Consider the following 60,948-nt stretch of genomic DNA (forward strand, 5'->3'; position numbering starts at 1 on the left):
ATAACAGGCATAAACACAGGGGGGGGAACCAACAACAATAGAGACACTGGATACCAGAAAACAAAAAATAAAATGGCTATAAAAAATCCAGATATATCAATAATCACTCTAAATATAAATGGACTGAACTTACCAATAAAAAGCCATACAATAGCAAATTGGATCAAAACACAAAACCCAAACATATGCTGCCTTCAGGAGACTCATCTCAGCTGGAAGGACAAATCAAGACTCAAAGTAAAAGGGTGGAAAATTATACTTCAAGCAAATGGCATCCAAAGAAAAGTGAGTGTAGCCATACTTACATCTGAAAAAATATATTTCAAAATTTTCAAAGGTAACAAGAGACAAAGATGGACATTTTACAATTATAAGGTAACAAGACATCAAGACATAATGTTTTTCAATATATACAAACTTAATCAGGGATCAATAAAATGTACAAATCAGCTACTAACAGAACTAAAGTGAGAAACTAACAAAACATAATTATAGTAGAGGATGTAAATACCTCATTGATAGCTATGGATAGGTCATCCAAATAGAAAAACCAATAAGAAAATATTGGCCTTATATGACACATTAAGCCAAATGGATGTAATCAATATTTAGAGAGCCTTTAATCCCAGAACACCAGATTATAAATTATTCTCTAGTGTACAATAAACATTCTCAAAGACATTCCATATGCTGGAACACAAAATTAGATTTAACAAATTTTAAAAGACTGAAATTATACCAAACATATTCTCTGAACAAAATACTTTGAAATTGAAAATCAACTGCAAAAAATAGTGGGGGGAACACAAACATGTGGAGATTAAGCAATATGCTACTAAGCAAGTGAATCAAAGAAGAAATAAAAGACAACATCAAAAAATACATAGACACAAATAAGAATAACAGTAGGACATATTAAAATTTGGGGGATATCACAAAAGTTGTAATAACAGGGAAATTTATATCATTACAAGCCTCTCTCAAGAAATACTCAAACTGATGGTGTGGTGAACACACAATACAATATACAGTTGATATATTATAGAATTATACACCTGAAACCTATATAATTTAATTAACTAATGTCACCCAAATAAATTCAATAAAATAAATAAATAAATAAATAAATAAATAAATAAAATAAATAAATAAATAAATAAATAAATAAATTTTTTAAACCCAAAGTTTTACAATTTATAGATGTTCAGCTGCTTAGCTTTCTGGTCAATTTTTTAGTATAGCAGAGTGGAATAATTTTCATAATTTAAATGTTCCTACCTTGAACAAACATATTTTCACTAAATGGCAAAGTAATAGTATGAGGATGTGGTGGAGTTGAAAGTGTTAATGTTTAAAAATTCTTTCTGGATTTAAAAATTACTTTCAAAATAAAAATAGCATTACAATTTTATAATTTATAGTTCAGTAAACTTTTAAAATTTATTTTACTGAACTGAAATATAGATAAAGTCATATGAATAAAGTATTACTCATGAAAAAAGCCAGTCAGTAGAAGAAAGGAAATAATATAAATTAGAGCAGAATTACATGAAATAAAAAGAAAAATACATAGAAAAAAATAATGCAACAAAAAGCTGGTTCTTTGAAAAGATTAATAAAATTCAAAAGGTTCTGGCTAAACTCAGTAAGGGGGAAAAATAGTACAAAAAAATCAGATTTGTATCAAACCACAAAAGACCCTTAATAGCCAAAGCAATCTTGACTAAAAAGAACAAAGGTAGAAGTACCACAGTCCTTGACTTCAAGTTATACTACAAAGCAACAACAATCAAAACAGCATGATATTGGCACAAAAACAGACACAATGCAGCAGAATTAAGAGACCAGGAGTAAACCCACAAGTATATTGTCAAACAATTTTTGACAAAGGTGCCAAAAGCATAAAATGGAGAAAAAGCCTCTTCAATAAATGGTGCTGGAAAAAGTGGAAAGTCACATGTGAACGAATGAAACTAGACTGCTATTTTTCACCATACACAAAAATTAACTCAAAATGGATCAAAGACCTAAATATAAGACCTGAGGCAATAAATTACATAAATAAAATATAGGTACTAAAGTTATGAACCTTGGTCATAGAGAGGATTTTGTGAATTTGACCTCAATGGCAAAAATAAATCAATGGGACTACATCAAATTAAAAAGCTTTTGCACAGCAGAAGAAACTATAAACAAAACAGAAATATAACCAACTGAATGGAAAAAGATACTTCCAAACATCTTTAATAAGGTATTAATATTTAAAAAATGTATAAAGAACTTATACAACTCAGCAACAACAACAAAAACAATCCAATTTAAAAATGGGCAGAAGACTTGAACACTTTCCCCAAGAAGACATACAAATGCCCAACAGATATATTTTAAAAATGCTCAACTTCACTAGCTATTAGGATAATGCAAATCAAAACTAAAACAAGATATCACCTCACACTTGTTAGAGTGGCTATTTTCATTAACACAGTAATAACAAATGTTGGAGAGGCTGTGGAGAAAAAGGAACCCTCATTTACTGCTGGTGGGAATGTAAACTGGTATAGCTTCTATGAAAAACAGTATGGAGGTTCCTCAAAAAATTAAGAATAATGTTATCATATGACATCCAAAATTTGAAAACATTTATTTGTAAAGATATATGTAGTCCTATGTTCATTGCAGCATTATGGTAGCCAAGACATGGAAACAAGTGAAATTTTTTTGATCGATGATTGGATAAAGATGTGGTACATATATACAATGGACTACTACTTATCCATAAGAAAAGAAAAAATACTGCCATTTACAACAACATGGATGGATCTTAAGAATATCATGCCAAGTAAAGTAAGCCAGACAGAAAAAATCAAGAACCATATGATTTCACTCATATGTGGGATATGAAACTGAAAGCAACAAATGAATAAACAAGAAAAACAAACAAAAACTCATAGACACAAAGGACAGTATGGTGGTTACCAGAGGGAAGGGGGGTAGGGATAGTAAATTGTAAAAGGGGTCAAATATATGGTGATGGAAGCTTATTTGACTTTGGGTGGTGGGCACACAATACATTATGAAGATCGTGTTTTATAGAAATGTACACTTGAAACCTATATAATCTTATTAGTCAATGTCACCCCAATAAAGTTAATTAATAAGGAGAAAAAAGAAATTTCTGCAAAAAGAAAACAATAGCTTATTTGTCCAAAAAATCTACATTGAAGCTACTTTTATTAGTAGAAAACTTGAGTGTCTTCCTCTGTCATTAGTTTTTCAGTGTATTTCCACTAAATTTCAACATATTGTCTTTTAATATAGGCTTTAGAGCTCTTAACAAACTGTTACATATGATTCAGGAAAACACAATTTCAGCCTTTGGATTTTTTAGTGGTGTAAAAGAGGTGAGGACTACTTATTATCTTAGCTAATTTTCTGCAGAGAACAAATTAAATAATTTGGTTATAACATATTGTTTTATAATTTTATTTTTTTAGAATGTGCTTTGTTTGATTTCCCATAGTAAATACTTTGTACATCATTGAATTTAAGAAAATCATTGCTCCTGTGCCCTAATAAACTCTGGCAAACCTTTAACAATTAATCCATTTGTCAGTTAGAATTCTATGGAAAACACTATAAAGCCTTCTCCAAAAATTAAGAATAGAGTTGTCATATGACCCAGCAAACCTCTCTTCTGGGTATCCATCTGAAAATTTTGAAAATATTTATTTGCAAGGATATAGACACCCCTTTGTTCACTCCAGCATTATTCACAATAGCCAAGACACTGAAACAACTTTAGTGTCCTTCAATGAATGATTGACCTCAATAAATTTTAAAATGAAACTCTTTAACAAATTACAGTTAAAAGAAAAATTTGAGACTTCCAGTCAAGATGGTGGCATAGGTAAATGCAGTACTTGAATCCTCCCCCAACCACATCAAAATTACAATTAACTCCAGAACAACCATCATTCAGAACCACCTGAAATCTAGCTGAATGGAAGTCCTACAACTAGGGATTTAAAGAAGTCACAACAAGACTGGTAGGAGGAGTGGAAACATGGAATGAGCTGATCCCATAACCCATATGGTGGCTTAAAATCAGGAGAGATACCTCAATTGTGGAGGTTCCCCCGGAGTAAGGGTTCCAAGCCCCACACCAGGCCTCCCAGACCAGGATTCCAGAGCCAGGAAGATAAGTCCTCATAAGTTCTGGCTCTAAAAACCAGTGGGGATTGTGGCTGAGTGAGACGGAGGGCTGCTCAACTCCCTGGAAGTTCCTCTTAAAGGGTGCATGCACATACTTACTCAGACTCACTCCCTCTGAGCTCCAGTGCTAGGCAGCATCTTGAAAGGACCAGGGATATATGGGGAGAAACTGAATTGTTTGGCATCAGGGCAAGAGGTGGGGTTGGGAGGGGTCAGCTTTCCACCAGACAAAAGTGCTGGCAGAGGCCATTATTTCTTTTCTGACACCCCCTCATACACACAGAGCTGGCAGCCATTCACCATATCTGAAACTCCATCAACCTGGTTCACACTGTTCACCCTGCCTTGATAATTCCCTGAGACCCCACCCAACTTGCAAGCCCACCCAAGCCATTTCCAGTGCCTTTTCCATACAAACTGCCTCCCTTGCCTTATGCTTTAGACTTCCCTAAAATCTCTCAAACAAGTAGCATCTGGTCTCTGCATACCCCATACCTCTAGCTAAGTGTCACCAGGCTGGCACTAGCCTTGATTTGCAGCTTGGACTCTCTTGGGCACCTCCAAACCCAGAACAAGCTATAGAGCGATCTTCAGATGGTGGCTGACCTTGCAATTCCCAGGAGACCCAAGAGCCATCTCACCTGGTGGACAGCTTCAGACCATAGTGGATTACAACCCTACCACCTCCATGAGCAACATACTCAGGGTGGACTTGGTAAGCACCATAGCCCCACTGAAGCAAGTCCTGTTCCATAAGGTTGGCTCCTGTGCAGCAGCTCCTCTGCTGTAGTTGCAGCCAGTTCTTATTCTCTCAGCTGATCAGCTTAGGAGTCAATCCCTCCCAGTGACACCAACAGTAATAAAGGCTTATGTACAATAGAACAGTGCACACAGCCCACACAGGCATACACCTGGAGCTCTCAACTTTGATGATGGGGGAGGCTGCACCACTGGGACTACAGGACACCTACTACACAAGACCACTCTACCAAGTCCAGGAGACATAGAAGCTCTACCTAATACATAGAAACAAATATAGGGAAGCAGCCAAAATGTGAAGACAAAGAAACAGGTCCCAAGTGAAAGAACAGGAGATATCTCCAGAAAAAGAACTAAATGAAACGGAGGCAAGAAAACTACCAGATATAGAGTTCAAAACAATGGTTATATGGTTGCTCAAGAAACTTAGTGAGAACATCAACAGCATGAAAAAGGACATAGAAATCATAAAAAATAATCAGTCAGAAATGAAGGATACACTAATTAAAATGAAGAATAATTTACAGGGAACCAACAGCAGAGTAGATGAAGGCCAGAATCAAATCAGTGATTTGTAATATAAAAAAATCAAAAAACACCCCATCAGAATAGCAAAAAGAAAAAAGAATACAAAAATATGAAGATGGTGTAAGGACTCTTTGGGACAATTTAAAAATGTCCCAATATTTGCATCATGGGGACACTAGAAGGAGAAAAGGGAGAGCAAGAAATTGAAAACCTATTTGAAAAAATAATGACAGAAAATTTCCCTAACCTGGTGAAAGAAAGAGACATACAAGTCCAGGAAGCAAAGAGAGCCCCAAACAAGGTGAACTCAAACAGGCCCACATCTAGACACATCATAATTAAAATGCAAAAGGTTAAAAACAAAGAGAGAATCTTAAAAGTAGTAAGAGAAATGCAGTTTAGTTACCTACAAGGAGATCCCATAAGACTCTCAGCTGATTTCTCAACAGGAACTTTGCAGGACAGAAGGGACTTGTAAGAAATATTGAAAGTGATTAAAATAAAGAACCCACATCCAAGATTACTCTACCCAGCAAACCTGTCATTTAGAACTGAAGGACATATAGAGAGTTTCACAGACAGAAAAAGCTAGTCCAGCCAGCGTGTCTCAGCGGTTAAGCATTGACCTATGATCCAGGAGATCACAGTTCGATTCCCGGTCAGGGCACATGCCTCAGTTGCAGGCTCGAACCCCAGTGGGGGGGCATGCAGGAGGCAGATGGTCAATGACTCTCTCATCGTTGATGTTTCTATCTCTCTCTCTTCCTCCCTCTAAAATCCAATAAAGATATTTTTTTTAAAAGAAAAGAAAAAAGGAGTTCATCACCACCAAACTAGTATTACATGAAATGTTAAAGGATCTTCTTTAAGAAGAAGAAAAAAAAAGATAAAAAATATGAACAATAAAATGGGAATAAATGCATATTATCCACAATTGAATCTAAAAATTAATTAATTGATTAATTGATTAATTAATAAGCAGAACAGAAATAGACTTATAGATACAGAGAACATTTTGATGGTTGCCATAGGGGAGGGGGCTGGGGGGATGAGTGAAAAAAGTGAAGGGATTACAAAGTACTAGTTGGTTTTTACGGAATAGACATGGGGATGTAAATACAGCATAGGGAATATAGCCAATAATATTCTAATAACTGTGTATGGTTTCAGATGGGTACAAGATTTATTGCAACTGATCACTTGGTAAGTTATAGAATGTCTAATCACTGGGGTGTACATCTGAAACTAATATAATGTTGTATGTCAACTGTAATAGAAAAATAAAAATTATTTTTTTTAAATAAAGAAAAATTTGAATAATATGTGTTAACTTATTGTGATAATTATTTCATAACATTTACATACATCAGATCATTATGTTGAATACCTTAAACTTATACAATATTATGTCAATTATATGTTAATAAAACTGGAAAAATAGAGCTATGTATAAATACCCAGCACAATATTTGTCCCCCTTTTTAAAAAATTAATTATTTAGGTTTATTTTGAAATCTAAGACTGAGACTTTTGAGATGTATGTTTGAAAATATTTTTTTCTTATGAATTCTATAAACACAATTTATACTGAGCACACACAAAAAGAAAGAGAAGAAAGAAAGAAAGCCCGGCCAGGAGTGGCTCAGCAGTTGAGCATCGACCTGGAACCCAGGTGATCGGGGTTCGATTCCCGATCAGGGCACATGCCCGGGTTGCGGGCTCAATCAATGACTCCCTCATCATTGATGTTTCTATCTCTTTCTCTCCCTCTCCTTTCCTCTCTCTGAAATCAATAAAGATATATTTAAAAGAAAGAAAGAAAGAAGAAAGAAAGAAAGAGAGAGAGAGGGAGGGAGGGAGGGAGGGAGGGAGGGAGGGAGGGAGGGAGGGAGGGAGGGAGGGAGGGAGGGGACAGAGAGAAAGAAAGAAGAAAGAAGAAAGAAAGAAAGAAAGAAAGAAAGAAAGAAAGAAAGAAAGAAAGAAAGAAAGAAAGAAAGAAAGAAAGAGAGAGAGAGAGAGAGGGAGGGAGGGAGGGAGGGAGGGAGGGAGGGAGGGAGGGAGGGAGGGAGGGAGGGAGGGAGGGAGGGAGGGAGGGAGGGAGGGAGGGAGGGAGGGAGGGAGGGAGGGGAGAGAGAGAAAGAAAGAAAAGAAAAGCTTGATAGTATGTCTTGTGAAAGACAGATTCAATGTTTTGCTAGGACATCAGGAGACAGTTTGAGCACAATGTGTGAAAATGATTTTGAGAGACATTGGGGCTCAATATAAATGAAATTGGCAGATGTGTGAAGGGACTGGCTTCCATCTTCAAGGATGGGTTTAATCACAGGTTGGGGTCAAAACTAGACCAGATGACCTTGAGATCTTTTTTAACTCTTATTCTATCACTTGGGGTTCTACTTATTATAACAAAATGTTTTTCATTGTTTTATCTCATGGTGTACAAATTAAGTCTGCTAATATAAATACATTTAGTTTGTTAATCTTTAGGCACCAAAAAACACAGCAATTTGTTTTACATATGAAAAGAAATAAACCTGTAGTTCCTTAGAATCTAATTTATAATGTCTACTAGAAGAAACTAGGCTTCTTCTATCTTGTTAGTTAATTAGGGTTACTGTAATAAATTGGCACAAACCAGGTACCTAAAAACAACAGAAATTTATCTTTTCACAGTTCTGGAGGCCAAATTACAAAATCACCAGCAGATCTGTGCTCTCTTGGAGGTCCTGGAGAAGTATCCTTCCTTGCCTCTCCCAGTTCCTGGTGAATGCAGTCATTCCTTGGCCTGTGGCTGCATAACTCTAATTTTTCTCTGTCTTCACATGGCCTTCTCTTTTTCTCTCTGTTCCTCTCTATATGTCTTATATAAGGACACTTGTCATTGGATGTAGGGCCCACTAGGATAATCCAGAGTAAACTCATCTTGAGGTCTTAATAAATTCTCCGAATAAGTTCACATTCCCAGGTTCTGAGATGTGAACATATCTTTTTGGAGATCCACCATTCAATACACTAAACATCAGAATTAATAAGCTGGTGAGATATTTTTACCATTCTTTTTGACATTGATTGCTTACTCTAGTTCTTCCTTCCTCTACCTCTGCCAATTTTCCTGCCTCATCTTCAACACTTAACCCAGCCAACTCCTACCTTCTCAGGAGTTTCTGCTTTCACCTCCTCCAGGAAGCCTCCCTGACCACTGTTGTCTTGCTCACCTTTTCTCACTGCCTGACTGCTGGTAGAGAAATGACTTAGTTTGACTCTCCACTCCACCCCTGGTGGGTTTGACCTTGAACATGAGCCTTCAAACTTACTTTGGAAACTGGCTGGGGAAAGTAGCTTCAGAAGTAGTGTTTCTGGAGTTGCAAGGTACCTGTGGCAGTACCCGCCACTATTCTGTGTAGGGGTTCAGAGCTAATCACCAGAAGGTGTGTTTCTGTAGTTTGTGGATTATTTTGAGCTAAGGGCAATTTAGCTGCGGGCGCAGGAGAAACTTCTGCACCTCCTTTGACTACCTGGAAGAATTTTAATTAGGGGCCTTGCCCATAATGGGAGATAATCATAGATAATCATAGATTATCACAGGTAACCTGTCTGTATGGCAATACAAACTTCTCTTTACTAAATATCTGCTCTTTTTATCATTCTGCAATGACCCTTATAATCCCCCAAGGTAACTTACCTTATCCTTAGCTCAGAATGTCTTAGATACCCATGTACCCTTTCTGTCTCTGAACCTCTCCTGCATGTGGGGCCTCTTACTCTCTCGTGTATGTGGGGTTCCCATACATATGTATGTATTAAATTTGGTTATTTTGTTAATCTGTTTCATGTCTATTTGATTATTGAAAGTTGTCCCTCCCCCATAGCCGCAAAATATTCCATTTTTGGCAAAGGAGATTATAAGTATTTGGAGTTACTTGGAGAATTCTCAAGGAAAATATGGTCAGAGAAGTTTGAAAATAATTTTTTAGCATTTAGACACAAACCTTTGGATATCTACTGTTTGTTTTCAGTGTCTTTGGTGATTTCAGCACCTCTATCAACAACAAATCCAATAATAGTTATGGTGGCCTCTCTGTGTAAGCACTGGGGATATATCAGGAGCAAAAGGGACAAGAAAATCTAGCTTCGTGGAGCTTACATTCTAGTGGAAGAGACAATTAGCAAAACACTCATCAACTAAATTATACAGAATGTTAGAAAATGATAAGTGCTATGGGAAAAAATGAGCAGGGTAAAGGCAATGGAATATGGAGGTCAGAATGCAGCAGGAAATAGGGTGGTCAAGCTGGGCCTCCTTGAGAAAGGGAGATTTGTGCAGGAAGTGAGACATTAGCCATGTGATTATCTGGGGACTAATGGATAAAGACCGGGACAGCAGCCAGTGTGAGGGCCATTAAATAGGAGTGTCCTGACATGCTTGAGGAGCAGAATGGCTGGAACAGAGTAAACAAAGGGAAGTAAAGGAGGAAATGTCAGAAAAGTAATGCTGGGTCAGATTATGTCAGGCCTCATAGCTCATTGTGTTTGGTTTTTCCACTGAACGGGATGGGAAGCCACTGCAGAGTTCTGAGCAGAGGAATAATATGATCTAACTTGAGTTTTAAAGAGGAACACTCTGACTGCTGTGTTGAGAACAGCCTGCAGATATCAGGGAAGAAGCAGAAAGAACAGTTAGAAGACAATTTCTGTCCATGCAGGTGAGAGATGATGGAGCTATGAATCTGCAATTAGAAGAGAAAAAGTGAGATGTGCACAAGTTCTGGGCATGGTCTGAGGACAGAACTATTCTAATTTTCTGATGACTTGGATATGGTGTATGAGAAACAAGGAGAGGAGTCAAGGATAAACCCATGGTTTTTGCCTAAACAATAGAGCTGAAGAAGTTGCCATCAGCTGAGATGAGGAAGGTTGCAGGTATGACAGGGTGGGTGGATGCAGGGGTTTGGATCAGGAACTTGGTTTTGCTTATATCTTTTAGACACCCAAATGGAAGTATATAATAGGAGTTGAATATACAAGTCTGAATTCAGAGGACAGATCTGGGTAGGAAATACAAGTTTGGGAATCAGTTTACAGATTATATTTAAGCCCACTGGACTGTATGAATGATCAAAAGGGAGTGTAGACAGAGATGAGGAGTAACAAGTTGCCCTAAAACACTCTTGTTTAGAGGTCAAGATTGGGAAGAGGAAGCAGCCAGAGAGGTTGAGAGGATGAGAAAAGTGAAATGAGTCTGGCATCCCCAGAAACCAAGTGAAGAAACTGCTATCAAAGGAGAAGGGGGCGGGGAGGGGGGGATTGACATGTTCAGGACTGCTGAGAGATCAAACACAGTGAGCACTGAGCAGCATGGAGGTCTTTGATGACCCTTACAACCTGAGTTTCGGTGGTGAAATTGAAATCATTATAAGGAAGGAATAAAATTGGAAATAAATATTTAGATAACTCTTTTAATGTGTTTTGCTACATAGGGGAGCAAAGAAGTGAATCAGTTGCTGCTGAGGAAAGTAGGGTTGAGGTTTTTAAAATAAGAAAAATAGCAGCAGGTATGATGATGATAATAAAGAATAGAGCATGAAAAATTGATAAAATGGGTGATGAGGTGAACTGCTTATTCAATGCCTTTGCAAGGGAATAGAGCTAATGGGAGAATGTACTCTGGCCAGGAGCAGTTGAAGTTCATGTACAGTAGCTGGCAGGACTGTGGGTACAATGCTGATGGGTGGGAGAACATGCTGGTGGCAGCAGCCTGAGCAAGTGCTCTTTTCTAATTTATCCTTTTTTGTCAGTGAATTTGAAAGGTCCTAAGTTGAGAGTAGTTAGGAAGGGATGAAGGTGTTAGGGTTTTATAGAAAGAAAATGTGAAATTATGTCAAGGAGAGTGGAGAGGGTCTGAATAAGGACAAACAGTGTGATTGCCCAGTGGCATGAAGGGCCCACTGGAGGTCTGGGGTTTGGAGCCATGAATTTCAAGTATAATCAGTTGACTAGCTTGTGTGTTTTTCTTCAGCCATTTTCAGCTGCTTGGGTACAAGCACACTGCATTTATCCCATTGTGTGGTCTTGCCAAGAGAGTAGGAGAAATCAAGACAAGGGCAAGGAAGTGAAAGGTATATTCAAGGCAATGTTTAGAAATCTCCAGATACTCATTGACTTACAACCCCTCTCTATTAGTTTTCTGGGGCTGACATAACAAAGTACTGCTTAAACAACAGATATTTACTTTTTCACAGTTCTGGATGCTGGAGGTCCAAGATCAAGGTGTTAGTTTGCTTTCTTCTAAGGGTTGTTTCCTTGGGTTGCAGGTGGTCACTTTCTCACTCTCTCCTCACATGGTCTTTTCTCTGTGTGTGCACATCCCTGGTCTCTTCTTGTAAGGAAATCAGTGGGATTAAATTAGGGCCCACTCTAACAGCCTCATTTTAACTTAATCATCACTTTGAAGGCCCTACCTCAAAATACAGTCACATTCTGAGGCACTGGTGGTTAAGGCTAAAACATACAGATTTTGAGGGCATACAATTTAGCCCATAACACCCTCAGTCTGTGCAATGCATCCTAGATAATCATCTCAACACACCACTTTATTTGTACTAGTTTGCTTTAACTTTCTGCCTCTGAAATACAAGTTATACATACTGCCCTTGGGGTCCTTCAGATAGAATGTGTTGTTTTCCTAAGAAGTAGGGTTTGTATCCTCCCTACTCTCCAATGCTTGCAAAATTTTTCAATCCACAGTAAAAAATTTATTTTATATTTATCCTAGTACACACATGCTTAAATATATAACTAAAACAAATTTCCACAAAACAATGTGATGCACTTTGATGTTTTAGAAATTTTCTGTTCTATTTCTTAAATCTCTACAAAGATGTGTTAGGCATCTCAAATAAATAATAATTATATAGTCATAGGTAAATAATAGTACAGTAATGTAAGCACTGACTATTTAACAACAACAAAAAATGAATTCTATCAGTAGAGAGGATAAAGGAAGAAAATGGGACACGTAAAAAAGATAAAAATCCTTTTTTTAAAATATATCTTTATTGTTAGAAGAATTACAGATATTCCCATGTTTTTCCCCCATTGATCCCTCCACCCCGCATCCACATCGCCCCCCAGGCCTTCACGACACTATTGTCTGTGTCCATGGGTTATGCATATATGCATATAAGTTCTTTGATTAATCTCTGCCCATTCACTCCCCCACCCCCACCTTCCTACTGAGATTCATCAGTCTGTTCCATGCTTCTGTGTCTCTAGATATATTTTGTTCCTCAGTCTATTTTGTTTAATAGATTCCACATATCAGTGATATCATGTAAAACTGAATCAGGAAGAATCAGAAAACCTGAATAGGCTAATAACAACTGATGACATTGAAGCAGTAATTTTAAAAACTCCCAGAAAACAAAAGCCCTGGTCTGGATGACTTCACAGGGGAGCTTTCTAATTCTTTAAGTTGTAGGGTTAGATAGTTTACTAAAAATTTTTCTTGCTTTTTGAGATAGGCCTGTAGTGCATAGATTTTGGGTTGTTGTGGGTTCATTTTCATTTGTTTCCTGGAAGTTTTTTATTTCTTTCTTGATCTTATTGGTAACCCATTCATTATTTAATAACATGTTATTTAGCTTCTATGTGTTTGAATATTTTGAGTGTTTTTACTTTAGTTGATTTCTAATTTCATGCCCTTCTGATATGAGAAGATGCTTGATTTCAATCTTCTTAAACTTGTAGAGACTTGTTTGTGTCTTAACATGTGGTCTATTTTTGAGAATGACCCATGTGCCCTTGAGAGGAAAGTATATTCTGCAGCTTTGGGGTGAAATGTTCTGTAAATATCAATTAAATCCATCTGGCCTAGTGTGCCATTTATAGTCACTGTTTCTGTGTTGACTTTTTGTCTGGAAGATTCATCCAGTGAAGTCAGGGGGGTGTAAAAGTCCATGACTATGGCAGCATTACTGTTGATCTTGCCCTTAAAGTACTTATGGTTATTATTGATAGATCCTTATTTATTGTTTTAATTTTTTATGCCTGTTTCTCTCTATATTTCTTCTTATTATTACAGCAGTGCCTTTTACATTTCTTGCAATGCTTCTATTTCTACTTCTAATTACAGCAGTCCCTTTAACATTTCCTGAAATGCTGATTTGGTGGTGATAAATTCCTTTAGCCTTTTTTTGCCTGGGAAGCTCTTTATTTCATTATCTATTTTGAATGATAGCCTCGCTGGATACAGTAGTCTTGGTTTCAGATCCTTGTTTGCATTGCCTTGAATACTTCATGTCATTCCCTTATGGCCTGTAGAGTTTCTGATGAGAAGTCAGCTGACAGCCTTATGGGAACTACTTTGTAGGTAACAGATTGCTTTTCTCTTGTTGCCTTTAAGATTCTCTCTTTGTCTTGAATTTTTGGGATTTTAATTATGATGTGTCTGGGCATGGGCCTCTGGATTCTTCTTGCTTGGGACTCCTGAACTTGTATGACTTTTTCCTTCACCAGGTTAGGGAAGTTTTCTGCCAGTATTTCTTCAAACAAGTTCTCTATCCCTTGCTTACTTTCAACCTCTTCTGCCATTCCTATAATGTGAATATTGTTTTGTTTCATGTTGACCCTCAGATCCCTTAGACTGTCTTCCTGTTTTTTTATTGTTTTTTCTTTTTGGATTTCTGATTGAGTGATTTTTCTACTATCTTCTAATTTGCTGATCCAATCCTCAGCTTCCTCTAATCTGCTGTTTATTTCTTCCAATGTATTCTTTATTTCTGCTATGTCATTCTTAATTTCCTTTATAGTTTCTATATCTTTTATCATGCTGTTGAGCATCCTTACAATCAGTATTCTGAACTCTATATCTGATAGATTGATATCAGATATAGAGTTTACCTCTTTTTATTTTACCTCTTTTCTATTTCTTTTACCTCTTTTTCTGGAGACTCTTCTCTTGTTCTTTCATTTGGGGCTTGTTATTTTAGCTGCCTGTTTGTGTTTGTTTCTATGTATTAGGTGTATCTGCTAGGACTCTCAGTGTTTTTGGAGGGTCTCTGGTGCAGGCCAATGTCAGATGCAGTTTGTGACTGGCCCTGAGTACCCAGATTGGAGCTATCAACAACCCTCGGCTTGAGGTCTACTCTGCTGGGGCTGAATGCAGTTAGACAGGACCAAGATGCACACCAAAGTCTGCTTTTCCAAGGCCCAGGTCCAAAAGCAGATAAGGCAAAGACTCAAAGCACTCTGAAGTCTGCCTCTGCCTGCAGGCTGACTAATCTGATTCTCTTAATGAGCCTTAGGCTGTAGAAACTCCTCTGTGTAGGGCAAAAGGTTTTCCAGCATGGTAAGGCAATTGCTTCCCTCACCCAAGCAAATGCAGCAAATTGCCTGAGAAAGATGTCTTCTGCAGTATGGGGGAATGATGGCATAGGAGTCAAAGATGGATGCTTCTGATCTCAATCTCCAGAGCCCACAACCTTATATTCTCCTCACACAGCTCTAGTCCACTCTGCCCTCTGTCTGCTGGAGCCCAAAGTGAGTGGTTACACCCAAAACTTTGTGCGTTGGCTCTTTAAGAGGGTGCCTGCAGTTCCAGCCTTCCCTCCCTGGCAGACAGAAACCCTGCTACTTTTCACAGTCAGATGTTATGTGGGCACCTTTCTCAGTTCTGGTGCTCCTGGATGAGAAGCTCAGACTGGGGTTTAGATCCCAGAGTCCTCAGTGGGAATCCCCCATAGCTGATACATCCCTCCAGACCTTCAGCTGCTGCCTGTGGGAGCCCAGCCAGCCCTCTTGCACCTCTGCACTTCCTACTAGCCTCTATGCAGTCTCCACTTTAGGTCCTTGGTTATGAGTGTGCTCTCCAGCTCATCTTCAGTTGCAGTTTATTATTCAGGATGGTTTTTCTATATTTTAATTATAATTCCAGTTTGGTCCCAAGAGCGTGTCAGTGTAGCTTCCACTTAGTCCACCACCATCTTTAATCTCTCAAAAGAAAAAAAATTTTATTCATCATATTAAGATGGAAACAAATTTCTAAAACAGTTGAATAGACATATAGAATATGTGCATATTATTTTTAAAATATGGAAACAGTTGGTTGAACATCCTCCCATATACCAGAAGGGTTGCAGGTTCAATTCCCAGTCAGGGCACATACCTGGGTTGTGGGTTCAATCCTCTTTCAGGGTGTGTGCAGGAGGCAGCTGATCAATGTTTCTCACATCAATGTCTCTCTCTTTCCCTCTCCCTTCCTTGATTTCTCTCTAAAATCAGTGAAGGTATCTTTGGATGAAGATATATATATATATATGTATGTACATACACACACACACACACATATGAAAACAAAGCATAGAAGAAATTTTAAAATGCTGAGAGTGGTTGCTGCTAGGGAGAATGATGTGCCAGGATATGGGGTTTGGGAAGGTGGTGACTGAGAACTTTTATTTTTGTTTTTGTTAACTTGAGTGCTATTTTGATGAGAATAAAAAATAACTTTAAAAAAAGACATAAAGAACAAATTGATGATTGCCAGAGGGGAAAGGGGTTGAGGTTTGCTCACAGACTGAAGGAATTAAGAAGCACAAATTGGTAGTTACAAAATAGTCATGATGATTTAAAGTTCAGCATAGGGAATATAGTAAATAATATTGTAGTAACTATATATGGTGCCAGGTGAGTACTTCAATTATCATGGATATCACTTTGTAAATTACATAACTGTCTAACCACTGTGATGTATACCTAAAAATAACATAAAATAATATTGAATATCAGCTCTAATTCTAAAATAAAATTTCTAAAATTTACACGAGAGAAAAAAAAAGACACATAGTATATACAGCCACCTCTTCTGCTGACTCGTAGGGACAGTCCTGGTAGAGTTTCTGGCTGCACACTCAAACTTCCACACCAAATTGTAGCTGTTTTTAGTCAGAATTTGACAGTGCTTACATTTCACACCAGGGAGGGGTTCCCAAACTTTTTGCAGTACATGAAGACACCTCTTTCTTTGAAAGAGTGGCAGGATAGCCAGTAACTAAGAGCACTAGACCTTGGAGCCAGACCTTGGGTTCAGATCTCAGCTTTGCTACTTATTAGCTATAGGACTCAGACAAGCCTCTTAACTTGTCTGCTTCCCAGCTTCATTATCTGTCATGTAGAGATAATCACAGTACTTACCTCTGAGGGTGTTACAAAAATTAAATGAGTTCATTTTTATAAGTGCTTAGAACAGTGCCTAGCAGGTTAAATTTATAAAATTCATAGGAAGGTAGCTCTTATCCTTTTGAATCTATAGCTAGAGGAAATAATTTACACTTAAACTTATCATGAATTCAGTTATTATAATAACTACAAAAATATGTATTTATATTTCATTATTATATTATAAATAATTCATATTTTTTATCACACCTGGATCTACACAATTTTCAAAAGAATATATCTGTAGGATATGCCATTACTTATCAGTCTATAGACAATGTTCAATATGCATAAGAATTTGCAATAAATTTGATGAGGTCTGGAATGCACAACACACATATAGTGTCATTCGCTGACCACCAACATATGCAAAATAGAACCTATAATTGGTCATTTTAAACTGATTAGAGCCCAGCCAGCATCGCTTAGCAGTTGAGCATCAACCTATGATCCAGGAGATCTCAGTTCAATTCCCAGTCAGAGCACATGCCGTGGTTGCCAACTCGATCCCTGGTAGGGGCATGCAGGAAGCAGCCAATCAATGACTCTCTCATCATTGATGTTTCTATCTCTCTCTCCCTCTCCCTTCCTCTCTCTGAAATCAATAAAGATATATTTAAAAAATAAATAAAATCTAGACACTTAAAAAAATAATAAATTAAAAATAAACTGATTAGAATCCTCCCAGAATTTTTTATGGTGAAGCTGCACTAATATGAGCCACCTACCAACACACACACACCAGAATCATGGCCCAAGATGAATCTGTGAGAGTTGAGTAAACAAACCCCACAGAGACAGCAGGAGTTTAGCCCCTTGGATACCTAACATAAGATATTGACTAGAGTTAATGGGAGGCATACTTAGAATGCCATTGCAATTAAGAAAGCTTAAATCTAATTTATTCTATTGCCTAAGATTGACTATATTGATAGAAGGTGTTAGGCACAGAAGTGGGAGATGGTTGAAAAACAAAAGGTGTCCATTAGTCTTTTGCACTGTCTAGAGGAAAAGACACCCTGACTTATTTATTTATTTATTTATTTATTTTAAATATATCTTTATTAATTTCAGAGAGAGAAAAGGAGAAGGAGAGAGAGAGACAGAAACATCAATGATGAGAGAGTCATTGATTGAGCCCACAAGCCGGGCATGTGCCCTGACCAGGAATGGAACCCCGATCGCCTGGATCCCGGGTCGACGCTCAACTGCTGAGCCACGCCGGGCCGGGCGACACCCTGACTTATGAACACAAATATTCCAATCTCTTTCATACAAACATCCCTACACTATGGAGATGCAAATCCTGGTGATTGCATTAGATAATTTTTTATTTATCTTCATTTGTTCTGATCCAAGTTTATCAAGCAAAATTCTGGTGATTATTTGGCTTTCTGTGTAGGTTTCTCTATGAGTAAAATCATGTTCATCATAAATGAATAAATCAGCATTCTGAATTATACAGCAGTTACTATGAATTAACTTATTTAGCATGAGGCCCAAGGGAATTCTCAGCTCTGGGTGCTCAGAACAGACCAGAGGACAGGATGCTGAAATGAGGGGGCCATGGGTATTCCTACCTCATTCCCAGATGTTGTCTGTAGCTGACATCTCTCCATCTTATCTTTTATAACTGCAACTTGGTCTGATACAGAACTCCCATTCCCAATACTGTTATAACTCTGGGTTTCACTGGAAGGTAAAGTTCACTACTACATTGTTCTCCCCCAGAAAAGTGGGCTAAGGTATATTTTTGGCTTTGACACTCAGTTCTGATTTTGAATATGTGCTACAGCAATTATTTTAACTATTTAACTAATTTCATTACCTACCACTTATGTACTATATCGATTCATTCAGTTCAACAGTCATCTTGAACAATGAGCAACATATTTTGTTGGGAAATATATGATTTTAAAGATGGATTATGAAAGTGTGGAAGCAACTCAAGGGTCCACCAACAGATGGATGGGTAAACAAAATGTCATAATGAAATATTATCACCCTTAAAAAGGAAGGAGATTCTGACATATGCTACAATGTGGGTGAATGTGGGTGAACCTTAAGGACATTATGCTAAGTGAAATAAGCCAGTCATGAAAGGACAAAGACTGTATGATTTCACTTACATGAGGTACTTAGAGTAGTCAAAAAGTAGACTAGACAGAAAGTACAGAGGTGGTTTCCAAGGGCTGCAGGAAGAGGGAAAGGAGAGTTGTTGCTTAGTGAGTACAGTTTCAGTTTTACAAGATGAAAAAAGTTCTGGAGATGGCTGGCAGTGATGGTAGCTCAATAACATGAATGTACTTAACGCCACTAAATTTTACACTTAAACATGGTTAATGGAGTAGGCAGTTAGACAGGCATGAGCAAAGCAAGGACGATAGGTCAGGTACAAAAGGTCACCAGGGTGGAAAGCCCCAGGTACCTAGCAACAGGCAAAACTGGGCTGGGACATAGCCCCCAGGGCGACCTTTCCTCCCCTAGCATATGGATGGTCATATGGTTTAGACTCCCTGACCTTTCATATCACTGGTCATGGGGCTGGCCCGCCTCTGGTCTTTCCGCCTCTGGCAAGTGGGTTAGACTTCCCACCCCACAGAGGGGGAAAAAACAAGGGGGCGGGATAATAGCCCTTAAGCATTAAGGCCCTAGGACAATGACGTTTTGGCCTGCATTAAATACATCTAGGCCTCAAGCATGCCATGGCTACTGACATCAGGACCAGCTGCATTGACTAATGACCCTGCCCTGGCACCAACCAATCAGTGGAGACCATGGGGCACAACTGGAAGGAAAGCTACTGAGATTCCCCCTTGACATTCCCCCTCAACCCCCAAACTCACACCTGAAAGCCTGTGTCTTTCTCCACCCCCTTCCTCCAAGGCTCTTTCTTTGTCTCCCTCTTTCCCCTAAGCTCCAGGGGCCCTTCTTTTGCCTCTGTAACTTGTTTCCTAAGCCCATTTCTCTATAGCTCACTTCTACCTCTGTGACTTTTTAAATAAACTTTCTCTTATGATTTGAGTCTTGGTTCTGAATTCTCTTAGCCAGAACTCAGGAACTGAGGCTGCTGAACCGAGGTTCAATCGCTGGTAACCACTGGTGCCATTTTCAGTGCCAACAGTTATCACGGTAAATTTTGTTACATGTATTTTACCACAATAAAGAAAAACTGAAGGAAAAAACAAGATGGATTATGGTTTCTGTCCTAAGGTACTTACAGCCTCATGAGAGGCCAAACAGCAGGGTGGGAATAGTGTTAAGGGAGTGCACACTAAAGGTTAATACTGAGGAGGCCCAGCCCATTTCACGGAGAAGCTGACACAAGAGGTAGGCCATTACTACTTCCTTCAAACGCTTAAAATCCGTTGAGCAAAAGTCTTCCAGTCCACCCTGTAGAACAAAAGGTTCTACTGAACCTGACGGCCTTGGGGCCGCCTGTTCTCAGGGCTGAAACCGAGAAGCCCTCTCTTGCCCACCAGATGGCGCCGCGGCCGCACTGCACCTTCAGGCCCACAGGGGGCGCTGTGGCAGGGCCGCTCTTCCCTCCTCTGTGACCCTCTCGCCTGCGGAGCCCGCCTCTCCGCCGGCGCGCGGCTGCGCAGAACCCTGCTGCGGCCCGTGGGAAGCATGGCGGCGCCTGCGGTGGGCGAGAAAGAGAAGGAGCGGCCGGGAGGCGGCTCGGGAGCGGCGTGCGGGAACAGCACGCGAGAGCGGCTGCTGTCTGCGCTGGAAGATCTGGAGGTCTTGTCCAGGTAGCACGGACGCCTGACGGTCTGGCCGGGGCTGGTCGGGAGGACTGTTTCCGGGCTTTGCGGGGAGGGAGACCCCGGCGCGCGGTCCGGGACCGTGCCCGAGTGTCGTGGGCGTGGCGGCCGCAGCCCTCCGGACTCCGAGGCGGCATTTCCCCCCCACTTAGAGGACGTTTTAGAAATGACAGTAACGCTGGAATCCCTAGACTGTCTGAACTGTAGCAGACATTAGAGATCGCGGGTGTGAATCCCTTGACCATGGACACTATACAAACGCCGGGTGCCAAGCGCAGGAACTGTAGTGAGGGTGAGACTATATATCGAGGGTGAGACTATATGTCGACGTCTTACTAGAACTAGGTAAGACTAGTGAGGGTGAGACTAGCCATCCCACTCGCTGTAAATGGGGAGACAGGCTTGTAAGCGTGACGCGCAACCTGGTTTTATCGGAGGCGTGCGCTGCGCGCTGCTGGAGCCCTGGGACTCGGCGCCGGTGCCGGTGCCGTCAGGGTGGGCTTCCTGAGAAAGGACTGCAGGCGAGAACAGTTTACCAGATTCACTAAGGGGCGGGGAGCTGGAACAGCAAGTACAGAGGCCTGGAAACGAGCACAGCCGACCTGGTGGAATCGCCAGTTTAGGATGGCTGGGGTGCCGCGTGTGTGGCAGAGGCATCTGATGAAATTGCACGTCATTTTCTTTATTCTGTCATCTTTCATGATAGTCTGTTAAGTTGGTGCCCCTCTTAATTTCATCACATTTACTTGGATGTTAAAATTGTTTTTGTTTTTCTCCTAAAATGTTGCTCAGATTTGACCTCTTGTTCCTATCCGCACTATTTTACATCCCATCGTAAATCTTTCTCATTGCAGCCTCCCAGCAGTTTTAGTTGCCTTCATGCATCTTCACTATATCTGTCTGTTTTGCCCTAGAGCAGAGCTGTCTTTTTAAAAGGCATCTCGGGTCTCTTTTCTGCTAGAAAATACTTGCTAGGCTTCCATTGCCCAATGAGATAAAGTCCATATTCTTTAGCTTAGTGTTCAGTAGATAAAGCCATTCTCCATCTCCTTTTAATCCGTCCTATTCTCTTCTATGCCACATCCCTCCACCCTTCCATGCTCTTCACTCCAGCCTCCTGAGTGCTTCCCATTCTAAAGGTAGTCATACTTCTTCATCTCTAGTGTCATTCCCATTCCATCTCCAACTTGATAAGTCATTCATTCATCCAGCTCAAATGTCACCATTTCTGTAGCCAACGTTCATTGACAGCTTTAGAATAAAATCTTATATATTGTATTACCCGGCCTACTAATAATCAGCATTTTTTGTGCTGTGATTTAGTCCTTGCCATAGCAAGCATTGCTTACCAGATTACAAAGTCAGCACAGTATTAAATTATATAAAAAAACACAAACACTGTAAGTTAAATAGCTCATGTGTTTAATTCACTGTTTAGACTGTATTAGACTCAAATACTGCTTGACCACAAGTAGGGCATGTGGAATCTTCAGGCATCCATCAGTCAGTACAGTGAACAAAAAAAACCTCAGGCACAAGGCAGCTGTCTTAATGTGTTGCCTCTGTGTAAATGTTCACAGAGTAACACAAGTGCTGTTTCCTTCTGTCTTCCTTGGTAGTTCCTGGCCCAGACCTTGTCAGTTAATCCTGTCCATGAGTACCAGCATGATTTCTTAGTAAAAAGACCCTAGCAAGACAGAGTTTTCATAAGTTTTCAGTTAAATTATTTATATCTCTGCTCTGTGTGATATGACTATCTATGGGACAGCTAATTGAAGCTTCATTTAGTTTTGTAAGTCAGTAAACATCAAGTTAACATCCCATAAATGCTGACTAGCACACTGCTTTTCTAAATAGGACCAACTGTTATTTGAAAAACAGTGCATTCATCTTAAGGAGTGCTTTTAGAATCATTGCTCATCCAAATTGTCTCTGAGTACCTTGAAGTGCCTTGAATAGGTGGCCATGTAGTTGTGATACAAATTTGTGCTTCGTTAGATTCAGAACAACTAATAACTAATTGGAAAATACTTCTGTTGTTCCTGTATGAGCCAATTCCTGTATGACCCAGTTTTTCTACTTCTTGAATTCTGGATCTCCTGTTTGAAACTATTTCTTCTGTGAGAATAATTCTCACCTGAAAGCCAAGTCTAATACTTGATTGGCTTCTAAATCTTTGCTAAGGAATCTTGATGATGCTGTTGAGTATGAAATCAGTTCCTTATTATTTCTTCATTTTAACCAACCATATGGTATGGATAATAGTGATTAATTTTTCTGTAAATATGTTGACTTTGTGAAGTCATGGCTGCTGCCTTTTTTTCTAAGTGGGTGTTAGCCTTAGAATTTCAAATCTTTACCTTAGTATAGCCAGTGAGGACATTCAACTTCTCGCTCTTTTACTCTGGAACCCAGTAAATTCATTTCTTTTTTGAGCTTTACTTACTGTAATATAATTTATTGGTCTGTTTTGCTGAGTAACCCTAGAATATATTTCATATTCACTAATTTTAAGAATTGTGTTTCTTAGCCTGCCCATCCAGGGTAATGGTCTGAGAGAATTTCTTCTGACATTGGACAGCCTAGCAGTCAGTCTTGAGTTCTTGCCCCTGGATTGTTGTGCTACTGAGCTGTGTGTCTGAGGTGTGTTTTCCTAATGTTGTCAGTACCTATAGGAGTGCTTATACTTGATATTCATGTATTCTCCACTTAAGATAGCATAAATAAGTAATTTATAAGTTATATTAAATTTGATATTAAATTGAAATTCTCTTGTATCTAGATTTGACCAATTTATCCCACTTTGTACTTAATTCTTTCCTTGATTACCAAGTATAGCATTTTTTGTGTGGTGAAATGTTTTTACTCACTGAAGAAGTGAATCATCGTTTAAATTTTCCTCAAGAACATCACTGTTCCTGAAACTTCCTCAGTGTTCTAAACTTGTCCATTAACAATTGAGGTGCCGAGTTCTCTTTTGCTTCCTCTAAAAGAAGCTGTATTCCTCTGTTGCTCTTTTTCCTGGAATGCCAAAAAGACTGATTTCTCATTCATTTGTAGTCCTCACTGAATCCATTGACAGGTGATAGGTTTCTTTCTTTCTGCAGCCTGTGGTAATAACCATTGTCTTAGAAGTTCATTTTTCTTTTTCTCTGATTTTCTCCTGACTTATCTGTCATGCTATTTTATTTGTTCATCTCTAAAGAAAGACAGGGTGACAGTAGGTAAGTGAAAATTTACCTCTTTTACAATCTTGGTGGTTGGTGATGGTAGTGGAAGACATGTCACTTTGTGGTTTGCCACCTAAGACTCATTGAAACTTCTCCACAGCATGAGGCTGCTCCAGTATGATTGTCTTTCAGAAATGTCCCCATATGTGCCCATTGTACATATACTAATTTTGTGACTGTGAAGTTTGTCCTTATCGTCTGCAATTTCCCATGCAGTCGAAAATCCACATGTAACTTTTGACTCCCCCAAAACTGTAGCCTACTGTTGACTGGAAGTCTTTCTGATAACATAAGCAGTCAGTTAACATATATTTTGTGTACGTATTATATACTGTATTCTTACAATAAAGTAAACCTCTAATAGAGAAAAAATGTTATTAAGGAAATCATAAGGAAGAGAAAATACATTTTCTTCCTAACCCTTAACTTTGGTTTTATTTTTGAATTTTCTTGGTTATTCTTGTCACTGTATTAGAATTTAAGTATTAATTTTCACTTTTAGAGCCCACACATCTAGAAAGTGCCTGGCAAATAATAGGCACTCAAGAAATATTTGACGAATGAGTGTATGAAGACTATGAAGACCTTCCATTCACATATCCACTTTTTTCAGTAATTAGCTAATTAATTCATGCACAATGTTATGGGGAGGTTGAGTCTAATTGACACCATCCAGAAAAATAGTGTGAGACTAGCAGGAAGGAAGCTGGAAATAGAAAGGTAAAAATAGCCTGGCAGCCAGCAAGAAGAGACAAACACTGGGTCTCTTAGTAGTGTCAGGTAGCAAATTGAGAAGCTGCCGCCTTCTGCATAATTTCTGAAAAATCTCATCTATCAACATTGGAACTAATACATAAGTATTACCTGGTATTCATCTTTTCCTGCTCTGTATACTAGTTTTCTTACAGGATTGGCATATCTAGTAAATGAGCTGTCTAGACAGATGGGATTTTATTACAGTATGTAAGAATCCCTTATATCTGGTACCTGTTTGGTTAATTTAAAAATTCAATTGAAGTAGAAAATTAGTAGAAAATGACTCACCCATTTCTTGTTTTATTTTATCTTAAAACACATAAAAGATTATGATTTTACTGATTGTTTCATATAAGACAAGAGACAAGGAACTTTTTCTGTAAAGAATGTAAATATTTTTGGAGGCCCTAAGTTCTCTGCTGCAACAAGTAACTGCCATTGTAGTGGGAAAGCAACCGTATACAACATGTAAATGAAGGGACATGGCTTTGTTCCAAGAAAGCAATATTTATCAAAATTGCAGATATGCTGGGCTGGATTTGGCCTGCAGACAGACCCCTAATGTAGTTTTACATGCGTGAACCACCCATAATGCATTGGCTGCAGTTTCTAGTTTGGTTTCTTTAAGGTGAAGTAAGAGCTTAGACTCTAATTAAGCAGTCTTAGGGCAGACTTTTGCTGGGGTTTTTTCTTCCCCCTGGTTCTTCACAATTTACCTTTGCAAACCTTTGTTGAGTCTTTCCAAGCATTTAACTTCAGTTTTTACAGAAACAACTTCTCTGTTCACACTCATATGTCATTGGTATTTATGTATTGGATATCAGTGTATATAATTATAGTAATAAGTAAAACTTTTGTAAATAAGTTTGATAACAAACACTACTGGTGAGAGTGCAGTGCAGCTGGTGAGAGATGAAATTCACAGTCATAGTGGACTGAAGGGCACTAGCCATGCATACTCAGTGCTGTGGGTACCAAGTCTGGTAGAGATAAGTTAAGAAAGCCGCTAGTGTATTTACTTTGCAAAGGGTTTTGGTTTTGGTTTTGGTTTTTTGTTAGTTTGTTTTTTTAATTTTTTTTCTCTCTCTGCTCTTTTTTTCCTTTTTCTTTTTTAGGGAACTCATAGAAATGCTGGCAATTTCAAGAAACCAAAAGTTGTTACAGGCTGGAGAAGAAAACCAGGTAGGTGGCTCCTTTTTTTTAATTCAGAACCAAACCATAATTTCTGCAAGTTTCCTATTTATATGTACTTTGGGTGGGAACAGAAAGCTTGGATCTTTCTAAGTTACTAATTGAAACTTTTGAATTGATATTTGGATCATTTATATAAGGTAACAATGTGCTCAAGAAAATAGTTATCTAAAGTTTAACAGTATTGTTTCTATTATAGTTCTAATTACACATTTATTCATTTTTATCTTTTGAGTTAACCAATAAAGCCTTGTTAAATGGAAATTAAAACAGTATCTGGAATCAAAAAGGTCCGTGCTCTCATAAACTAGCCCTTTATTTTAGGATTGGTTTCCCTAATACAACCTGAATGGAAATAAAAGAGCATACAACTGTTAATGAAGGTTATGTATTTTATGGATGTTGAGTTTACAGGTAGTTTTTATTTTCTTTATACTTTTCTGTGCTTCCTAATTTTCTACAGTGAACAGAATTTTTTTTCTGCTTCAAGACTTTTTAAAGAATGTACCTTTTATATTACTAATAAAAAAAACTTTTAAGAGAAAATAGGAGGGATTAACCTTTTTAAAGATGGAAGACAGAGCAGAAGATAGTGTCTGATAGACCTCTTCTCCCCACCCTGTACCCCATCATTCTCCTAATCTCATCTTATGATATGTTTTGAGGGCAGAGAAATCTGATGTACTCTAAATAGATGGGCCCCAGGGGGAAGCCAGATAAAGCTACAAGTTGGAAAAAACTGCTAACTTAAGGGATATTATGATTGGGTTTTTTGTTGTTGGTTTGTTTTGTTTTCAGAAAAAGAAAGAGCCTAGAGATAAAAGAATTACAGTCTTGGATGCTTTACTAATAAATAACATGTGGGTTTAATTAGGAATTTATACAAAATGAGTAAAAAGTGAAATGTGAGTTTTTACTTTATTTCCTAGGCACTTAGTAAATGCTAGCTATGAACCAGGCACCCAGCTTATTTAGAAGATCATAACTAAGACCTACATAATCAACACTAACCTATCTTATAATTTTTAAGAACTAGCAATTCTTGCCCTGACCAGTGTGGCTTAGTTGGTTGGGCGTCGTCTCGCACACCAAAAGGTTGCTGATTCAGTTCCAGGTCAGGGCACATGCCCTGAATGCAGGTTTGATCCCTAGTATGGGGTGCTTTCACATTGATGTTTCTCTCTTCTCCCTTCCTCTCTCTCTAAAAATCAATAAACTGTTCTTTAAAAAAAACAACTGTGAATTGTATCTTGTACTTAGTACTCTGAATTCCTGTATAATTTTCATTAAAACTGTTAAATATTGCCCTGGCCAGTTTGGCTCAGCCTGTAGACTGAAGGTCCTGGGTTCAATTCTGGCCAAGGGCACGTACCTCAGTTGCAGGCTCAATCCTCAGCCCCAGGTGGGGCATGTGCAGGAGGCAACCAATCAGTGTGTCTCCCTCACATTGATGTTTCACTCTCTCTCTTCTATCTCCGGAAAGCAATGGAAAAAATATCCTCAGGTGAGGATTAAAAAAAAAACACCTGTAAATATTAGAGGGATGTGCCCATTTGAAACTTCCTATTGACCATTTTATTTGAATATTCATATTTTCATACAGGATTTCAGAGTTAGAAGGGAGCTTAATGGTCTTCACTTTGACCTCCTGTGAGATTGTCTTTCAGGGTAGATAAATGAGTTAAAGGTTAATGGATAGGTGGAACTAGAATTTAGGTTTTCTGACTTCAGTTGAATAATTTTCTCTACTCAATAAAATATAGAGAAAATTTTTACTACTCTCTGGTAGTATACAAAATAGGTCAAACTGTGTAAACTTATTGAAAGTTGTCATAGAACTAATGTGTACTACTTACTTTAGTTAATAATTTTTTAAATATAGCTTTTATGGAAATGGAAACCTAGCTTTCTCCGCCTGTGACTTGAGAAGAATGAGTATTATAGGCCTATTAAGTAGAATACACTTTCTACAGAAAACACTTTCTATTGTTACTCAATATAAATTTTCAACACAGGATGCAGCACAGTCTTTTGTCTATTGTATCAGAAGTCCTGTAAAAAGGAGAGGGACTTCATATCAAAAGGAACTTGAGTACCCTACCCATGTCTGTATTTTTTTAGTCTTTAACAAATTTTTAATAGTACTTTAAAAATTGATTCTGAATTTTGATAGCCATTTTCTTTCTGATATATTATGTCCTACTAGCACTGTAAAGTAAGGGTATTTAGATCAGATTTCATCTTCTGTAGTCAGTGGGGGGTGAATGATGACGATAATTACTTTTTATTGAGCTTCTTGATGTGTACTTAGCATACATTATACCATAAATCTTCATAACAACTCTATGTGATAAGGTACTGTGATTATACCCTTTTCCTAATGAGAAAGCAGACTCTGAGAGTTCAGGTAACTTTCCCTTGTCATACTGCTAATAAATGAAAAACTAGAGATTTGAACCCGAACTTTCTCTTTTCTGTTTCTTAACCTTCGTAGTTATTGCCAAAACTTATTTACTATTTTTTGAAATTACTCTTTTATAAACCATCTTTATCCTAAGCAGTACTTGTGCATGAAATCACAAGTTTTATGTGACAGTTATATTTTTCTAATATTAGCACAAATGTGTAATTATTAAAGGTTTTTTAAGTTCTTGGTGCCAAATAAAATCATCTCAAGTACCAAAATTTGAGGAAACCTCCACTGCATTATATTTTTAAGGATAAACTTTTAAATTTTTTCTTCCCTGGGAAATGAATAAATTTGTGTGTTTAGCATATTTCTACTTCTGAAGGCTACTTTTGTTTTGTATGAAAAAATAGCATATAATTACAAAAAGAAGAAAATAATATTAATCTGTTTTCCAAAATAATTATAAATAGGCTATTTTTATTTTTAATAATGATTAAAAATATTTGAAGGTGTTAAAATTTTTTAGCCCAGACAAGTAACAAATAGATTCTTTGTTTCATTGGAATGTAGCTTTTTAATATTCTGTTGCCAGCTTTAATCAACTATTATCTGACAGGTGCTGGAGTTGTTAATTCACAGAGATGGGGAATTTCAAGAACTAATGAAATTGGCACTTAATCAGGGAAAAATCCATCATGAAATGCAAGTTTTAGAAAAAGAGGTTGAGAAGAGAGACAGTGATATTCAACAACTACAAAAACAGCTAAAGGAAGCTGAACAAATACTGGTAAGTTGGCAGTCTGGTTTTTTAACAAGGATATTGTTTACTTAAAGTATTTTTGAAAAATAAGTCTATTATCAGTATTAATTTTTTTTAACCCTTACCCGAGGATATTTTTTCCACTGATTTTTTTTTTTTTTAGAGAGAGGAAGAAGGGGACAGGGGAAGAGAGAGAAAGAAACATCGGAGAGAGTCACATTGACTGGTTGTCTCTGTATGCGCCCCAACCTGGGCTGGGGATCAAACCTGCAACCCCTTGGTCAGAGGGCTGACACTGTGACCACTGAGCCAAACCAGCCAGGGCAAGCATTTTTACATAATTATATCCTCATTTAGTTTTCTAACTTTCTGTTTCAAATAATGCTTTGATGAATATCCTCTCAGAAAAGCTATTTTCTTTTGCATTTCATAATTACATTCTTCAGATTAAGTTTTGAAAAATATAATTATTGAGTTAAAGACAACACTGAATTTTATGATATAGATAATAGCTACTGGCATTTATTAAGCACTTGTGCACCAGGCCCTGTGCTTTACACTTCACTTGCATTATCTCAACCTTCAGAGCAATTATATGATGTCAGTACCGTTTTTGCATTTTAAAGATGAAGAAACCAAGATTTTAAATGAATTACTACCTTGCCCAAGGAGGGTAAAAAATAGAGATGGAACTTAATCTCTCTGATGCCATACTCTTAACCACTGTATTATAGTTGATGATGCATGTACTAGGTTAACCTCATTTTACCCTTTAGTGTTCCTTTGTGGGAAGTGTGTGTTGGGGGGGGGGTTCATATAGCAATCATTAAGTATGGAGGTAATGGTAATGTGTAAATGAATGAGTATCAGTGCCAGAATATATCTTGTAAATTTAAAAAAATATTTAGATATTTTATTATTGAACTAGGTGATAGGATGCTTTGGGGGTGATTCGTGGTCTAGATCTCTTCCAAATGATAGCAAACTTAAAGAAAAAATGTTGGTAAACCAATTTACACGTTTCTAACAAGTAATATGTGGAGACTAATTCATGAATATATTTGTTTCATTAAATGTAACTATGTTGTAAATGATATTCTGCAGTTTCAGAATATTAAAAATAAATTATGGAGATTTCCAAACTGGATGTTGTTCCTGTGGGATAAATAATATTGTGAACTAAGCAAAAATCTGTGCTTGATATAGTTAAGAATAAACCATATTTCTTTTTAATGTTCTTTAGGCAACAGCTGTTTACCAAGCAAAAGAAAAACTGAAATCAATAGAAAAGGCAAGAAAAGGTTAGTACTATGGCAACACTGAATGACTTTCTGAAAAAAATCAACTTGTAGTCTCAAGAAACTGATGAGAGTATTATTAGTAATCATTTGCTGTTGTCAAAAGGTTCTAATAAATTTTCATTGTACAGTGACAGCTGTGTTTTAGCACTTTGCCCAAGTATCACATTCTCTTCTAGGTCATAAAAAGCAATATTGTAAGGCAAGTTATGGCTTTGTACCAGAATGTGCAATAAAGACAAAGGCTTTAAAAAATTTGAGGGAGAAGAGAAGAGAACTGTGAGCTGGAAGCAAGTGGGATTTGAATTGAGTCTTGAAAGATAGGACAATGAAAGGAAACATCCATTGGGCAAATGTAGTGGGATTAAGAACATCATGAAGTCAGAACTAGTTATGGCTTTGAGATGTGTGCATGCAGAAACTCAGTATGCCTTCCTGTTGCCTCCTGCTTCTCTCTAAAAGGCTTCCATTTTGGATCTTTTAGTTTGCATACTAAAAGTCAGAATTGTAATGAAAACTCTGGTTACTTCCTTTTAATAATCTACATTTAGTAATCTCAAACTTGTTGTCTAACTTTCCTGTTTCAGATAACTGCTGTTAATATTTGATGTATGTCCTTACAGATTTTTTTAGATCTATAAATACATATATAACAAGAACAGTACAAATACATATGTATACATATAATCTAAAAAAAACAGGTCATGCTATACATATTATTTAACAGCTTACCTTTTTTTACTTAATGAATATATTGTAAACATCTTTCTACTGAGGTCTACTTATAAGCTTAGAGTACATTATGCTAACAGTTGAGTGATATAGTGTGAACTGTTGCTCTGATTTAATAGTTTGGATGTCACTGGAAAATGAAATACTCTGTTCTCTTATTTGTGTTCACTGTTGCTTTCAGAACAGTAATAGTATTTAATGGCAGTTAATAATTGAGGTTATTGAGCATTGTCATGCTAGTCTCCCGAATTTAATACTTTATGTCAGCTGATTTTTCAGAATGCCTTGCTTTTTAGTTTGGAAATATACATAATGGTTTAAGTTTACAGTATGCATTCAGGTTTTATTAGAGAAGGCAGGTAACTCAGATTATCCTATATTTTCAGATAATTTAAAATTTAAGCATCATATGTAACTATGATGTATGCATCTATAAACTTATGTGTTTACTTGACTAAAATGTTACACTCTCAACTCTCAGGTGCTATCTCCTCTGAAGAAATAATTAAATATGCACATAGGATTAGTGCAAGTAATGCTGTGTGTGCCCCACTGACCTGGGTTCCAGGTAAAAATACTTTTCTTTTTATAGATATATGTGAAAATTCTTACGTGACCGTGCACAAAATAGGAAGAAAGATTTAAATATAGAATTATGTAACATCTGCTACATATTTTCACATCTTTAAGGTTTTATAATTAAGAATATAGGTCATTGGTTTTATCAGTTTGGTTGTCTACAAAGCTATTGCCACTAGGGACTATGTTTTATTTTAAAAAAATAAATAATATTTAAAAGCACAAGATGATATATGATGATTCTAAAGCTATAGATTTATATACCTGTAAACTCAGGCTGGCCAGAAGCCAACTTTTTACAGCCATTAGGATTTCCACAAAGATTCCAGCCTGGGGAACAGACAGTTCCAACTTTTAGGTGATAAAGCACTAAGTGGCCCAACAGCAAACACACAGGACTGGGAAGAGCTGGAGTAAAAAAGACAGCAAAGGGAGTAATAATCTGCAACATATTAATGGACAGTGGATCAAACATTTATAAGATGGAGACACTAAGGTAGAGCAGCAGTCTTTTGGGAGGAGTGGGGGAGAGTTATCTCAGCTTGAGTAATTCCTGATAGTATTTTGGTATTTTGCCATACTAAAAAAAACGAAGGGTTAACTACATTGTTTGTGGTGAGTAACCTGGAGTTCATGAGAAATATTACCAAAAAGTTGGTCCGAATCTGGTCAAGTTTTTAATCAACCCCAAACTGCTATTTCATATGCTTTTATGATTGGAAATAAAGATTACTGGACCCTGCCCTAGCTGGTTTGGCTCAGTGGTTAGAGCATCCACCTGCAGACTAAAGGGTCCCATGTTTGATTTCAGCCAAGGGCACATACCTCGGCGGTGGGCTTGATCTGGGCCCCGGTCAGGGTGCGTGTGGGAGGCAACCAGTTGATGTGTCTCTCTCACCTTGATGTTTCTCTCCCTTCCACTCTGTCTGAAAAGCAATTATCCTCAGGTGAGGATTTAAAAAAAAAAAAGATTACTGGCCCCTGATACTCCACTGGAAAACTAAAGAATTCATCTTTAAATGACAAGATGAAAGAGATTGGTTAGAAAAAGGTTTTAATTTAGACAGTTCTTCCAGTAAGGATTCAGTCCTTTCTATCAGGAAAAAAAAAAGTGTGTCATGATCTGTTCCCCATCAGAGTATGTATCATTATTATTTTCATACTACATAATGCAGTTAAGTTAGAAGAATAAGATCATTTTAACTTTTCTAATTTGTCATTTGGGATGTTTGCTAAAATGATATACTTTTCTCATTTTTTTACATAGAGAATAGTATATTATGGTGAAGATTCAGAGAGGAAATAGATATGCATATATTTTTAAATATATTATCCTCTTAGTAACAATTGATAAGATGACCTTCATATTTCAAAATTGAAAGTGTATCTTGAGTTTTTCAAAATGAACCAATCGAATTAAAAGTCATCTGTTTGGGGTTTGGGGTTTTTTTGTTTTGTTTTTGTGTGTGTGTCTTTTTTAGGGGACCCAAGGAGACCGTACCCAACTGATTTAGAGATGAGAAGTGGATTATTGGGTCAAATGAACAATCCTTCCACTAATGGTGTAAATGGTCATTTACCTGGGGATGCACTTGCAGCAGGCAGATTACCAGGTAATATTAATTAAAAGAATGCTTTCAGATAGACAGACCAAAGTTTTGGCTGTTGGACAAGTTTGAGGTACTAGACGCAATTCATTTTAATAGCTAGGTTTTCTGACAATTTATTGTACTCTCTACTTTAGTTTAAGAACTGTTCTAGATGGAGGTTATGAAATTAGAATAAACTGACTTTTCTCTCTCATTTGTTAATACGCCATTTTCCTCAGGCATTGGGCCTCTCTTTTATTATTTTTATTGTTCTAACATTGCTTTTTAAAATTGTGAAACATGCCCAGCCGGGCGTGGATCAGCGGTTGAGTGTCGACCTAGGATCCAGGTGATCAGGGTTTTATTCCCAGTCAGGGCACATGCCCAGGGCTCGATCAATGACTCTCTCATCATTGATGTTTCTATATCTCTCTCTCCCTCTCCTTTCCTCTCTCTGAAATCAATAAAGATATATTTTAAAAATAAATAAGTTAAAAATAATAATAATAAAATTGTGAAACATACTGTATAAACAGAAGAAATACATATGTTCAGTTTCAAGATGATCAAGTGAATATACTCCCGAAAAAACCCCAAGTTAACAAAATGAATAACAAAGCTTTTTATAGGCTTTTAATAACTTTATAAAATAGCATTTTTGTGAGACTTGGCTCAAGTTTTGCATATAGGTTTGTGCTATTCTTGTATGTTATGTTTTCCATATGTTATCTTTTGTAGAAGTGACTTGTTTTGATTTGGTAGAACATTTAAAAAGTTAAAAAAGGAAAGTACTGCCCTTTTCATCAATCACTTTTAATATTTTACCTATTTTATTGTTTTTCTCTGTATTATTTGCATTGTTAAAAATGTGCTTTGCTCTAGATAATGCTTTTTTTGCTTAACATCTCATTGGAAGGATGTCCCTGTGTTACCGAAAATGCTTTGTAAGCATCATTTTTGTTAATTATCTAAAGTACAAACTGGGAACGCACTGTGCATTAGTTTCCCTGGACATCTCCTCATTTTTTTCTTTGTGATTGTGTTACCGGAAAGAGGACCTGTCCCTTGGAGGGCCTGCCTAGGGCCAGCCGCAGAGCGTGTGGGTTTTTGACTTTGTGCAGGAAAAATTTCAGAACACGAGTCCAGGTGAATTTTAGAGGACATTTATTAAAGCTGGGGACAGTGAAACAAGAAAGGGCTGGAGAAATGAGCCTAGGCTGTTCTGCTTTGGCTCACTAAGTAAAGTCAGAGAAAAGAGGGCCTTGGGGATAGGTTCAGGGGGTTTACCTGGGACGAACTGCTGCTGCCCATTGCTGCCCTGGTTGTAAGCCTCATGGGGTCCCTTAGAGTTCAAGAGATGCTTGCCTATGGGGGAAGAAAGGGGAGGGGAGGCATGAGCATGCTTCTGGGAAAGAGAGCCAGCGCTGGGTCCTTTGTCCTGAGGCCTTTATCTCTCTCTTATAGGCAGGAGGTCTCAGGGGAGGGTTTCAGCAGAATATTCATCCATTTTCTAGGTGTGCTCCTTCAGGTTCGTGGTCTTCACTGATTGGTCAGTGTCAGGGCAGGGGTTCATTAGACATTGCAGCTGGTCCTGGTGTCACCCACTTGATTTTGCTGCTTTTCTGGGTAGAGCTGAAATACAACTGAGGCCTAGATGTTATTTCTGGGGAGGTGACCTGTATCTGCTATAAATTGCTCTGTCAGTTTGTTCAGCTGTCTGTCTCAGTTTCCCTATTCCACTTGCCCTGGCTTAGTGGCCTGTTTCAATTGTACCATATCCTGTGCCAGTCAGGGTATATTCAGGAGGCAGAAACCACACCAGCAATGTAGACAGGGAAATTTTAAAGAATTATTAACTAGTATAGTAACAAAATACTACCTACTAAAGGAATAACAGATATGGGGAGCAGGTACTATATCTAGGAGCAAAGCAGAATACCCAAGGTTCCTCACCACCTCCATCCCAAGGCCTGTGTTTATATCATGGTGCCCTTGGTAGAGCAGGTATAGCTGTGGCCCACCGGATGGCAGATGACAGAGAAGTTAGATGAAGTGACCCAGGCCAGAGCTGGCAAACAGGAAATTACCCACTAGAATTCCATCGAGACTCCCTGGAAAGCCACCCTTTGGGGTAATGGTGAAACTTACTGGGAAGCCATCCTTTGGGATGCCACTGAAACTGGCTAGGAGGTGGGCACCATGTGTCCCTGTGCACCAACCAGGCACCACAGGAGTAAGAAGGAAAGTTTCCCATCCAGGCAGAGAAGCCACTTCCTCTGGTAGAGTCCCTCCAGTGCCCTCTACTGACAAAGCTTAACAGTGTGGCTGCTGGCAAGGGAGAAGTGTTTTTAGGATCCAGGGAGAAGAGTAGATTTGAAGCTTTAAAGGCAGTTTAAACTTGTAATACGTACTATAGTATGCATTAGCTATTTGTAATATACATAAAGAATATAGAGAGAGTAATGTGTAATCTATACAGGGTCAGGCAAAAGTAGGCTTACAGATGTTTGTATGGAAAATAATACAAAAATAATAATAAAAGAATAAACTCTGTGTTTTGTGTACTCACACTGTAAACCTCCTTTTTCCACACCCTGTATGTGTACATAAACGATACATAGGCACAGGAAATAATGTGATTTGTAATTAAGAATGTTTTGCAAAAGAAAAATTACTATATGAATAGTTACTTATGATAAAGTATATTTTTTTAAAAATAAAACACAGGTTCTAGTTATTAAAACATTACTCTTCCTTGATAAATTTGATATTCATTAATTTGGCCAAATGTGTATTTTAATTTCTAGCCTAAAAAAATACTTATTTTCTAGAGTCATCTAGAAGTAAATAATTCTTATATGTGTTTCTTTCTTTTCTCCAGATGTCCTTGCTCCACAGTATCCCTGGCAGTCAAATGATATGGCAGTGAATATGTTACCACCAAATCACAGTAATGACTTTTTGTTGGAACCTCCAGGGCATAATAAAGAAAATGAAGATGATGTAGAGGTTATGTCAACAGACTCCTCAAGCAGTAGTAGTGACTCTGATTAAAAAAGCATCCAGAATTGAATACTGTAGAATTCTGTTTCTTAAACAATAGCAAAACTGTAAAAATAGGTAATATTGGCCATAGTGGAATTGCGTAGCCCATTAAAAATCACAGTGGAGCCCAGCCAGCGTGGCTTAGTGGTGGAGCATCAACCTACAATCCAGGAGATCTGTTCGATTCCCGGTCAGGGCACATGGCCAGGTTGCAGGCTCAATCCCCAGCAGGGGGCGTGCAGGAAGCAGCCGAATAATGACTCTCATCATTGATGTTTCTAACTCTCCCTCTCCCTCTCTCTGAAAATAATAAAAATATTTTTTAAAAAATAAAATAAAAATCACAGTGGACTTTATTTTTAAAGCCAAAAATCATGATTTTAGTTCTAAACCATTTGGTGAATATTTATAGAGAATAATCAAAATTAACTATTAGGAAAAAAGATTATTCAATTCAGTGCTGTCTTACCCTGTTCTAGTCCAGCTATGTTGGACTTGTACATAGTAGTTCTAGAAATAAAATTTGAGGAAAATCACCCATGTACATATCACTAATAGGCTTCCTGGAATTATTTAGAAAAGATTTTTTTTTTTAAGGCAGCAGATCACAGATCACTGAATGTGAATCATCAAAATATCAAAAACCCTTACTGAAAGTGAAGGTTGTTAGTTTCTGTCACAGGAATAGGAAAAATTTCTCAATTTGTACTATTTTTAATTATTGCAATTTTTGTAAATAAACTAACTTTTTTATACTTTTTATGCTTGTGTTTTAATTTAAACTACCTTCAGTGTAGTTTAGAAAATTATTTCTCTAAATCCAGTTGCATTTTATACAGTCTTAAGTAGAATTCTGTAGTGTGAATGAACATGATGTAATAAATACAATTGAACTAGTAATCACAACTGGTAGGTTTCTCAAAGGCCCATACTGCCATTATTTTTGGAAGAAAAAATGAAGTGGTTTTGTTAAAAAAATAATTTTTTAAATCTTACCATAATAATGTATGATCTTAAAAATAAAAAAGATTTTAGAATGTAAAACACTACCTGCCTTCACCTTCCCCTTATTGCAGTTCCCAGAAAGAATTACTTTTAACCACTTTTAACTTCTAGTGGTTAATCCCATGTTTAAATAATATGCTTATCAATTATACCTTGATTTATCAATTTTAAACAATGTACATTTCACATTTTTTTTCTGATTGCAAAAGTAATAAAACATTCATTGTGGAACACTTAGCAAATCACAAAGGAAAATATAAAATTGTTAGCATTCTACCCAGAGGTTACATCAATATTTTGGTGTAGATTTTTGTCTTTTGAAGAAATCTACATATATACATTTTTTAAATGAGAATAAAAGGTGTATTTCCTGAGCTGCTACTATATTTTTGGTTAGTAATTTCAATATCCTCCCAATGAAGTGAGAATTAAATTTTTTTTTTTTTTTTTTTTTTCCATTTCCATGTTTCTGTGAAACGTGATCCCTGTAGAAAAATACTCGTCTTCTAACTTGCAATTTCCCAGGAACAAAATTAAGCCTTTTAGATTGGTATCTTGAATAACATGGCATGGAATGCCATGAATTCTAACAAACTATAAATATTTTATCTCACAGTTCAATTTACCTTTTCATTAATGTGAATTAGCTTTAATGACATGCCAAAATATGTGAATTACAGTCATTCCATAGTGTCCATTACATGGTCAATAAAATAAAATATTAGCTGGTTAATTTAAATGATATGACAGCCAAGGAAAAGAGAAGAGGGTGAAGAGAGCTGAAGCAAATACAGGATAATCTTGGTGCTTGCTGAATCTGGATATATGGAAGTTTATTGTACTGTTTTCTACTTCTGGTATGTTTGAAAAAATTTCCATATTAAAAAAAAATTGTTTTCCACATCAGAAGTACTCCTCATACCGTTTTAAAATGCTAAGGAATGGAAAAGTTGAACGTGGTTCTAAAAGATGGCTTTGGTGCTGCCAAAGCTCCAATTTAAGAATGCCAGGCATGGAAAGAGTGTGTGGGAACCCATGACTGCAAACATTCATTGATGCTTTTGCAGTTCTGTAAGCTGTGAGATTTAGGCCACCTGTTAGTTTAGTTTGCTAGGGCTGCCTAAACAACAGACTAGTGTCCTGAACAAACTTATTTTCACACACTTCCGGAGGCTAGAAGTCCCAAGGTATGGGAGGTTTAGCAAGTCTCTCCTTGGCTTGCAAATGGTTGCCTTCTTGCTGTGTCTTCACGTGGCCTATTCTCTGCACCCCACAGCCCTGGTGTCTCTCTTGTGTGTCCAAATTACCTCTTTCTTAAGGACAACAGTCAGATTGGCTTAGGGCCCACCCTAATGGTGTCATTTTAACTTAGTAATCCCTTTAAAAGTCATCTCCAAATACAGTCACATTCTGAGATACTGGGGGTTAGGGTTTCAACACATGAATTTGGAGGAGACCTGATTCAGCCCATAACATCAGCTAAGAGCCTGTGTAAACTCTATTAACTAAATGTTTAATGAATGGTTATCCTAGTGAGATACTTGCTTTTTTATTTTAATTTGATATATATGTTTTCAATCAGGTCAGTCATTAAGAAGGCATATTTGCTATACCAGATGTAGTCTAGTGCCCCTATGGCCATCTCCCTTCTCTTCCCCCCTGCTCCCCTCTTTTCCTTCTTCATATGTTTGAGCACCTTCTAGGTGCTGAGGATACACCTAACCTTCCTGGACTTTGTGAGGCAGAGGGGCAGGGGGAGAGACAGATAATAAGCACATAAAGAAATGAGTAAAACAAATCCAGATATCGCTAAGTATAATAAATAAAAGGGGCTGAGTACTAAATCCAACACATTGCAAAACCCTTGCTTTCTGAAGGAAGGTAAAAAATGTCTCCCAAGAGTTGTGTAAGGGGTCAGAAGGGTATTCAAAGACAAATACCTTCTGTGGGAGACAGGGGAGGGTGGAGATGGGCAAAGCAGTGTGGGGAAGGGGGACTCCTGCAATAATGTCAACATTAAAAAAATTTTTAATTAAAAAAAATGTCAAAATAAAAAATAGAAAAAGATACACATATGAGGGTTAATTTTAAAATGATTAAAAGACAAAAATGTTATACTCAAACGCATAATCTCTCATAAAGTATAATCCAAAGTTTGCATACATTTTTCAAACAAAAATGTCATGCTTTTGGATTGCTGCTTTTCCCATTGAAAAATTCATTATTTGATCCTCGAATACTGAAAGGAAAAGTCTGAGGCTCATGTGGTGCATATATCACAATAAGCAAGTCGCTATTGTGTGCAGCAAGTCTGAGAAGAGAATGATCTTTGTATCCCAGAAATAAATCCACTTGATCACGGTGTATGATCTTTTAAAAGTATGCTGAATTCAGTTTGCTAATATTTTGTTAAGGAGTTTTGCATTTCTGTGGTGTCAGTTCGCACTTTTCTTCTTTCATTTCTGATTTTATTTGGGTCCTCTTCTTTTTTTCTTTATGGGTTTGGTTAAACATTTATCAATCTTGTTTATCTTTTCAAAGAACGAGCTCTTGGTTTCATTGATCTCTTGTATTATTTTTTAGATGACATTTTCTTTATTTCTGCTTTGATCTTTATTATTTCCATCCTACTCATTTTAGGTTTTGTTTATTGTTCTGCTTCTAGTTTCTTTAGGTGTTACATTACATTGTTTAATTCCTGTTTTTCTTGTTTCTTGAGGTAGGCCTGTATTGCTATGAATTTCCCTCTTAGGACTGCTTTCTCTGTGTCCCATAGATTTTAGATTGTGTTTTTATTTTCATTTGTATCAAGGTAGCTTTTGATTTCTTCCTTGATCTCATTGTTAACCCATTTATTGTTTAGTAACATGTTATTTAGCCTTTATGTGTTTATGTTTTTTTATGGGTTTTTTCTTGTAATTAATTCCTAGTTTCATACCATTGTGATCAGAGAAGATGCTTGATATGATTTAAATCTTCTTAAATGTATTTAGACTTGTTTTGTGGCCTAACATGTAGTCTATACTGAAAAATGTTCCAAATGTGCTTGAAAAGAATGTATATTCTGCTGCTTTGATGTGAAATATTCTAAAAATATCAATTAAATCCATCTGATCTAATGTGTCACTACAGGCCACTCTTTCCTTGTTGATTTTCTGTCTGGAACACCTAGCCATTGATGTCAATGGAATGTTAAAGTTCCGTACTATACTGTAGTACTGTCAATCTCTTTATGTCCATCAATATTTGCTTTATATTTTAGGTACTTCTAATTGGGTGCATAAATGTTTACAAGTTAGATCTTCTTGTTTTATTGATCCATTTATCATTATGTAATTAATGTCTTTCTTTGTTTCTTATTATACCCCCTTTTTTTTTTTTTAATCCTCACCTGAGGATATTTTCCATTGCTTTTTTAGAGAGTGGAAGGGGGAGAGGGAGAGGGGGAGAGAGAGAGAGAGAGGGAGAGAGAGAGAGAGAGAGGGAGAGAGAGAGAGAGAAACATCAATGTGAGAAAGACACATTGGTTGCCTCCCACATATACCCCAACCGTGGCCAAGGATGGAGCCTCCAATCAAGGTATGTGCCTTGGGAATCAAACCTGGGACCCTTCAGACCACAGGCCAACTCTCTAATCACTGAGCCAAACCTGCTAGGGCTAACCGCCTTTTTAAAGCTTATTTTGTCCGATATATGTATTGCTACCCCAGCTTTTTTTCCTTTTTTCCATGTGCATGACATATCTTTTTCCACCCCTTTACTTTTAGTCTGTGTCTTTTGATCTGAAATGGGTCTCTTGTAGACAAAATATAAATGGGTCTTATTTTTTAAAAACATTCAGCTACTCTATCTCTTTTGATTGGAGCATTTAATCCATTTACATTTAAATTTATTATTGATAGTTATATAGTTATTGCCATTTTATTATTCATATTTGTGCTTTTTTTAAAAATTTATTCTTTTTAAAGAAGTGCCTTTAACATTTTTTGTTATACTGGTTTGGTGGTCATGAACTCCTTTAGCTTTTTCTTGTCTGGGAAACGCTTTATCTTTTCTCCAATTTTAAATGATAGCCTTGCTGGGTAGTGTAGTCTTGGTTTAGGTAGGTTCTTGCTTTTTTTCACTTTGAATATTTCATGCCAATCACTTCTGTTGAAATCAACTGACAGTCTTATGAGAGGTTCCTTCTTGGTCACTGTTTCTCTCTTGATGCTTTTTAATTATAATGTGTCTTGGTGTGAGCTTCTTTTGGTTCATCTTTTTTGAGACTCTGCACTTCCTGGACTTGAGTCTTTTTCCTTCATAAAGTTAGGGAGGTTTTCACTCATTATTTCTTCAGATAAGTTTTCAACCCCTTGCTCTCCTCTTGTTACCCCTATGATGTGTGTGTTGTTACGCTTGATGTTGTCTCAAAGATCCCTTGAACTATCATTTTTTCTGTTCTTTTTTCTTTTTGCTCCTCTGATTGGGTGTTTTCCACTATCTTGTTTTCCAAATTGTTGATTCAGTTTTCTGCTTCATCTAATCTTCTGTTGATCCCTTCTAGTGTATTATGATGTTATTGTACTCTTTATTTCTGACTGCTTTTTCTGGTTTATGTGTCCTTTTTTATGCTTGCTATCTTTGTTGGAGTTCTAAATTCCTTGAGCATCCTTTTTTACCATTGTTTTGAACTCTTTATCTTGTAGATTTCTTGCCTCTGTCATTTAGTTCTTTTTCTGGGGATTTGTCATGTTCTTTCATTTGGCATATGTTTCTTTGCCTCCCAATTTTGGCTGCCTCTCTGTATTTATTTCTGTGTATTCAATAGATATGCTATATCTCCCAGTCTTGGTAGGTTGGCCTTATGTAGTAGGTGTCCTGTGGACCCCAGTGTGGCAATATCCCTGATTACCTGAGCTAAGTGCACCAGGAATTTCCTTTGTGTGGGTTTTGTGTGCCCTCGTTTATCATTGAGCCTTGATTACTGTTGCCATGGCTGGGGTTGACCCTCAGGCTATCTGGTTGTGAGGTCTGGCCACTATAAGCTGCTTTGCAGGTGCTGTGCAGGGGCCTGACCCCAAAATCAGAATTTGCCACAGAAGGGTCTATTATGTACCTGGTGAGATATCCCTTTGGATGTGCCACTTGTGGAGATAATCAAGTGGTGCTCTCTTGTGGTCTGAAGCCAGACCCCAGGTGTTTTGGTTCTGGGATTTCTTGGTAAGGACTCTGGTGCAGGTCAATGTCAGATGCTGCCTGTGACAAGCTCTGGACTGTTAGGAGCTACAAAACAATCCATGATTGGGAGGGACCAAGCTGGGAACTAAGGCCAGCTGCCATCAATAATGGGCCTGGGGCAAGTCAGCAAAAACCCAAGGCACACTAAGACCCACCGCTGCCTGTTGGTTGCCTGTTAGGTTTAGCCACTAAAAGAGCCTCAGGTAGTACACAAGTTGCATAAAACAAATACTCACAGAGTCATTCACCAGGTAGGAGCGAATGGTGTTCACCAGGTTAATACAGATTCAACCTCAGCACCAGTGCTGGGTCTGAGCCATTCAGCAAAAGTCTCAGGGTTCACCAAGGCCAGCTGCCAACTGTTTGGGGCCTGCAGACCTTTGTGGTGGGATGGGGTCTAAAGGTGGAGCTAGTAGAGTTCACCAGGCTAAAGCAGATTAAGATTTGGCCGTGTGGTGGGAGGGCCATGTGGATAGTAGCCACAGGAAATGTGGCTAGTATCAGCCATGCAAGAAGATGGGTAGGGCAACTAAAGCCACACAACTCAGTTTTCCCCTGGGTATTTCTGGCACTCCTATGACATTGACAAGAATTACTCATGAGTTTGTTTGTTTTTAAATACTGGTGTGGGCCCAGACTGCTTGCCACTGATAGAGCCTTTGGCTGTGAGGGAATATGGTAATGCTGGGCCTTAGGGAGTTGTCACGGTGGAGCTAGTGTGCTCACCAGGCTAATGTTATGGTGGAGGAGTGCTCAAACCAGGATTGTGACCATGGACCATAAGTGAGGAGGACTCAACACAGTGTCAGTGGAGGCTGTCCCTCCAGCCCTTGCCCTGAAGCCGCACTACTCAGTCTCTCTTGGACTCTGGCACTCCCCCAAGTTGATGTCCCTCTGCCAGAGCCTGGGGTGAATAGCGGCAAGTGAAATTTTGTGTGCTATCCCTTTAAGATGATGCCTGGTTTTCTAGTAGCCTTCCATCTCACCTGGGCAGATGGAATCCCCACTGATTTTCACAGCCAGATGTTATGTTCACAGCCAGCACTGGTGTTATGAGCTGCAGAGCTCTCCTGGGGCTGAGACTCATCACTCCTCAGGGGGGACCTCTGTAGCTGAGATATCCTTCTAGATTCTCAACTTCCACACATGGGTGCAGGGGGCAGCCCATATCACAACTCCACCCCTCCTAACAATCTCAACATGGCTGCTTCTGTATATTCCTTAGTTACATGACTTCTGTTCAGCTAGTGTTCAGAGGGTTATCCAGATTGATTGTTCTATAATTTAGCTATAATTCTGAAATGGTCCTAGAAGCCACATGCAGCTTCCCCCTACTCTGCCACCTCAGATGGGAATCTGCAGCTTATTTTACACATGAATCAAAGGAGAAAAGGAAGGTGCATGAAACACATTGGTGGTAGATTAAGGAGGCAGGAGAAAGCATGGGGGTGGAAATCTGTATGATTGAATAACAGGCAAAATGGAAAAACACATTTCTTTTACATTGGTGGGCACAGGATAGTTAATAATTAGCATTTACAGCACATAGAGATGGTATGTGGGGAACAAGGAAACAATGAGTTTTGTAGTTGTGCTCTGGTGGTCTTATGCTCTAGTGTCTGTTGCTGTGCCTTTGAGTGGTCTAGAAAATAAAATTACTCTGACATTTCAAAGGTGTGTCATAGATGCCTAAGAGCAATATACAGGGCTGACTTAAGATAAAGATGGACCTGTGCTAAGGAAGCTATAGGCCTGGGATGTGACTTCTCACTATGACCTACCCAGTTAGGAATTTGTGATCAGACCATTCTGTGTGGCTACTTTTGGTCAAGGCTGGTCATGAGGCCTCCCTGAGTTTGTCAGGTAAACTGTATAGTCCCTTTTTGTTCACAATATGATTCTTTTACTTACATCAAATTAATCTATGATGAGATGATAGTCACAGTGATTATCTTCAGGAGAGAGAATTTTTGGGGGTACTGGTAAAAGGTGTGTTTTTTTAGGTGGTGGTTACATAAGTGAGTTCATTTTATAATAATTGATATACTACAGTCATACTATACATCAAATAAAAGTTTTAAAAAATAAGCTGTCGCTATATTTAATTTGCTATCATCTAGTTTCCATATTTTACCATTAAAACAGATTCGAATATCAATAAACTCCTATTAATATGCCAGGCACTATCCTAGGCAGCAAGGATACCCCCAAAGCCTTTTTTTATTTAGCATAGCAGACTGCTTAATAAACACTCATTGGTTACACTGTGTGCTCATTTTGATAGATGCCACATAAAACAAGCTCTTAGGGAATACATTTAACTACTGAGTTAGTAGTTCTCAAACTATGGCTACTAGCGGCCACACCTCTTTCTAATCTTTTGGGTCAGTCAGCCATACTCCCACATATTTCGCCTGGGATGGCCCATGGAGAGAAATCCATGCACAGTAGTAGCAGCTGAGTGTGAAGGTGACCACTCAGAACCTTACGACACTCCCCTATCTGACCTACTGACAAAGTCCTATTTCCCTGGTTCCAAACTCCTCACTCCCTCTCCTCACTTCCTTACCCCCTCTCCTGGACCCTTGCCCAATGTGGCATCCTTGTTACTGAGTCTTGTTGACCAGCTATTTTTCCTCTTCTACTTGAATTCAAATTTTTGATGGTGACACAGGCAGGCAGCGTGATTAAGGCAGTGGGCGACCATAAGTACTTGCAAACCTAGCCTATTCAAAAAGCTATGAAGAAAAAACTCCCCAAGCCCAGATTCCTTCTATGTAGCAATGCTGACAAGACAGACACGTGAAGGAATCTGAGGCAGTGTGAGGTCAAGGGCACTTGGTCTATTTTCACTGGTGGCAACCACAGCAGAAGGAGAAAAAATAAAAGGTGTGTGCCCAGCAGTTCTCAAACTTGAGGCCTTAACATATCTCTTCTGTGAACAATTCAAGCCTTTCCCCATAATATTTATTATTTTCCTCTCTACAAGTACCTCCCAAAGTCCACACAGCTGCTCCCCTGGGCAGGCTGAGCCAGACCATGGCTCCTACTTGCCGGACTTCAACTGTCCTCCAGGCTTACCTGTCTTGTTGTTACAAAAATATATTATCTAAATAGTATTTCTACATCCCAATATCTTGTTGATTGAAACATCTTCTTACTGCATGAGTCAAGTTTGTCTAATTCTACTGACTCAATACACTTTATTCCCACTAAGAAAACATAAAAGCATTCTCAAATATGCACAACCACATAATTATATATAGGTTACTTAGCAATTTCCCCTACAATACAATAACTTGTCCTTCTCATTATTTCTCACCATTAGAAACCTGGCATTTGGGTTTCAGCATTCCCACCTAATTTTGGATTTTATGCACATCTTTAGCCAGGGCATCTCCTCTATTCCTATTTCAGACTCCAGCTCCTCTCTGCCGAGAGCTCTTCTTTATGTCCCTACAAATAACTGGAATGCAGTATTTGCATGTCCTACTGAGTATCCTCAGTATTACTTCTCTCATTCTATCAAAAAACACTAGATCATTTTTTTATTCAACCAGTGCACACTGGGCATTTAGTATCACCAGTCACCACTGTGGCTGTTTGGTCAATAACAAAAGACATAGCCTCTAGCCTAAAGGAGCTTACTTTCCTCTGGGAGGACAATCAGCAGAATATAACATGATGTGTACTACAATATCCAATTACTGGCAGCCTTACCATAGATGAACCAATGCCAAGACCTCAAATAATCAAAAGCTGTTTGGCCACAGTAAATATCCTCTGAAGAGTCTCGCTTGATCCCTAAAATGTGAAAATGTTTCCTCTTCATTCATACAAACAGGGTTTATGTAAACTATGCAAAATAGGTGAGAACTTATTTTCAGCCACTTTTAAGGAGGAAGCTGATGTGGGAGCATTTTATCAGCAGAATCTATTGCTTCACAAGTGTAATGAAAGTGAATTCAATACCTAAAAAATTTAAATCAAGTTATTTGAAAGATAAAATAGGGTACCTTTATAAGAACATAACTTGTGTCACATGTCACAAAAGCCACGCATGAAGTCAAGATACAGTGGAAATTGTATAAGGTGTGGTATGTCTAAGTCTGCTTGGTTGAGTCTAGGAGGCATCACAGAGGAAGGAACCGCTGAAGCGAGGTATGAAAAACTGGTAAAGCTCTGTTAAGGCAGATTGAGAGTGTGAGTGACACTCAGTTCAGAAGGAGCTGCAGGCACACTGGAAAGGAGGTAGAAAGCAGCTTGGCACACTTGAGGAAGCACAAGGAAATGTGCCTGCGTATAGTGGGTGAGAAAGTAACAGAGGTGTGATGGGAGTCAGTCTAGGGAAATTATGAAAGACTTTGTATGTAAGATTAAGAATTTTATCCTATGGGTGATGGGGAACTTCAAAAGAAGCTTGAGCCCAGCTGGGCATGGCTCAGCAGTTGAGCATCAACCTAGGATCCAGGAGATCGTGGTTCGATTCCCAGGCAGGGCACATGCCCGGGTTGCAGGATCAATCTCCAGTCGGGGGCGTGCAGGAAGCAGCCGATCAATGATAACTCTCTCATCATTGATGTTTCTCTCTCTCTCTCTCTCCCTCTCCCTTCCTCTCTCAGAAATCAATGAATTATATAAAAAGAAGTTGATTGAAAGCCATTACCAAATTTATGTTTTTGAAAAGTCACTCTAGGAGTAATGTCAAAAATAAGTCAGAGGTTAAGGTGGTAAATTTTGTTATATGTATTTTACCTCAATCAATCAGTGAAGGGGTAAAGATAGTCTGCAGAAAAAATGATGAAGATCTGGACCAGGGGAGAGGAAGCTAGGACAATGTGATGGGAATAGATGCAACAGACATCAAAGAAACAGAAAGAAGACAGTGTGACTGCTGTATGTGGGAAAAGGGAATGTAATTTGAGCAACTCAGCAGATGATAAAGTCATTCGATGAAAGGAAATTCAGTTTGAAATATATCAAGTTAGAAGGACATGGAAAATCTCGGGTAGAGAAAACTGGTGTGTGATTGGGTCTGGAGTTTAGGGGAGAAAAGGCTAAGCTGCAGGTAATGTTGTTTGGAGAGTCATCAAAGAATAGGTGAAAAGTAAATCTGCAAAGAAAAGAGAATAGAACACAGGAATATCAGGTCAAACTGAAGCTGGTGAAAGCTTGGCTTGCTTCCTACTTTGTCCCTTTGCCCATACACTGTTCTGAAAAATAAGATGAGTGATACATCATTGCATATTAAGCTATTAAGCATATTATGCAAAAAGCTAAATACTTAAATATTTTAAACATAAAAATACAGGGAAATCTAAAATGGAAATTTGGGATTAAGGAAGCATGATAGATTTACAGTATAAATATTATTAAGCACCTATAACAGTACTTGGCACACAGTGGATGCAAAATTAAATGTTTATGGAGGAACTTAAATATGAATTTCCATATTCAGTTTCTTGAAGTCCATAAAATGAAAGGCTTGGTACACACCTTCAAGCCAATGGGTTCTGTTATCATTAACTTGCATTTTTGATAAACCCTACTCAAGTGCAGTACTGTCTTCTATGTATAACATAAATAATCTAATTATTTAAAATAAAATACGGAGGCAGTATCAAGATGTGATTTTATGTTGGAAGAAAACTATGTTTTTTCCCATATGGATGACACCCTTGAGCTTTCCTTTTCCACAATCCTGGATTAACATGACCCGTGATGCCTCAAAGAAGAAAATATTTCTTTTGAAAGTATTTGGCTTATTTGGAAAGCTGGCAGTAAGGATAAGAGTGTTTCTTTCAAGCGGATCTAAGGGAGGCTGGGTTCATGATATGCTCCACGAGGATGACTTTCGCTAGGATGTTGCCAGAATAAGTACTGGGAACACTTGACTATCTAAGGATAGAGGACACCCCAGGGTTTGATTTAGCAGATAGATGAAGAGGTATTTCAGACTCCCCAGAGTCCTGGCAGAGTGAGGTATACTTCAAGAACTTTAGCTGACTTTAATTTTATGTGACCATTGTGAGTAGTCAGCATTAGTTTTTTTCTGCTAAAGGAAATTCTCAAACCATCTAAGAGTTAATTATTTACTTGAGAGTTCTAAATCCTGCTCCATTCACTCACTCATGTACAGAAATATTTACCAAGTGACTACTGGATACCAACTGAGAATATTAGATGGTGAGGTAAATGCAATCCCCTTCTAATAAGAAACTCTTATATTTTTACTTTTTTCCTATAAATAAGAGATTGGGTAAGTTTTTTCTTTCCATTGTAATAAACCTTTATGTCTAGTTGGGTGAAATAATAAAAATAAAAAATAAAAAATAAACCCTCAAAAGCTCCTCAACTGTCTACCAAAAATTTAAAGTAGAAGACACTTCTCCAAAGAGACCATACAGATAGCCAAGAGACATATGAAAAAATGCTCAATGTTGATAATCATCAGAGAGATGCAGATTAAAACCACAATGAGGTATCACTTCACACCTGTCAGAATGGCTGCCTTCAATAAATCAACAAATGATACGTGCTGGCGAGGATGTGGAGAAAGGGGAACCCTAGTACACTGCTGGTGGGAATGCAGGCTGGTGCAGCCACTATGGAAAACAGTATGGAGGTTCCTCAAAAAATTAAAAATGGAGCTGCCTTTTGACCCAGTGGTCCCACTCCTAGGAATGTATCCTAAGAATCCTGAAACACTAATCAGAAAGAATATATGCACCCCTGTTTTCATAGCAGCACAACTTACAATAGCTAATATCTAGAAACAGCCCAAGTGCCCATCAGTAGCTGAGTGGATAAAAAAGTCGTGGGATATTTACACCATGGAATACCATGTAGCTATAAAGAAGAAGGATCTCGTACCCTTTGGTAGTATGGAAGGACCAAGAGAAGATTATGCTAAGCAAAATAAGCCAGGCAGAGAAAGACAAATATCACATGATCTCACTTATATGTGGAATCTAAAGAACATTATAAACTGATGAACAAAATAGATTCAGTGACACAGAAGCATGGAACAGAATGATGAATCTCAGAGGGAAGGTGGGGGTGGGCAGGTAGGCAGGGAGAGATTAACCAAAGAATTTATATGCATATATGCATAACCCATGGACACAGATAACAGTGTCGTGAAGGCCTGGGTCGGGGAGTGGGTGCGGGGTAGAAGGGGGCAATGGGGAAAAAAGAGGACATCTGTAATATTTACAATAGTAAAGATAAAATTTTTAAAAAGGTAGAAACCTTAAGTATCTAGAATGTCATGCTAATTAATATACAAGTACTATTAGTAATTCAAACTACATGTTAAATCAATGGTATAAATGCTGGAGACAGTCCAGATTTTACAGAATTATTAGTGGTAGATATTAAACTAAATTTTTTCTCCTAAACTTTTTTTGTGGAGGTCACAAACAATTTATAGGCAATGGATTTTAAGTTTAAAAAAATTTTTAATCAACAATATTTTCAGATAATCCATAAAAAACTGGTCTGATTTTCAGTCTTCAGTCAATCCCAAAAGATTTATTTACATAATTATATGTATGTCCATACATAATTATATGTATGTCCATATGCCCATAAATCCCAAAAGATTTATTTACATAATTATATGTATGTCCATATAGCCCTCCATAAAGTTATGTTTGGAATAATGAGCTAAGTCATTTGATTTACAAAAAACAAATATCAGCTTTACAAACATGAAAAGTAGTTGCTATTACGTATTTGCTTTTGCTGAAAAGGTTATGTATTTGCTTTTGCCAAAAAAAAGTTTGTTAACCACATTAAATACAAACCAAATTGTAAACCTCTAGAAGAAGAGGTTCCATGCACCCACTGCTATGCACATTTCTGCTGGTGAGACAGCAACGTAGCACCAAATCAGCTCTGGAAGAAACTGCAGTGTAAATCGGAGCAGCTGCTCCTCTCCACTGCGACAGAATTCAAAGAGCTGGTGACAGGTTCTAGCAACTGGAAGAGGGCAAAATGTTAAGTCAGGGACTGTACTGTATTTGAATAACACTGATATATAAAATATAAAAGTTTTTCCTTGAAAAAAAAAACTCTATAGGCTTGTGACAAGTTTCTGAAGCTATAAAATATCTGCTTGGAAAAGTACTAGCATAAATAGATGTCTCAATAAATTCCCAACCCACTACACTTGAGATAAACCTATGGTAAAGTTTCATCCATAGGACTTGTCTGGGTTCTTCTTATCCAGCCTCACATGTCCACCATGTAGGGAGGATCAGGGACAGGGGTTAAGTCAACTGAAGAAGGGAGTAAAAATAATTAGCAAGATACAGAAGGATGTGGAGTGATCAAATAGGAGCAGAAAAAAATTGTGTGAAATTCATCAGTGTATCTGAAGTGCAAGGAATATACACTTATTATAGTTGAGCTCCTCTAACATTCTAACATCAAGAAAAGCATGTAAAAATAAATAGAAAATGAAATTTATAAATGATAAACTATACAATGTACACATACAATTTTGAAAAGACAAGCAATTAAAAATTTAAAAAATTATATCCGGTTATTGGAAAAATATTCTTTGGTAGCATGTGTTATAGTACTTTTTAGTCTTTTTAAAGGGCAAAATTCAAATGTAACCAGCTCTAGGAGAAGCATGGGATTTTACAGAAGTTGGCTTATAAAGAAAAAGCAGTAAACTTGTGGTTTAATCAAGCAGTTCTTAAACTTTTTTATTTGAATACCTTTATAGTCTTAAAAATATAAGTACCCCAAAGAGTTTTGGTTTTTGTAGGGTTTTATCTAGTGATATTTATCACATTAGGAATTAAAACAGAAATATTAAGAATTTTTTATTAATTCATTTACAAATAACAAAACCTATCAAATGTTAACATAACTTTTATGAAAAATAACTATTTTTCTAAAACAAAAAAAAACAACAGTGAGAAAAATGGCATTGTCTTACATTTTTGCAAATTTCTTTAATGTTTGGTTTAATAGAAGAGAGTTGGATTCTCACATCTGCTTTTGCATTCAGCCTGTTAGCACAAATCACGTAAGGTCAGGAACATTCTTCTGTATGCTCACGAAAGAATGTGAGTAAAAACGGCAAATCGTGTCTTAGTATTAAAAAAACAGCTTTGATCTTGAGTATCCTTCAAAGGTCTCAAGGACTTGCTCAGACCACACTTTGATAACCACTGCTCTAGTCTAGAGCAGTGGTTACTTTACATATAAGGATGCTAGATCTCAGAGAGATTAAGTGAGAAATCCAAAATTAGATGGCTTGCTAATGATAGAATACAGATCCTAGGAGGTTCTTCTCACTTCTCTTGGTTTAGGTTCCCAATCAGTAAGCTAGAAAATATACCCTAATAACCTGTCCTGTCCACTCTAGTTAAAAGGACTATCACAATGTACTACCAAAAATCTTTCGTCTTAGATAAAAAAGAAAGAAAAACCAACAAACATGATATATTCTACTACAGGCATACAGTGTTAGCATCTGAATTAGGATCTCTATCTGAACTGAAACACTAAGGCAAATTCTCCTACACTCCATGCAAGCTGGTAATGACAAACTACACAGAAAATATCCTAGAGAAATATGGAAAGCAGGTTAATCACAATATCACCATTTATCACATTTTCTGAGTCTGGAATACAATTCATAATATAAACCCAGGAAATTTTTCACAAGTACTGGCTGAAAGGGTGGTGGGTATATAAGAGACTGAAAATAGCCTGGCCGGGCATGGCTCAGTGGTTGAGCATCAACCTAGGATCCAGGAGATCGCGGTTCGATTCCCGGTCAGGGGCGTGCGGGAGGCAGCCGATCAATGACTCTCTCATCACTGATGTTTCTATCTCTCTATCCCTCTCCTTTCCTCTCTCTGAAATCAATAAAAATATCTTTAAAAAAAAAAAAAAGAAAAAAACTAGTAAAATATGGAACTTTTTAGATAAAATGAAGTTGTTCTAAAATACAGATATTTTTCATTCTCTGGACCTTATTTTGTCTCTGTCTCTGTCTCTTTCTATATATATATATTACATATATATATATATATATAAATCAGGTAATCTTCTTGTTCATCCAGAGATGATTTCCTTTGTAGTCTACCAGATGATCCAAATCTTCTTTAAATGGATCGTAGCCTTGTTCTTTTAAACAACGTAGTGCCCAGAAAAGTTGGTCTAGTGGAGGAAATTCTTCCCAAGGAACCCACTCCCAACCTAAAAAAGAAAGATACCAAATCAATTTACTTAGTTGAAAGGAAATAGAGGTTATTTATTTTGGCAAGTTAACCTATACTTGAAAAAATTAATTAGCCTGGCTGGCGTGGCTCAGAAGTTGAGCATCAACCTATGAACTAGGAAGTCACCAGTTCAATTCCCAGTCAGGGCACATGCCCAGGTTTTGGGCTCGATCCCCAGTAGGCAGCTGATGGATGACGTTTCTCCCCCATTGATGTTTCTCTCTCTCCCTCTTTTCCCCTCTCTCTAAAAATCAATTAAAAATTAATTAAAATTTAAAATAATTTGCCACTGATAGAAAGTACAATAGTAATGCTATGTATTAGCTTGGCTATGCAAACAACTTGCGTTTAGAATGAAGATCTTAAGAAAAGAATGATGATCATTTAAAACATGCCATTATTTGAACATGAAGCCAAGTTTATAAGGTCCACACTATGGTAAAACCCAGATTTAGTATGATTCAATTTTTTTTTTTTTTAGTATGATTCAATTTTCATTTAAACATTTAGTTAAACAAACTGCACAGAACTAGAGGTTACACTACATTAAAATATACCAGTTTCCTCACCTATAATATAAGGTAGATTACAAGATTTCTAAGCTCTCCACTCTCTCTTAAAAAAGTAATGGAAACTGTACAGAGAATAAAAAATATTCTGTGCAAGGGGACTAATTTTTTTGAAAAATCTACTGACTCAAGAAAGATTTAACAGTGTCTGTTAGTTGTAAAATACATGAAATCCTAGAAAAAATATTCTAGGGAATGGCATTTTCTTTGATGTAAATACATAAAAGCACAGATGCTCATGAAAGGTGAATATATAAATATTATGATAGTAAGATGTATACTCCATGTTCTAAATAAGTTTCTTTATGACTACATGAATATACCTATGTATAAGTACTGTTTCTTCCATTAACTGTTTCTCAGCCTATAAAATACAGATATGTAGTTTAACTCTGGGAAGGCAGGGAACAGAGAATCCATGAAACTGGAGTAAATTCAGGAAGGGCTTATCAGCAACTGTGACCACACACATAACAGAGAGAGGAGCCAGGGTGGGAGAGAGAGAGATAGAGAGATAGAGCGAGATATTGCCCAACAAAGTGTTGCAAAATGCTAAATTAACTGAGTCTCAAGAGAGCTTCATCCCTTTTTCCTGGCACGGAGTTCCTAAACCTTTTGTCATTTCCTGAGTGATAGAAATGAAAAGAGCATTTTTGTTATCCATAAAATACCCCTTTCATCCATACCTGAGTTTTTGCTAATGAGATGACTGGTGGCTGGGGGCCCCTAGATAGCTTCAGGATGGGGGCTGGTCACCAGAAAGACCATGGCATGATTAGAGGGTTGGAACTTTCAGCCCTACCCTCAGGCCCCACCTTAGAGGAGGGAAGGGGAGACTGAGATTGAGTTTATGACCTGTAGACAATAATTTAACCAATAATAAATTCTTAGGTAATGAAACCTTCACAAAAACCCTACACAACTCAATTTGGAAAGCTTCCAAGTTTGTCAACACATTAAGATGCTTGGATGGTAGCATGCCTGGAGAGGGCATGAAAGCTCCATACCAAGGCCATACCTCGCCTTGGGCATCTCTTCCATTTGGCTATTCCTGAGTTATATCCTTTATAAGAAACTAGTAATACAAGTAAAATATTTTTCTGAGTTCTGTGGGCCATTTTAGCAAATTATTGAACCTGAGAAGGGGGCCGTGGGAATCCCTGATGTATAGTTATGTGGTCAAAATTACAGGAGGCCAGGACTTCTGCATGGTGTTTGAGGTGGGGCAGTCTGTGGGACTGAGTGCTTAAACTTTTGAGATCTGACGGTAACTATGGATAGATAGTGTCAGAATTGAATTGAAATGTAGTCCAGCCAGTTGCTTTTTGGAGAGCTGGAAAATTAGTTGGTATGAGGAAAAAACACACACATTTGGTGTCTGAAGTGTTCTGAATAAAAACAACTCAGCTCAGACTTTGCTAGTTCATTTTATGTGATTTCAAGTAGTTACTTTATTAAACATTTGCATGACTCAAAAGAACTTCGGATAGAACATACCCTTTCATTCACTCAATCAAATCAATCTCTAAAACACGTCAGACATGATTTATTCATTCTACAAATATCACTTCCCCAGGCCTCTCTGCATACATGTCCCCTTATCAGAGGCCCTTCAGACCATCGTTACACAGCACACATGTACCACTATCCTTACACAGACTTTCCTTCTTATTCCTTATCATTACTATTGTAAAATATCTGCTAATTTGCTGCCTTTTCCCCCAGGAGGACAGGGACTTCATTCTATACATCACTGTTTCTTTAGTGCCTGCCTAGAACAGTGTCCGGAACACAGTTCTCAATGAGTATTTTTTGAATGAACACAGTCTTCCATATTAGAAAAGATATTAAATATTTAGAGGGTAGGTCCACTACATGAGACCACTTGAATAGTTTCATACGGAAAATAATATATTCAATAAGTTTGATATTTTTCTCTTTAGTTCCTTTTCTCATAGAGTTTTATCAAATTTGAAGAGATGATACATTCAAACCCCTTAGAAGAATGCTTAATATGGAGTAAATAACAAACATAAGCTATTGCCATTAAAGTTCCTAGAGCACTTAATTCAACAAAGAAGATAATAGATAACTGTTTTGTCAGGTTAATCATTCTCTATAAAAGGAAGTCATTACCTCTTTTGCACAGGTGAGAAACCTGAGGAAGGCACATTAAATGTTTTGCTTAAAATCATAGTTTGTAAAAAAAAATAAACACTAACAATAAAACGAACATTTACTGAATATTTACTGTGTTCACTAGGTTCTTAAATGTATTAACTCATTTTCCCCTTACAACAACTCATCTGAGGTAGTTACTATTATCACAGATGAGAAAAGAAGCATAAAGAGGATAATAACTTCCCCAAGGTCACAAATTTCTAAGTGAAAGAATCAAAATGCAAACCAAGTAGTCTGGCTCAGGTGCCGGTTCTTTCCTGTTATGTCCTTGTGACTCCAGGATTTAAGTATATTTATATTTCTATATGAAGAAAATCTAATTCTCCTCATATGGCAACATAATGTAATATTCCTTCAGAAGTTATACTCTCCTAAATAAAAAATGCATTACTATAGATAATTCTCTTACTTTCATTTTTTTCAGGCTCTACATTCTTAGGTTCTGAATCATGAGTCATATCCACCTCTCCTTTCATTAGTATAGTGACATAATGGTAATTCTCTTTCTCAACAAAAGAATTCACAACCGAGGCAAAGCGAACATTTTTCAGGTGAAGAGCTGCTTCTTCCCAGGTTTCCCTTTGGGCACATTCTTCCCAGCTTTCACTGAAAAACAGAAACATACCATTGTATTCAATTCTATCCACTTATTTTTTGCCAGAAATTCTTCGCTAGAAATTCCTAGTGTAAAGCAAAAAGAACTGTAATTGGTTCACGCGTTAAAATAATAAATAAATCAAACCCTGCCTTTGACATTCTGTATATCCTGTATATAGTTATCAGAAGACAAAAAGGACTTCATATTGAGCAACAAAACGTGAGCATTTAGTAAATTCAGTACTAGTTCAGATGCCTGGAAGCAGTATGCAACCAGGAGACAGTTCAGTATATTAGTTAAGAGCACAGGCTTGAAGTCAATTAGACCTAGGTTTGAGTTGAAATCTATTACTTCCTACCTTGGATAAGTAAAAAGAGAATAATGTTAGTTTCTCATGGGGTTGTTGTAAGTGTATCAAGAAGTGGACTATGTCTTTTCTTGTAGTCTCAGAATTTCAGTCTACGCCTCGAAATTGAGAATAGGCACTATGCACCTCTAAATTCCAAAGAGGACAGCAAAAGAGCAAACATGCTAAGAAAAGCCAGACTACATTGAAAGTCGAGAGATCTTCAGGAAGGAGGAAAGTTATGATTTTTCAGCCTTGTAGGAATGTTTCCCTTCCTCCTCATGAGAGGCCAACTGTGCCCCCAAACCAAGTGAGAGGTTGGTGCTCCAGGAGAATTAGTACTAGAGACTGGGTGTGACTCCCAAGAAGGAGATGCTGGCCCTGTCACTCCCCTGCTGAAGGTATGCATGGTGAGTGACAGAAACTCACAGGCCTACCCCAACGCATTAGAGTAGAGGTTGTAGAAGGGTAAGAGCTCTTGGGTAAGTCTGAAATGTGTCCCTTGGTGTGTAGGGGTGCATGTGAACACAGCAGCTGATGCTTATCCCCACTTTGGAAATTTGGAAGGAAGGAGACTGGCTAGAGCAGCCCACAATTATTGAGCAAGGAAAAAGAGCAGCAGTGAAAGCATTATTTCCATTGTGAATTTCCTATGGGTCAAGCAGATGGTACAACACACTGTAGGGTAGTGTGCTAAAAGCAAGAGCTAGCAGAGGGGAACCAATATCACAGTAAGTTGGTCACTTATGTCAGGGAACTGTGCAGTGCAGAAATTCTTGAAAGACTTCCAGACAGCCAAAAACATATCCTGAGAAAGAGCACACACATGTGAATAACGTATCCAGAGGGCACCAATGGATGGATAACGGCAGCACCAGACCTGTAAAAGGTTTGGCCACTTCCCTCTTTCCCCAATATACTGTAGAGGGAAGGAAACTAGAAACAGTAAGAAGAGAAGGTGGAGAAAGAGCAAAACAATGGCCCACATCTCCTTTCCTCACCACAGGGCAGAGATAAATGCTTGGAAGTGGATCATAATCACCAAAATGTGATTTATTTTTATAATCAAGAGAAGGAAAACAATAGAATTTGCAGGAAATATCATGAAGCAGCAGAAATGGGAAAGACAAATTATGTGTGAAGACAATGGAAGGAGAAAATAAAGCCATTTCCTGTTTGTTTTCCATAAAATTTAGCCCACTCAGTATACCAGTTATATAAAGATGAATAACAGCATACATGTGAAGAACTTAGCATAATATCTAGCTAGCACTTAGTAAAAAGCTCATTACAGTCCAATGTTGGCTCTTATCAGTTAATAATTTAGTCAATACTTCAATATTATCTTGTGTTATTGTTAAGACTGCTATCTCTAGCCATTGCTTTAGTAATTATACATTCTAAGTAGTGCTTAGTTTGTGATCTAAATTTGGCTAATGCCCACCAACAATTGATAAAGTAATATGGTGTGCCTCCCTGGGGAATTTGCTTCTTAATCTAGAAATTTTATTCTTTATTAACTGATAGCTTATCTTAATTCCCTGAAAATGATGAACTTACTGATACTTTTTAAAACTCTGAAGACCATTAAAAAAATTCCATGTGCTAAAAGACAATGAGAATTCCACAGTTTATAAAGAACAAAGTCTGATTAAAAAGCACTAGGATTAAGCCCCTACTTCTAACTACCATTTTATAAGAAATAGGTGGACCCATATTCTTCAACATACCATGGGGAAAAAGGGGAAGGGGGTTAGGGATTTTAAAAAGTTATTAACCGCATGCAATATGTGCCCCTCCTTTGATACTGATTGGTACAAAATAGTAAAAAGACATTTACAAGACACTTGGGGAAAACGGCAAAGACTGGGTACGATATTAAAGAATTATTGTGTTAGGTGTAAAAATAGTATTGTGGTTATGTTTTTTAAAGTTTATTACAGATACATACTTAACTATTTAGGGGTGGTATAATAGGATGTCTGAGATTTCTTTTGAAATGGTCTAGAAAACAAGGGTTGTGTGTGTGTGTTTGCAGGGGAGCAGTAAAGATGAGACAAGAACAAGGCAGGTGATGGGTATAAGGGTTCACAATTTTCTCTATTTTCATGTATGTTTGGAACTTCTTACTAAAGGAAAACCAAGCATTGGGTCTGAATGCTTTAGATGCTGTTTATCTGCTATTAACTTGAACCTTATTTTCACTTCAGAATGCGCCTTTTGGCACAATACCAGGCTTTCTTCACTCTGTGTAGAACTGCCTCGTAACCGTACAACTTTGTCAATCTGATACAGCATCAAATCACAGAATGCCAAAGCAGAGAGGGGTTTTCAAGAGTACTTCGTACGCCTGCATTTTAAAGACGGGGAAACTGAGGCTCAGCGAGTTTCACTAGCGCGCAGCTGGAACAACGCGGGCAAGAACTAGTCCACATACCTGCGTACGTTTAAATTACCGGGAAATGGCGCAAATGTCTTAACTGACGACGCGCGACTGCTCGAGGTTTATAAACACCGCCTCTGCGTCTTTCCTGCGTACGCACGAAGGAAAACACACCTCACAAACCAACTAGGGCAGACGCGAAGATGAAAGCACTGGGCACGGACACCCTTCTTGACCCGCATCCAGCTCACGCCCCCTGCCGGCCGTAGCCTGCTGGGCGCAGGGCCCCGAGAGCAAAAACCGGAGAACGCGCGAGAAGCGACGCAGCGCGGCTCGCAGGACGGACGCGCCCAGACACAGGGCAGGGGCTCGTCCCCCGGTGCACCGCCCGCCTTCCCCGGGTCGGTGAGGCGGCCGCTTACCCGAACTCCAGGTGACCCCCAGGAAGTTGGAAACTGCCAGCTCCAAACGACCCTTTCCTCTTTCCCAGGAGGACGGACCCAGGATGCCTGCAGCTGGTCACCACCACCCCCACCCCGACTCCGGGCCGGCGCGCCCGCGGCCCCGCGCCGGCCATAACCCGCGGGAGCGCCCGCGAGCCGCGGCGGAAGCGACGTTCGCCCCGCCCAGGGCCACCACCATCCCCTCCCGCGCCTGCGCGGGCGCCGGGGGCCTCGGCCGGCTCAGCTTCGTGCTGGGTGCTTGGGTCACCGACGGGTTTCCCCTTGCGAGGTGTAGAGATTGCTCTCGAGAGGACTTTCTGTTGCGCCTTCAACAGTCTTTACTCTCAGATTCCTCCAAACGATGCATTTACCAGCCACCTGCTTTTATACGCCTGAACCTTTGCGCATCCTATTGTTTTTTCTTTGACCTCCACCACAGTAAACTCATTCTCACTATCGTTCAAATCAGTGTGGTGCCCGGGCAAGGGCACTTAGTGTAGAAACTAACAGAAATAACTATTCACAAATTATGGGGGGAAATCGGACTAAACAATAAATTGTTCTGGGAGTTTGTAACCTATTCAGGAGGAAAAACAGACACAGTCCAGTTACTTGCACACTTTTAACCAACACAAAATCCCAGCTGAATCAGAGTTATAATTAAAACAAACCATAATTCTCCCTCTGGATGAAAAGGATTTTTTTTTAAATTAACATAAATTGTTTTACTTCTACCAAAGTAATGTGCACATACTTTTAAAAGGTCAAATGGTACCACAAAAATGGCAACAAGAACAGTCTTACCCTCTAGTTCTCTTCTCAACTACTTTCAATTCTTTGAACCGTTATTTTTTATATTTGTTTTCATATTTCGAAGAAATGTTTATTCTGCATTTTATAGTAAATAAAGATTAAGCTTTGTTACAGCATCTCTTTCTACTCACAAACACATCTTCAGTGTGCTGTGCACCACAAAGGTATTCTATATTTTTCCAAATAAAAATTGGCAACAGGTAAAAATGATAATATATCATGACTGAATGGATTATTCCCAGAAATACAAGTTTGGCTTAAAATTTGAAAAATCAATCAATGTAATTCACCATATTAACAGATAGAAAAAGGGAAACATATAATCATCTTAATAGGTGCAGAGTAATATTTTAAACAAACACAAAAAAATAGATGGACAAAAACATTTGACAAAACTCAATACTCAAACATGATTTTTAAAAAACTTTAAGCAAACTAGAAATAAAAGGGATTTTAACAACCTGATATAGGGCATCTAGGAAGGCCTGCAGTCCACATCATATTTAATTATTGTTAAGGGCTGAATCATGCCCTGCCCCAAACTTATTTGTTGAAATTCTAACCACCAGTGCTCACAATGTGACTGTTTTATAGCTAGGATCTATAAAGAGATAATTAAATTAATATAAGGTCATTAGGGTGGGTCCTAATCTAATAAGACTGGTATCCTAAAGAGGAGGAGGTTAGGACACAGAGAAGAGACCGTGTGAAGACATAGGGAGAGTACAGCCACCTGCAAACCAAGGAGGGAGGCTTCAGAAAAAAACAACCCTACTGACACTTTGGTCTTAGACTTTTAGTCTCCAACATTGTAAGTAAAAAAAAATTCTGTTGTGGTGCTTTGTTATGGCAGCTCTAGCAAACTAATACAATGGTGAAAGACTAAGATTTGAGAGAAGCAAGGATATCCACTCTCAGAACATTTAGCTATATTTCTGGAGGTTCTAGTTAGTGCAACCAACAAAATCAAGAAAAGAGCCCGGCAGGGCGTGGCTCAGCGGTTGAACATGGACCTAGGATCCAGGAGTTCACGGTTCGATTCCCAGTCAGGGCACATGCCCCGGTTGCGGGCTTGA

The 60,948-nt window shown here is 38.0% G+C and overlaps 2 protein-coding genes across 3 annotated transcripts; one reads left to right on the forward strand and one right to left on the reverse strand.

The window, feature by feature from the left end:
* Positions 1-20,303: 20,303 nt before the first annotated feature.
* MED4 (mediator complex subunit 4) lies at positions 20,304-36,827 on the forward strand. The gene is made up of 7 exons (XM_081129588.1): positions 20,304-20,465; positions 25,579-25,645; positions 28,681-28,851; positions 30,068-30,125; positions 31,336-31,422; positions 32,915-33,046; positions 35,904-36,827. Exons 1-7 carry the CDS (start codon positions 20,341-20,343, stop codon positions 36,074-36,076), a joined length of 813 nt encoding a protein of 270 aa, XP_080985714.1. The 5' UTR covers positions 20,304-20,340; the 3' UTR covers positions 36,077-36,827.
* Positions 36,828-50,242: 13,415 nt separating this feature from the next.
* On the reverse strand, positions 50,243-59,234 carry NUDT15 (nudix hydrolase 15). 2 transcript variants are annotated; one of them, XR_013998289.1, is made up of 4 exons: positions 59,039-59,234; positions 55,699-55,895; positions 51,246-52,516; positions 50,243-50,275 (listed from the first exon to the last, which is right to left on the reverse strand). XR_013998289.1 is itself a non-coding variant. In XM_081130145.1 (3 exons), exons 1-3 carry the CDS (start codon positions 59,191-59,193, stop codon positions 52,356-52,358), a joined length of 513 nt encoding a protein of 170 aa, XP_080986271.1. In that variant the 5' UTR covers positions 59,194-59,234; the 3' UTR covers positions 50,890-52,355. The 2 variants fall into 2 exon arrangements, 1 of the variants encoding a protein (XP_080986271.1); XM_081130145.1 differs by lacking the exon at positions 50,243-50,275 and having other exon boundaries at positions 50,890-52,516.
* Positions 59,235-60,948: the final 1,714 nt, after the last annotated feature.

Source organism: Miniopterus schreibersii (assembly GCF_964146895.1).
Source record: "Miniopterus schreibersii genome assembly, chromosome: 2".
Classification (NCBI taxonomy): Eukaryota; Metazoa; Chordata; class Mammalia; order Chiroptera; family Miniopteridae; genus Miniopterus; species Miniopterus schreibersii.

Bases quoted from the DNA above. Each gene is read 5' to 3' on its own strand.
- MED4 (XM_081129588.1), top strand. From the start codon at position 20,341: ATGGCGGCGCCTGCGGTGGGCGAGAAAGAGAAGGAGCGGCCGGGAGGC. The intron at 28,852-30,067 runs GTAAGTTGGCAG...AATGTTCTTTAG, and splicing joins AGGAAGCTGAACAAATACTG to GCAACAGCTGTTTACCAAGC. The intron at 33,047-35,903 runs GTAATATTAATT...TCTTTTCTCCAG, and splicing joins TGCAGCAGGCAGATTACCAG to ATGTCCTTGCTCCACAGTAT.
- NUDT15 (XM_081130145.1), bottom strand. From the start codon at position 59,193: ATGGCCGGCGCGGGGCCGCGGGCGCGCCGGCCCGGAGTCGGGGTGGGG. The intron at 55,896-59,038 runs GTAAGCGGCCGC...TCTGTTTTTCAG, and splicing joins GGGGGTCACCTGGAGTTCGG to TGAAAGCTGGGAAGAATGTG. The intron at 52,517-55,698 runs GTAAGAGAATTA...TTTCTTTTTTAG, and splicing joins AGAGCCTGAAAAAAATGAAA to GTTGGGAGTGGGTTCCTTGG.